Source organism: Malus domestica, chromosome 05 (assembly GCF_042453785.1).
Source record: "Malus domestica chromosome 05, GDT2T_hap1".
Classification (NCBI taxonomy): domain Eukaryota; kingdom Viridiplantae; phylum Streptophyta; class Magnoliopsida; order Rosales; family Rosaceae; genus Malus; species Malus domestica.
The window spans coordinates 25654093-25724158 of record NC_091665.1 but is presented as its reverse complement, the minus strand read 5'-3'; the positions used below and the strand labels follow the sequence as shown (position 1 = coordinate 25724158).

Below are 70066 nucleotides of genomic sequence, written 5' to 3'. Positions count from 1 at the left end.
CACTATTAGCATTTTGTTTCCATACATTCTTTTTCGTTTCTTCCCCTCTCCTACAGAGATAGTAGCTCCCATTGGATTAAGGGAGTTTTAACGAAATACTTCCGGTATTGTTCACTTTAAAGAAAAATGATATTTTAATTCTAAAAAGTCACTCATGGTACTATTCACTTCAACACATTTTTGTCCTTTCGATTAAACTCAAAGTTTTCAAACACTTTTAATTAGTTTTCTTTCGTATTATTAATGGAGTACCATCAAATTCAAAGCTGAGATTTGTAATGCAGTAGCAATGGACCAGTCACCTATCCAGGTGCCTGTATAAGAGATTGGTGTGGCCACCTAAAAGTTTATAGGATTAGGATTGCAATGGTTAAGCTGGTTACAACGAGAACCAAACCAAACGCCAAAATATTAGGCCAATAAGCCAGTACTCTTATGTTTTAAGCTTACCAACTTGTTACTTGGGGGAGAATTTTCAACGTGTCCATATACCATATGTCATTATATACATGGAGAGATACTTAAAAAAAAAAACAAGTCCCTTTGCTTATATAATAACTTATAACTTACGACCCCCATGTTCCATGCACATTAAAAAATTTGTCGTTACTTGAAGAGATGACCAACTTTCGGCTTTGTGGGTGAACCAATTGGTAACACATGGTCCTTCACTCCTTCCCAATCCCGACAGGCCCAAAGAAACATAGGTCCAAAAGGATGTAGGCCTAGAGGAGCACAGGTCGATAGGAAGACCAAGGAACAACGTGGCATCTGACAACTGTTGGGCACAAAGCACCAAGAGCAGGGGTGGTAGGCCTATGCAAGTGTCGACCATGAGCCATGTGGCGGTTAAGCAAAGGGACAAGGACCTATGAAAGAACGTAAAGATCGACAGGTAGGGCGTTCGAATGCGAACTTACCAATAAAGATCGACCATGTCATCCCAAGAAAGGACCCAAGTGGATCAGCATAAAGGACACCTCGTCGCCACATGTCGTCTAAAAAGAGGAGAGATGTGCATTCGGCCCCTTAAATGCCAAGAAAGTGATAGGTTCAGGACAGAGGGGAAGGACTTAGGAAATGGCCAATGTAAGGAGGCCAAGGACCCTTTGAATGAGATCAAACGATTGGAGAAATAGAGATATAGTTCTAGCTAAAACGCTATTTGTAACTTAGTTTATCATTAATAAAAAAAACTCAGTGGACGTAGTCCAATTTTAAGAGGTAAATCACTTAAATTTTGTCTTCATTTTTTATTAGTTGCAAAGTTGCAAAGCCCAAGTCTATCAACATTCATCATTTGATCCATTCAATTTTTGTTAGCCTAATCGGTTTTGAGTGCTAACACCAATCAGCCAACATGCATGCACGCTTTAGATCATGGTTATGGAAAAGCTGCAAAGAAAAGTAGAAGGGAAAAACACATATCTTGCCATTTAGGTAAATCCAACATACTCAGTAAGACTCGTTTTAGGGATGTTTATATTGAAAACATTTTGGTTTCTAAGCGTTTCTATTAAAAGTGCACTTATGATAAACCTGTAGACATTTTTATCAAAATTCCAAATGTCTAGCAAGTTCATCTCCAAAATGCACTTATGACTTATAAGCGCCTTCATGCAAAACATGGTCAAACGATTTTGGACCAACAGGTGTATGAATATTGGATTCATATCTTGCTATTGTAGTGAAAGCCCAAGTTATTAGCCCAAAGAGTTATTTCTTTTGGGTTGGCAAGGAAGAAGAGTGCTTACTTCATGGGCTTAAATACTTGATCCACTCTCCTAAATATTATTCCATCTTTAATCTTAATATTAGCAAAAATCTACAATTTTGCATTGTATTTCAATGCAATGTAAATGAACTACTGAGATTTAAAAAAAATAAATACTTTTTAAGTTGCTTATCATTATTTTAAAAAAAAATTCATTACAATTGATGCAGGACCATGATTTTCTAAGACCATAACACGTGACACATTGGGTGACAAGAATGACTGGAATGCCCATAGCCTATAAAGTTCAGATAATCAGACGAGTTAGGCTTCCTAGTCAGAATCACAGTAAGCTATCCTAATGCATTGACTAGTCAGAGGCGTACTCAGACAGCCATTTTGCAACCTGTATTACTTGTCTCCCAAGTAATGAAACCCTAATTCAAGTCAAATTAAGATATATTTAGGGATTAGGCAACGTAATCACAATCCTAGCGTAGCACAAGCTGCATGTTGACCTTGCTGCCAAACTAGTGGTAATGATTAAAGCAAAAATAGATAAACTGCTTGAAACCGGATTCATTGAGGATGGGCATGTTTAGCATGGTTGGCCAATCTCGTGCTAGTGATGAAGAAAGAGAAGGGCAAATAAAGAGTATGCGTGGACTATGCCAACCTCAACAAGGTGTGCCATAAAGATCCAGATTCGGTAACCCGAATTGACCTATTAGTGGACTTAACCTCCTGGAACCAGCTGCTTAGCTTCTTAGACGCATACTCGCTATAATCAAATTGTCATGTACGAACTTAACAAGGAGAAAACCGTGTTCGTGATTGAGCGATACACCTACTGTTACAAAGTCATGCCTTTTGGCCTCAAGAACAGAGGAGCAACTTACCAACGACTAGTAAACATAATTTTTAAGAAGCAGAATAGAGCAACCTTTGAGGTATATGTAGACGACATCATGATGAAGGGTATGAAGCAGTCAGACACATTGGCAACTTGGTGGGAGACATTCAACATCTTACGGGAGTACAAGATGAAGCGTAATCTCGCCAAATGCACATTCAAGTCTCTTCAAGTAGATTCTTAAGGTACCTCGTTACTCAGCGAGGAATCGAAGCGCATCCACATCAAATTCGAGCGATCCTAGATATAAAGTCCATAACCACTTTGATAGCCATCGTAGTTTTAGTTGCCATCGTATCACGAATTGCATCATTATCCAGATGCATTGTTTTAGCAGTCAAGATTAGAGTTTTTTGCATGGTTGCAAGAAGAGAGACTTTTCTTTCACCAGTAGGACGCTTCGACAGAACACCTAAGTCAACTACTTTCCCAACTTTTTCAATGAATTTGGTGCAAGCATTTGGATTTGTTAGCAAGTCAGCATTTAGCAGCGCCCGAACCTTAGAAAATTCTTTGGGAATAAACTCCTTGGACTCTTCACAACTGCAATGGGGAGCAGTTTCCTTCTTTTTGGAGACGAGACATGTGCGGTAGTGGAAGAATGACCATACTTTGATGCTTTTTCAGCAGTTGAATCCACCTTCCCACTCCCCGTAGTGAAGAGTCTCTTGGAAGCCGATTCAGATTTAGCTTAGAATGACGCCTCACTCAAACACTAGATCCAGACGCTGGAGGTAGCACAGAAAAAGCTTCAGACTTCGCAGTCTCGGATTCAACGTCACTTCCCTTTTCCTTTGGGGAAGACAAATTGATGATGAGATTCTCAGGAAGGGATTTAACTTCCTTTGGAGCAGCAGACTTCGCAGTCTCGGATTCAACGTCACTTCCCTTTTCCTTTGGGGAAGACAAATTGATGACGAGATTCTCAGGAGTAGCAAGACTGCCTTGGGCAGCAGACTAAGTTCTTGGCTTTTTCTTGACCGACAGCTCATGATCAGGTGACGACGCTATATTTTTTTTCCACTTAATAGATTTCTTAACAATAATTAGGCGACTGAGTGTCTCTTCCCTGATCGGCTTGACCTCCTCCCGAGGTTACAACCTACCTTTCTCCCTACGTAGAGGATTGAGCAAGCAGTGCCGTTCATGATACTCAACTGGAAAACCCATGACAATGTGCACTTTTCTTCATGACTGGCCTGGTCTTCGGAGTTGAGCCAAACTCAGAATCTACATAGGAAGATGTTCAATAAGCTTCAATCAAGAATAGCCACAGGAATTTCAAGCAGACAAAGGATGAAAAAGTTCACTTACCTTTAATGTACTTTATCGGACTGCGCAACTCGGGCGAGGAGTTGAATTTTGAAGAAGACCAAAATTCGTTGATGGTCAAGCCCAGATCGAAGAACTTGCTCAAGTTAGAAAATCCCTTCATCGCATGAACTACATTTGGAGAGCACTACGCTAGAGCACATCTCATGGAGCAGATCATCTCTTGGAATAAGCGCGACATGGGAAAGGTGAGTCCTAAAACGAAACAGTATGGATGAAACTTAATAGTTATTTGCCTTACTTGAGCAGCTTCGGTGCAAGGTTCATGACTATTTTCGTCTATCACATGCCTTACGCGAACTCTTGATAGGATTGCATGCCTGTATTTCTCAAGAAAACCTGAAACAATTCATTAGAGCCAATCTTGGCTTGTGCAGCCTTGAAATACCCTACTTTGCCAAAAGACCACCTTGATAATACTTAGGCGGAGGATATTCATCACTCTTGCAATCGAAGAAAGACATTTTGAAAGATTCATGCACAAAAATACCGAGAGATACTTAGAAGATTGTTCAAGCAGAAATAAAAAAAATAATAATAATAGGGAGATGGGGCAGCGCACTAGGCCACAACCCATCACACAACCCCACAACCTAATTAGGTAGGCCCTCGCCTTCTTTCTCGTTCTCTCGACCGGCCTTGTAGGCCTAATCCAACAGAAGCCCAACGTCTCGGTGCCAAGCTTCTTCCCTCACATTAGCAAGTCAAGCCTAGGTGCTTAACCCATGTGTAGCCTAACAAGCCCCAACTGGCCTCGCAGCTTACACTCATGTGCTCGACCAGGCCTACGCCATTTCAACTACACCTAGGGGAGCAATTTGGGTTGGGCCAACCCGAACTTGTCTAAGTACAACTCGAATTTAAACCCAAATATGCATATTTTTTTCTTAGTTATAACCCGTCCGAACCCAACCCAACTTCAACCCAATTATTTATTGGGTTGTGTTGGGTTGGGTTAATCCTTTGTCTGCCTATGCCTAACCCAATTTATCAACCTACTCTAACCCAATTATAACCCAAATGAACTAATGCACATATTACATCCAAGTCTAACAGCCAACAACCTTTATAATATTTGGTACAATTTCATTTATAGGTAGGTATAGTTGATAGTGTTGAAGCTTTTGGTATTGAGGTTTCATGTAGCACTATACTTGATTCTATTTGGTAATTTATAGGTCCTCGTGTATTTTGTTTTAAAGGATTATAATGATAATTGTGAATATATGATATACAACTAACTATTTTTCTTATTTGATAGGAATGCAAATTGAATTTGGACAACAAGACTTGAGTTCGGTGTTTGTTTATATTTGGATATAAAGTGTTGCTCTTTTTTTATCTTTTAGTACAAGCTCTGGTATTTTCTTGTATTTTCAATTCAAACTTTGCATGGTTAAAATTTGCATATTTGGTTTAACTTTTACGCGGATATAAATTTGTGGAACTGAATTGAAGTTTTTATTGATTTATGATATTTAAATTAACTAGCTTTAATGCTATTTGACTTAATTTTTTTTAAAAAATTATTGCAAAATAAGTTGTTAAAGGATTAAACTAAAAAACGTTGGGCAACTCAAACCCAACCCAAGTAAACCCGAACCCAATTAAATCTGGATTCGAATGAACCCGAATGGAACCCAACCCGAACCCGAATTGTGGATGTTGGGTTATGGTTAGATTGATCTTCCAACCTGCCCAACCTGCCCGAGTTGCACCCTTAACTGCACCGCAACTCCCAGCTATCCAGTTCCCATCCTCTACTCTGAGCCAAGTCATTCAGCACCACAACCCCTTGTTGTGCCGAGCTGCCCTACCTCACTATCCAGTCGCACTATGCAGTTGCGCCGCTAGCTCCATTCATGGCTCTAGTCCACCACAAGAAAAAAGAAAAAAAAAATTCTTTTTCTTACCTTTGGTACGGCTAGATGAAGAAGACAACAACAATCAACTCTTCACGGGGAAAGCAAAGAAGAAAATTAGGGGAGGGGGTACAATTTCCTCTGGTTGTCTCTCTTTCTTATTGGGGAAATAATTGTTCATTAGGTTTGTTTAATCCTTTATTTAAGGTTGAGTAAAATAATTTCTAGAAGCAGTTCGATTCTTATTCCTAGAAGACTTTTACTTCAAGTCAGAGCTTAGAATCTAAGGCGAATCAAGATACTACTTTTGGCTTTTCCATTTAGCTTGGGATTTCTACACCTCCTGCCCTTTCGTGTGCGCTAAATAGTAGGTGTGAGGGCATTTGTAGAGCAAAAAATAATCCAAAAAATCATGGAGCTGACATGTGGACTTTTACCAGAGATTGACGAGAATGCCCTCCTTAAATTGGCGAGACCCACATTTATTTTATGCGCAATTCAACCTTCTTGAAGACCTGAGTTGCTGATTACAATCTCTCCAAGCTTCGCTACTCATGACAAGGAGATACCACAAGGGAATTAAAGAGGATTAATGACTTCCATATCTTTAAACTTTCCTTATTGATGACCAACTCAATCAAATAAAGAATTACAATCATATCCACTCAAGGTACTACGAGATAATTCCAATATATTATTTAATTAATAATATCTTTGGGACAATTCTCTCCTCTATCCAACGGATAATATACCTTGACCAACTAGATGACAACACATGGTGGGAGATCTCTCTCCCCATGGCCGGCCTATGCTCCTATAAATACCTCATTCTACACCAAATTCTAGTAATCTTTTGCTACACAATTAAGTCTTAAAACTCTCACTTTTCAGAGAAACTGACTTAGGCATCGGAGATCCATTGGCCAAACTCCCCCTCCTTGGGCTCATGGCTTTGGTCTTTAATCATAAATGTTTAATTGTTTTGTAGGTACAAATTCATTAAAATTGAAGTCGGTGAATTCTTACTACCACAATAGAGGCTTTTAGGCATAAAAAAAAAAATTAAAAAATTAAAAAAAAAAAATTGAGTATGACAAAAGCAACATATCATGCATACACTAGAATACCTTTTTACTCTAAACTTGCAAACGCAAGCAATAATAATCGAGTGTGGCAAAAACAACATATCAGGCATACACGAGGATACCTTTTTATTCTAAACTTGCAAGCGCAAGCAACCAAACAACTTTAAGAATCAAAGGGAATGCAATCTAGTTTCTTAAAGCATATGTATCCCTGAAAGGTTGTGTGGGAGTTTACAGTCTTATCAAGCTAAAGCAATACAGACACGTAAAAGAAAGAACAGAAAAAGAAATTCTGTGAAAACCAGAGAGTGATGATGTACAAGAGAGTGATGTTTACACATAAGACATCGACAAAATTATATTTATAAAAACACTTCAAACTCAATAATTTAGAAACACGAAAAAGGTAATTTATTTTTTTATCGAGAGAATGAAACAAAAAAACTTCAGGCTTACAAGTAGATAGATTATGAGTTTTGTTGTCTACCTGAACTTTTAAAGAGTTTTTGTATAAATCGTGAGGTGTTTTTTCTTATTTATTAACCTCGTCTATATAAGACTAAAAAAATAATTATATTTTTCGAGTCTTTAAGGATATGTATAAGTAATGAATGAGCACCAAATTAAACCTTTTGATGACACATAATATGATTTACAAATTTGGTCTAAAAATTTAGTCTACACATTACTCTTTGTTGAAGATTAGACTTGAATTGGAACGAATGTTTAAAAATAGCAACCCACATCAGTAATTAAAAATAAACATGCACATAGCATTTCGAACTTAGGATCTCTCGTTAATTTTAAATACAAAAATCATTGCTTCTAATTAAACTTCTAATTATTTAGCCAAATTGTATAAATTTATACTATTATGAAAAGAAATTTGTAAAAATTGGAATTTAAATAAGCACACATGGTGTTTTGAACCCAAGATCTCCTCATTAATTTCAAACAACAAAATCACCGGTTCTAGTTAAATTTTTTTGTCATTAAACCAAATTTTATAAATTTATACTCTTATAAAAACGTATATAAATATCCCACACTAATAATTTTGGTGCCCCTTGACACACCCCGACCAGAGTCGAGATGTACTGGCCGTCACGTGAGGGTGACGTAGCCAAGTGCGCAACATAAGTGATAATAATAAGAAAATGCGATTAAATAAAAACCAAAACTAAACTTATTTAACTAGAGATAATATGTAAGAGTGTGAAAGTGATCAATAAGATACACACATATCAGAGCATAGGTAAAACGAAAGTGTAGTCGAACTAACTAAGTACTAATTATACAAACAGGGAGAAGATCCCTACTTTTATTTATGAAAACATCAGAATCGCCATGTAGTCCTCGTGAGCCACCAAAGATGAACAGCTACCTAGAACCTGGAGGGACGCAAAACAGAAGGGTGAGTGGGCAAAAACAAAGCGTTTGAAAACGTGTTTATCTTTATGAACATAATAACCCCTCTTCGTAAAACCCGTATAGTTTCCAGAAAATACTACTACGTAGGTATGAAAACCAATGCACAAGAGCAGCGAAAACTGAAGTATGCCATGTCATGATATCTCAGCAATAATAAATGTAAGCCAGGTGTGAAACCAATATAAAATAGTATGCCAGTCGAAGTCACCTAATGTGACCTGTACGACTGGACCTGTAGCTCATCAATCTAGGCTAGCACACGAGTCGAAGTCACCTAATGTGACTTGTACGACAGGCTGGGTATAAATATGTACGCTCAAATGCTACGATCACGTGAAGGTTGTGCAATAATTCGCGGGTTACCTACGAGTCAGAACCACCTATTGTGGTTTGTACGATAGGCTGGCACCTATATATATATAGAAAACAAATGCCCACTCACAAATAAGTTGCAGGATCGTAGGCCCTTAGCTTTGCTTGTCCACTCTCGTCCTCGGGGTACTTCTCACCTATAAGCGATACAACTATTTTTACGTTAATTAATTAGCACATAAACAAAGTCTAGGATTAATTCTTCATACGTTGCTCAAATAGGGTGTTTGAATATACCAACGTGATCTACTCGACAACACGAACACCCCCATATTTTTAGAAATTTTTTTGGATGTTGGACGCGCTAGCCACACGCAGGCATATGCTTGGCACACGGGACGGAAACCCTAACGGCGTTAGGAATATTTCGTTAAAATCCAATGGTGTTACCTGAAGTCGTTAGAATATTCCATCAAATTTGATAGAATATTCTTCTTCTTCTCCGATGAACCAGGCTGATTTCCGCCTATCGCCATCTGGTTTGCCGGTTTCTGGAAAATTTTCAAAGCTTAATATCTACTTCATTTCTCAACCAAAATCCATGAAATTTATATGGATTTGAAGGTCTTGAAGAGTAGAACACATTCGTACATATTAGGAGTTCAAAATCCTATGAAAAATGGTCGGAAAATTGAAGGGATTATTTTGTGAAAACATGTTCATTTCAGCAACATCATATAGCATGCAATTAACAATTAAAGGCGGAATTATGCTTGCATGCACTAAAAAACAAAACATTACCCATGAAATTCAAAGCCTAGTAGATTGGTGAACCAAGACTCAACTCAAATCAAAGTGAGTTGAGAAAAATATACCTTTGTAGATTCCTCTTTGCATAGCAAAGGCTAATCACCCAAAGAGAGGGCCTTCATTCCTTGCATCTAAAATCTATGGATTTGGATGGAAGAATAGGTTTCTCCAAGTTCCCAAAATTGAGAACCTCTAAGTCTCCACACCAAGGATGTATTGACGAAGAAATGAGTGACATTGGAGTAGTAGGATTGCTAGATACACCCTCCAAGGGGGCCGGCCACTTTAGAGAGAAATGAGAGCTTTGTGTTCTCATCATTTCCCCAAAAGAAACCCTAAATGAATTTTGGCTATAAAGTCATATTTATACCTTAATTCATTGGAGTGGCAAACTTGTAATTAAGTCCAAAACCCACTCCAAAACTATATGGCCGGCCATTGGGATATTATTGGGCTATTGGGCCCTTGTGAATCTTTATTCATTAAGTTGTCATACAACTTAAGTCAATGGGCTTGACGTTCGAAGCCCATTGGGCCTAAAGGTCCAAAACTATCCCGAGGTCTTTAACGAACTTAATCGTTTGATTAATTAACATATTAATTAATCATTGCCATAAATAATTAAACCATTTAATTATTCTTACTCATCTCCATTGTTTCTTCAATCTCCACCTTACACGGTGTACGATCCATTAGGTTCCTTTTAGCGAGGCAGTGGGCGATTAAAACTCTTTCAAATCGATTGTGAATTGAAACTTACTTTCAATTCTCCCTTTAGTGTTTATACACGTTTAGGGCTTCCACAAACCAAGAGTGACACCTAGCAGCATATCATGGTTACCCAAGCTAATCAGAAGAGGTAGAGAACCTATTCAGTTTAGGATTACAAATGCAATACGGTCTTTCTCTAATACAATACTCTTGACCACATTGTTTGGTTTGATAGTTTATTCATGTCTACTATCCAATGTAATTCGTGTGCTCATATGATTACCTTGAATGTGATTTGGAACGACTTTCCTAAATCTCATTCATACTCTGGCCAGAGATTCTTAATCATATCATAGAGTATTCTCCCTCAAACAGTTTGAAGGTTAGAGATCCCTTGTTGCGCATTCACTTGCCTCTATAGCTAAGTGGCTTAACCCCAACTATGCCGTGGACACCCTCCTGATGGAGTGACTTTGACATAATCAAAGATCAAAGACTTAACCACAAGACAACTATGATGCCTCAGGTCAAAGGACTACTTTGCATTATCCCAACCACGAGTTCTCATGTGACATGAATATGAGAACTCTTCGTTGATCGTGTTCAGTGAACTCATTCTCTATTGAGCACCTACATACTTGTCTTGATGTCACACACACCAAAGACTCGAGACTAGTCACTCTCCCTGAGAGAAGACACAACACGTACTGATCTTAACGGCCTGTCAATGCCCAATTGGCAATCCTATGATCAGGAACGTTTAGGATGTGTCTACGAAAGAATGGTCTCATGAATCTAACTTCTTTAGATCGCATTCTCCCAATCACATATTCCTTGGACTTATCGTTTAAGCATATAACATTTATATGAGACGGCTCAAACAAAAATCTTTGCCCTTGATATTAAACTAGATTAGTTTAACATGTGAAATGTCCGTAAAGTATCATCATATGATTGGTTTTAGGGCACATTTCCAACAAAAATTCCTTGGAAAATCCAGCCAATTCTGCAACTTTCCAAACTCGCCTATATTGACGTCTGCTTCAATCCAAAACTACTCCAAAGTGTTAGGGAAGTTGCCTAGATACCTTTCCAAGCCATAAAACCTTGAAACCACGCCGGGATCACGTCGGAGCAACTTGGCTCTTCATCGGAGCTCGTGAGCCAACCGTCAAAACTCACCAAAATTGAAACCTAAGGGTATGGCTAGGTTCATGAGATTGTGAGGAGTGTGATAGAAGTCTTCATAGGTTCGATACATGCTATTTTGGTGTGGTGTGTGCGTGTGGGGTGTCTCGGGTCCATAAAGAAGAAGAAATGAGAAGAGTCGAGAAAGAAATAGAGCGTACGTGTATATATGTGTGTGTGTGATTGGCAAGAATCAGAAAATAATATTTTCTGATTGGGATGCCGTGAGAGAAATAGAGTTCGAATTGGCCCAAAGAAAGATAAAAGCCCAAAATCTGATTGGTTTAGAGGTAATAGGAGCTAATATAATTAGTTCGTGATTTACCCGTTTACATATTCAATTAATCGTAACTTTTTTGTTATGAATCTGATTCGGCCGTAACTCATGTCTACACGCTCGTGATGTCGAGTATGATTTAATTACGACAGCGAGGAAATAATTTAAAACTATATATGTACATCCATGTCACTAAGCCAACGAGGGCAATATCGTCACTTTACACGCTAGGGGAGAAAATATATATAATAATTTGGGACAGGTCCTCACACCCCTAATTTTTTTGGGCCTCAGACGATCACCCTACCCGACTAAGGCCTGGGCCAGCCCTGGTTTGAGTTTAGGACTATGTCCATAAAAGGTGTATATTGAGAGGTTGGAGATGGAGATGGAGAAAGCAGGAACTACTTGCGCACAATACGCGTGAGGTGAACATCAGCCCTAGTGTTTGTGAGTGTTGTCAATACAAATTTCCGCCGTCTTCAGTTTTGACGAAAATGCACCTGCAAAACAATCAACACCTTTGATCAAAGACCTAAGCCTCACGCGCCCACAAGGTGGGGGTTAAGTCAACGGATCTTCAATGCCTAAGTTAGTTTCTCTAATAGAGTAAAGTGTTTAGGGCTTTTTTAGGGTTGCAAGAAGCTCTCTGAAATTGGTAGAATATTGGGTATTTATAGGGCTAGGGCTGGCCATATAGTGTTTAATGGAGAGATATTCTCTAAATATTCCCAAGATATTAAATAGGAAATAATATCTTAAGATAATGGTGTAATTATCCCTAATTTAATAAATTAGGATTACTTACTTGATTGGAGTCAATCTTCAATTAGGAATGTATTAAAGATAGGATTTGGGTAATTAATCATTATCTTTAATTCCTTGCCAATGTCAGGTAAGCTGTGGGCAGTTGTGTTCTGCTGCTGAGCCTTCCAGGGATATGAACTGCGTGTGGGAGGATCTGAGAAACCTGCCCATTTATTGAAGGCAATCTTGTCCTTCTTGAATAAAAGTCCACGTGTTGCCTCTAGAATATTTGGGATTATTTTAGACTCCACAAATGTCCCCACACCTACTGTGCTGCACGCAGGAAAATGATTGTAGGCATAAGAATCCCAAGCTGCTTAGGCTTGTGAAGTTACTTCCCAATTTGAACTTGATCTTCTTTCTAGATTTAGAAATAGACTTCTTCTAGGAAGAGGAAACCAATTGCCCCCAATACCTATTAATTATGCCTTAAGTAGGGGATTAAATAAATTTGGAGAGCAATCTTTATTCTAACAAGGAAAAGAAACCAGAGGAAATTCTATTCCCTCTCCCCTAGCATTCTTCTTTTCTTACCCTTGCAAAGAGTTGTCTCTCATTGTAGTTCTTCTTCTCTGTGCCGCACCAAGGTAAGAAAATTTGAATTTTCTCTTTCTTGAATTTTTTGGGAGTCTTGGGACTTGATAATTTGGCTTAGTGGGTGCTAATGAGGTTGATGATACACGGCATGGAGGTCGTGGACTGCTCGATGGCGCGGCATAGGTTGGCTTGGCTTTGTTGAGGTGGTGGTGGCGTGAGCTGGACTCAGCATATGGTTGGTGTGGGCTAGGTGGCACTGTGCGCTGGGGCGCAGAGAGACCGGCCTGGGCCGGGTCTTCATGACTACAGGATTGGAGCATAGGCTGGTAGGAAGAGAATGAGAGATACCGGTGTGGGCCGGTTCTCTTGCATGCGCGACCAAGGCCGAGAGGCCTAGACCTGCCTTGGGGCACGCTGAGCGCAGAAGAAAGAGGCACGGGCCTACTTCCATGTCGCGTCTTTTCCAGAAAGTGATATGTTCCATGAAATGCGCGCCTACTCAGTGTTCCCCAAATACAGTTCGTGCGATAATGGGGTTCTCGAACTTGAGCAGGTTCTTTAATCTTGGCTTGACCATAAATGAGTTTTGGTACTTCTTTGAGATTAGCCACAAGGAAGGTGTGAGGCAGCTGAGGTCTTGCCATAAGTTGTTCGATGCTTCTAGCAAAGGTGATCATGAATGGGCGAGAGATACCTTGGAGGTGAGCGGAGAATGAAAGTCTGACTCTTCTCCTGAGCTGCGTGTTCCGACTACATTTATCAGTGGTAAGTGAACTGCTTCATTCTTCTCTTACTTGAATTTTTTGTTGAGTTGCTCCATGACTTCAATTTATTGATCATTTTTCTTGCTTTGCGTAGATTCGAAGTTTGGCTAAACTCTCAGGACCTTGGCAGATATGAAGAAAGTGCATGTCGCCTTGGGCATTCCTGTTGAGTATCGTGAGTGGTGCTGGCTACTCAGCCTTCTTCGTCGGGAGAAGAATGGCATGCCTCCGAGGGAAGAGATAAAACGGATAAAGGACGAGAAGTTGACTCGCCCGATCGCTGCTGTAGAGCCTGGTGCCAATGGTGGTGGAAGGAAGAGGTCTTCCTCACTTGCTTGTGAGCCTTCAGTTGAAAAGAAGCCAATAACTTCTTCTATTGCTCGTGGGAGCTTATCTGCTGCTGAAAAGCTTGTCATTAATCTAACTTTCCCCAAGGGGGTGAAAATGACCGTTGAGCCTGAGCCTGTGAAGCCTGTTGCTCCGAAGGTGACCGCATCCATTGCTGAGAGACTTGCCCAGCAAATGAGTTTGGTGGTGCCTCTGGTGTCCAGGTTTGTATCGAAGCGTCCGTCGGGAGCTAAGTTCGGTTTTGCTTCTAAGTGATTTGTCGCTATAAAGAGCGAGAAGGTGGATTTTGCTACTAAGGTGGCGCCTAGGCTAATTCCTTCTTCTGCCATGACTGACTTGTCTGTTGAAAAAGGGAAATCTACTCACACGGGCAATTGTGAGAGATCCACCGAATCTGAGGCTGAAGAGTTTCCCAAGGTTTGTGCACTGCTGAAGGCTGACCTACTTGAGGACGTCGATGCATGCGCCAAGTTTATTGACAGTGTTGGGAAAGTTGTCATCCGCTCATATTCTTTTGCAAAGCGTCCTGCCTACTCGAAGAGGTCCTCCCTGATTGCTACAATGCATAAGACTTTGATCCTGGTAGTTGAGTCTATGCGCGTTGATCAGGATGCTGTCAAGTGTGCTAAGGAGGCCGAAATGGAATTGGTGACTCAGCTTCGATTAGCTGCTGAAAAGATCTTGAAGTTCGAATCTGAACTCGCCGTTTTAAAATGATCTAATGTCTCTGCCCCCACTTCTTTGCAGCTGGAGATCGCTCAACAGAAGGTCGCCCATTTGAATGTTAGGCTTAGTGCGACTTGTGCGATGTGGGAAATTGCAGAGAAGGAAGTCAGTCGTGTTTCTCAGGTGGTCGAAGACTTTGAGTGTGTCAATTCGGAGTTACGATCTGCTTGTTTTGCCAAGGATGATAAGCTTATCTTCATGCATGCCGAAATGTCTCATCTCAAGCAGGTTGCTAGTAAGCTTGAGTCTAAGGAAATGGATCAGCAAGGTGCACTATCTAGCGAGAACCTGAAAAATGAACTAGATGAGTTGCATGGTGCTCATACTGGGCTTGTTGAGGAGAATGTGCAGCTGAAGGATGAGAAAGTTGGTCATGAAGTGGCGCTTGCTTTTTGTCAGGCCAATTTCTACAAGCTTGGCTATGTAGACCATCTTCAGAGCAGGTCGTCGGATTATGAGTTTTCCGAGAAGGACTTCAAGACTTTTTCCATTTCTCCAGTTGATTTTCTTGATTTCTCGTTGGATGTTGCCTTTGGTGGAGCAGCTGAGGGTCAGGCAGTCCAGGTAGGGGTGGCTGAGGATAAACTGATGGAAACTTTAGCTGCTGGGAGCGGTGCGGCTGCTGAAGGTGTGGCAGTCGGGGAACCAGTGGTTGTGCAGGCTGCCAAGAAGTAGTCTTTTTTCTTAAACTTAGGAGTTTTCTTCTTTTCCTTTTTGTTCTGCTTTGCTTGAACTTTGTTGGCCTCCAAGCAGGTTTATCAATTTGCTAGAAATTTAATAAACAACTTTCCTTATTTTTGCTTCATCCCTCTATTTTTCCATGTCTTTCGTGAAACTTTACCATATGACAAACAATTGGGTGTGCTGCTTCCATGAAGCAGTTGATCTCATGTCGTCACTTAGGTTTTAGTTTCGACTTCGGGGCTTGGGGAGCCTTGCCTGCTTGAGGCGTCTTGCAAAAATTTGTTGTAGGACGGGCAGTTGAGTTGGCTACTTCTATGGAGCAGGTGACTCACGCGGTTACTTTAGACTTCAGTTTTGGCTTTGGGGCTTCTAGAACTTTACCTGCAAAAGGAAAAAAATGCAAGATTTCCAACTTATAGAGTCGGCGGCAGAACTCGTTGTCTCCATAGGAGGCAGGCGAGTTCACGTAGTTACCATAGTTGTGAATCTAGGCTTTGGGTAGCTTCGTGAGCTTTAGCTCTCTCGGGGAGTATTGTGAAATTTTTTTAACCTATAGGGCCAGCGGTCGAACACGTGCTTCGCGTAGAAAGTAGAGAAGTTCTTGTGGCCACTAATAGGAAATAAGCATGTTAATTAACGCTTAAGTAATAATCCAATCATCAACAACCACATCATTTGGTTTAAAAAATTTGATCTCCCTAGCATTATCCATCATCCACAAAACTCATCAGGTTCGACTCCATTTCATCAATAATATACGTACACTCCTTTTATTGAAAAAAAATCAAAATTAAACATTATAATATATCATATAACAAAAATAATTACTAATATATTAACTCCCACTTACTGCAAAGTCATCCAGCAGAGATTTCTTCAGATCCTCGTGCACCTTCTTCCAAGACGCCTACTCGGCCGTAGGACATTTGTTCCCCAATACACTACCCAATCTCATGCGCAAGTTCGGCATGCGCCTCCCTTTCATATCCCCTAAAATCATTCACATTGATTCACTTGCACCCACCATTATTTCCTCTTCTAACACACCCGCCATTATTTCCTCTTCTAACATGTGTATGCGTAATCCTTGCCTTCTTTTTCCCAAATCCTTCTCCCTCACACCCCTTACTAGGACAACCAACGGAATTAGCCATCGTACGAACTGGGATTTGTGGGGTTTGGAGCAAAAGAAAACGAGGGGAAATGGAGGATTTTGGGGAAAACGATGTGAGTAAATTAGAGAAAGAACCTGTCAATTTTCGTCGCGCAAAGGCCATAGTGATTACATTGACCGAAACGTTCAATTTGCCTTTTTCAAAGCACTTTGCGCAACGAATGGTTCGTTGCACAAGTTGTTGTCGCCAAACTCATCTTACCCGCCTTTTTCCTTCCCCTTTGCGCGACGAATTGTTTTGTTCATCGAGCAAAAAAACCTTGCACGACAAAATCCTTCGTTGCGTAAAGTTTTCACCATTTGCGTAACGAATTCCTAGTTTCATCACGCAAACTGCCTTTAAGCGACGAAATTATCATTGTCGTGCAAGCTGTTTTTTCTACTAGTGAAATATTAGCCAAAAGTATATACAAATACAATCCAACCAAACAACGTGAAGATTCAAAGGGAATGGCAATTTAATTTCTTAAAGCATGTGTCCCAGAAAGAATGCGTGGGAGCTAACAGTCTTATCAAGTGAAAACCAAAGAGTGATGTTTTGGTTCATCAGGCTTGAGTTTGAGTTTGGGACTATTTCCATGTAAGGTACAATTGAGAGGTTGGAGATGGCGAGCGAATTTTCAATGGACATTATCGTCTACTCCTTACTATAATACGTAGAAGGATATACTGAATTACTTGTATTCTAGAATGCATAAAAGTTTCACGGAGATGGAAGCATGGTATAGACAAATAAAAATCTTGGGCCCCTCTATTCATTGCTAATTGGTTTTGGATGAAATGCTTATATTTTCACGTGCTAAGGATCACTTGCTCTCACTACAGGCAATAAGAATTGGCAATGTTTTAGGCACAAAAAGACACCATACGTGAGGGAACATGTCAGAGTGTATCATATGTTGGCGATGGAAGCCTAATGCAAGCCCAATGTAAAGAGCTATAAAAATGTACGTCTTATGTGGCGGAATAGTTTTACTTTTGTTTTGTATGAAGCATAAGTTGCATGTTATCAATCACTCATGTTATAACACGTGTATTTATTGGCTTTTTAGCTAAAATAGTGTTTGAGATTAGCACAACTCCTCATTTTGGTCTTGAAGATTTAAAATTAATAGAAGTGGTCCCTGAAACGGTCAACCGTCAATCATTTTGGTCATTATGTGAAAAATCTATGTTAACTTGAAGAAACCAGTAGTTTAAGTGGAGGAGATTTGACAAAAATATCTTCAGTTTAACGAAGATTTTCACGAAAATATTAAAATGATTGATGGTGGACAATCTCTGAAACCATCTCATTTAAAGAATCATTTTTGGCTAAAAGCCTTATTTAGCAATCAACTTATTCATTTCCTCAGATTATAACACTTACAGTAATAAAACAGGATCTCCTAATAACAGAAGACAATGATGATTTTATACAAAGAAAACCTTTTTTCTTTTTCCTTTGATATTTTGTGTTTGGAGGTTTAATCGTGTTAATTACAAAAGAAATAAATGGCCCATTGTAATCATTCAAGCATCATGGTGCTCACCATAACTGCAAAGGTCTCAATCATTTTTTTGCATTAAATTTGTACAAAGAGAGAATCAGAGAAGCAATCATCGTATGTAAACTTCTATCACTCACCATCTCATCTAATGAATTTTGCTTTATTACTGCAATCTCTGATCACTACTTCCGATAATGTAGGAAGTTATTTCCTTTTGCTTTAGTAATGTCCATCGTTCTAGGATGAGAATATTTTTTACTTTACTGCCCAACTATTTATGCTTTGACATCATCTATGTAATAAGGTTCATCTCACTATTGCGCACACTTTATAGCTTTATTGTCTTTTAGGTGTCCGCCACCACGTTGCAATTCGAATGTCTAAGTAGACATTCAGAGCCGCAATGTGTCAAATGCAATGTAAAATGCACATATGTGATTTAAAGAAAGAAATCATATATCTTTATTTAATAATTTTTACATATAATTGAGTAGTCCGAAAAAGTAACAGTTAAATCTTCCATATAGAGATCTAATGAATCTTTGAAACAATCAAATTTTGCATAAAACTCGTACTACTCAAGGATACGTACTATTGCAGGCGGACCTATCTTCATTTTCTTCATCCCGGTACACTTAAAACCACGAGGTAGCCACACCTATTAATATTAGGGGCTTCACTAGCATTCTACATTTTTCATGAGCATGTAGATGTGCGGTATATCATATACCAACTATATACCAATCACGTGAACCATTGCATTTGAAGGTTGAATAATTCAGATGGGTAGTGCGCATCTTGGTTGACAATATAAGATGATGGAGGTTCTTTGGCATACAAAAACAATTGAGTATGACAAAAACAACATATCATGCGTACACGAGGATACCTTTTTATTCTAAACTACTTGCAAACGCAAGCAAAGATTAGCCAAAACTATTTACAATCCAACCAAACGTTAAGAATCAAAGGGAATGGCAATTTAATTTCTTAAATCATATGTGTCGCCGAAAGAATGTGTGGGAGCTACCAGTCTTATCAAGCTAAGTAATGCACACACGTAAAAATAAAGAACAGAAAAAGAAATTGTGCCAAAACCAGAGAATGATGTTTTGTGTTCATCCGGTTTGAGTTTGAGTTTGAGTTTGGGACTGTCCGTATAAGGTATAAATTGAGAGGTTGGAGATGGAGAGCGGAGTTTCAGTGGACATTGTCGTCTACTCTTTATTATGATGCATGGAATGATACGCCGAACGACTTATGTTCTTGCACGCATAAAATTTTGAAGTGCTAAGTATCACTTGCTCTCACTACAACAATAAGAACTGGCCATGTTTTAGGCACAGAAAGACACCATACGTGAGGAAACATGACGAGCGTATCGTACGTTGGAGATGGAAGCCTAATGTAAAGAGCTACAAAAATCCCGTCTTATGTGGCGAAATAGTTTTGCTTTTGTTTTGTATTCAATATAAGTTGCATGTTACCAACCACTCATGCTATAACATGTGTATTGATTGGGCTTTTAGCTAAAATGGTCCGTGAGATTGACATAACTCTTCACTTTGGTCCCTAAGATTTAAAATTGATAAAAGTGGTCCCTAAAATTGTCCACCGCGAAGCATTTTGGTCATTCTATGAAAAATCTCTGTTAAATTGAGAGTATTTTTATCAAATCAACCCCTCCACTTAAACTAGTGGGTTCTTCAATTTAATGAAGGATTTTTATAGAAGGACAAAAAAATTGACCATGGACAATCTCAGAGACCACTTCTATCAATTTTAAATTTTATATAGTGTCAAAAGTAAGGAGTTATATCAATCTCAAAAACCATTTTTATTTATTTGCATATATATTAGGGTTTAGAATTTAGTAACAGACAATTTCTCCAAATAATGATACAGATGTTGTGGCTATTTTATCTGACAGAGGGACTAGGGCCGGCTACAGAGAGAGAGAGGAGAGAGATGTGTGTTTGTAGAATTGTAGGGGAATGTGTGTGTTGTTATCCCTCCTACATTGTGCCTTTATTTATAGTAGTAAAGGGAGAGAAGATATTCCTTCTTCTCCAAGTAATACAAGTTGTAATAGGAAAGGATAACTAGAATCAAATCTTATCTAGGATTTACACAATCATACTTAAACTAGGAATGTTTACAACACTCCCCCTTGAGTGGGTAAATACTCAAGGTAGATTCAGCATCATGCAGAAGTTGAGGAAGTCGACTCGTTGGCATTGATTCCAAGGAACAACGCTTATTCTCAATAAGGTAGGAACTTGCATAAGTAGTAAGTCTCACTAAAAAACCCTAAGGCTATGGCAAAAACCCAAGTAGGGACAAAATCCATAGTCTAAGGAAAAATGCGTGAGAAATGCAAAGTCAAAAGAAACGTCTACAGGACGTCATCAGGGATATGACCAGCCCAAGGTGGGTGCCTCGTTAAAACCTAGTTAGGTAGCAAAAACCCAGTGGGAAAAATGCTCCTAATCGTAGGGAAAAAGAGTACATTAAGATCAAGCAAGTATCTAGAAGATACTCCCCCTGAGTTTGACATAATTCCACAGAGAAATAGCAAAGTTACAACTCAGAAAGTTTACGCATACCAATTCCATGAACAAGCTTCTGAAACGTCGCATTCGATAGTGATTTGGTGAAGAGGTCGGCCAGATTGTCTTGTGATCGGATTTGCATGACTTCAATCTTCTGATGCTCTTGTTGTTGATGTGTAAAGAAGAACTTCGGCGCAATATGCTTGGTGTTGTCTCCTTTGATGTAACCCTTCTTGAGCTGTTCGATGCAAGCTGCGTTGTCTTCAAAAATCGTCGTCGGGGCATTAACGGCGGGATGAAGATCACAGGAGCTTCGAATATGGCCCACTACTGCTCTCAACCAAAAGCATTCCCGAGTTGCTTCATGTAAGGCGAGAATTTCAGCATGGTTAGACGAAGTGGCAACTAAGGTCTGTTTAGTTGACCTCCAAGATATTGCGGTGCCTCCAACGGTAAAGACATAACCCGTTTGAGAACGCGCCTTGTGCGGATCAGATAAGTATCCAGCGTCGGCATAACCAACAAGGCGAGAATCAACCCGATGAGCATAGGGTGCGGCATCACTCGAGGATTCGTAGGGATAGAATAAGCCCAAATCCGTAGTACCCTTAAGGTAACGGAAGATGTCTTTCACGCCAGTCCAATGTCTGCGTGTTGGTGCATTGCTGTATCTTGCCAAAAGATTAACAGCGAAGGAGATGTCGGGTCTAGTGCATTGAGCTAAGTACAATAAAGCGCCTATCTCACTTAGATAAGGAACTTCAGGCTCCAAAATCTCTTCATCATCCTCCTTCGGACGGAAGGGATCTCGCTTTGCATCTAGCGTACGAACGACCATAGGAGTACTCGAAGGCTTCGCTTTATCCTCATTAAAACGGCGCAACACCTTCTGGGTGTAGTTCGATTGATGTACTAGGATTCCATCCGAACAATGCTCTATCTCGAGGCCGAGACAGTATCGAGTCTTACCTAGATCTTTCATCTCAAATTCCGACTTCAGGTGCGAAGCAGTTCTCGCGAGCTCTTCAGGAGTTCCGATGAGATTCATGTCATCGACATATACTGCAACAATCGCAAATCCAGAATGTGACTTCTTAATGAACACACAAGGGCATAGTTCGTTATTCACATATCCCTGACTAGTCAAATACTCACTTAAACGGTTATACCACATTCTTCCGGATTGTTTCAAACCGTATAGTGAACGCCTCAGCCGAATTGAGAGCGTGTTCCGGGGTTTGGAAATATTTGAACCAGTCAATGTAAGTCCTTCGGGAACTTTCATATAAATTTCCGTATCGAGATCCCCATAGAGATACGCGGTTACTACGTCCATCAGCTGCATATCCAGTTTTTCGGAAACTACCAAACTGATAAGGTATCGAAAAGTAATCACATCCATAACGGGTGAGTAAGTTTCGTCATAGTCAATCCCGGGGCGTTGTGAGAAACCTTGTGCTACAAGACGAGCTTTGTAACGCACAATTTCGTTCTTCTCATTACGCTTCCGAACGAAAACCCACTTGTAGCCAACGGGCTTCACATGTGGAGGAGTAGGAACTACAGGTCCAAACACCTTACGTTTCGCAAGTGAATCAAGTTCGACTTGGATTGCTTGTTTCCAGTTTGACCAATCAGCTCTACGTCGACATTCATCAACGGAACGCGGTTCAATGTCATCGCTCAACATGATCTCAGTAGCTACTGCAAATGCTAATGCATCGTCGACAATCATCTCATTTCTACGCCACACATCATCTAAGCTAGCATAATAGACCGAAATCTCACGATTCTCGGGAGGAGAATTCGTCTCTTCAAGGACGCTTCCATAATCTAGAATTTCCTCATGAGTTGGGTAAAATGAGTAAGCGATAGTCGGATTCACGGTAGGCTCTTCAGGACCTTGTGCCGTGGTTTTCCTCTTCCGGGGGTGTGAATCCTTTGAACCAAGGGGTCTGCCACGCTTTTGTGTAGGGGCAGATGATTGGCTAGCCGCTAATGTACGTGGATCACCAGAATTGGCGTCCCGGGCTTCCAGGAGGGTAGTCCGTCGTACATTTGGTACATCCATCTTTGCAGGCGTATTCGCAGCTGGAATATGTGATCTTGTCACGCGCGCTAGATCGGTGAAAGCATCTGGCATGCTCTGAGCTATGCTCTGGAGATCTAATATGCGCTGCACTTCAGCTTCAGACTGAGCGGTGCGGGGATCTAAATGAGACAAAGTGGGAGTCATCCACGATAATTCGCGTCATTCATTAGGAACGTTGACGTTCTTATCTCCCCCTAACGACGGGAAGACTGTCTCATAGAAGTGACAATCCGCGAAACGAGCGGTAAACAGATCGCCTGTCAAAGGTTCTAAGTAACGAATAATCGAAGGAGAATCATATCCGACATAGATTCCTATCCTTCGCTGAGGCCCCATTTTTGTACGTAACGGCGGCGAGATCGGCACATAGACCGCACAACCAAAAACGCGCAGATGCGATATGTCGGGTTCGCATCCGGTGACCAACTGAAGGGCACTAAATGGTTGTGTCGCAACAGGCCTCAGGCGGACCAACTTTGCTGCGTGCAATATTGCATGGCCCCAAGCAGCGATCGGGAGCTTGGTACGTATGACCAACGATCGAGCAATCATTTGTAAACGCTTAATGAAAGCCTCTGCCAGGCCGTTCTGGGTGTGAACATGGGGTACAGGATGTTCAACTTCAACCCCAACCGACATGCAATAGTCATCAAAAGTTTTAGATGTGAATTCTCCAGCATTATCCAATCGAATAGATTTGATCGGATAATCAGGGTGGTGAGCCCTGAGCTTGATAACCTGAGCCAACAGTTTGGAGAATGCAGCGTTCCTTGTGGACAACAAGCACACGTGTGACCAACGTGTAGAAGCGTCAACCAAAACCATAAAATATCTAAATGGTCCGCAGGGAGGTTGAATCGGTCCACAAATGTCCCCCTGAATCCGTTGTAGAAAAATGGGAGGATTCGAACAAATCTTGTCATAAGAAGGCTTAGTAATAAGCTTTCCCATAGAACATGTTTGACATGCAATTTCATGGATCGAACCTAAGCTTCAGGTTAGTGGATGCCCGTGTGAAGTTTTGAGGATACGGCGCATCGCTATTCGTCCAGGATGTCCCAAACGATCATGCCAAAGTGTAATTTCGTGCGCGGTCCCTGTGGTAGGGCCGGCCACATAGTGGCATTCTATGGGGCGTATGGTCGTAGTATACAGACCACTCGGGTTACGCTCCATCTTCTCTAGAATACGCTTCTGGCCATATTCGTAGGAAGTTACGCACAGAAATTCAACTCCGTTTTCTACGTGGGTTTCAGCGTGGTAATTGTTATCTCTAATGTCCTTGAAACTTAGTAACGTTCTTCTGGAACGTGGAGAATAGAGTGCCTCAGCAATGGTCAAAATTGTACCATTGGACAACATTATACGTGCCTTACCGTATCCTTCAATCAGGTTGGATGGGCCTGAGAGGGTTGTCAGAGGTGCATTCTTAGGTACGAAGTTAGTGAAATAGATGCGTTCACGCAAAACAGTATGCGTGGTTGCACTATCTGCCAGACAACTAACTTTCCCACTAGTCATACCTAGAATGAAAAATTAATTTGAATCGGTCACATGCATAAAAGTTTATAAAAACAAGTATCAATTCAAAATAATTTCATTTATTCAAGGAAAAAACTGAATATCCAAAATAAATCGCCAACTAATAATCCAAAACATAAAGGAAAATTGTTCAAAATCAACCAAAAAACAAGGTGGGGTTCGGCCACAAGGTGGAATTCGGCCCCAATTGTCTTATTTTAACTGAAAAATAAGTCTATGTCTAAGATTCTAATCTTCCATAGGAGTGGTATCCTCCTGAAAATCAGAAACCTCCATCTTTGTAGTCTCCGGTTCGTCCACTTGTAGGAAGTTTGATTCAAACTTCGTACGACGAGAATGATATGCATCCACAACCTTCTTGGGAGCACGGCAAATATGGGACCAATGGTCCTTGGAACCACAACGATAGCACATATCGTCATTCATTGTGGCAGGTGCTTTGCCCTTATTCTTGAAGTTCGGGGCCTTGGGAGCGAGGTTTGGGCGCTTCTGGGCTTTGTTTCCTCCCTTGGATGGGCCTTGGCTCTGTTGACCTTGGTGGGATGGCTTCTGGCCGCCCTTACCACGCCTCTTTTGGCGTTTTGGGTGCTGATTAGTGCTATAATGTGCTTCAGGCACAGCAGTAGCCCCAGTAGGTCGAGCTTGATGATTCTTCATCAACAGCTGGTTCTGCTTTTCAGCAAGAAGTAAAACAGAGATCAAATCCGAGAACTTAGTGAACTTCTGAGCTTTATATTGTTGCTGCAGGACAATATTAGAAGCAGAGAAGGTCGAGTAGGTCTTCTCCAGGAGATCCTCTTCAGTCAAAGTTTCATTGCAAAACTTGAGAAGTGATCGGATTCGACAAACTTTAGAATTATATTCATTCACAGACTTAAAGTCTTGGAAGCGTAAGTGCTGCCAGTCGTGTCTTGCTTCAGGCAAGAATATGTCCTTTTGGTGATCGAAACGATCAGCCAAAGCGACCCATAATGCACGTGGATCCTCCTCAGCAAGGTACTCAGTTTGTAGAGCGTCATGGATATGTCTTCGGATGAAGATCATAGCAGTGGCTTTTTCAGCCTCGCCAACAGGTTTATCTGTTGCTTCTTCAATAGCAGGACTGCAAGCTTCACATCTTGAACCCACTTGAGGTAGTTCCTTCCAGAAACCTCCAAAGCGGTGAAGTCGAGTTTGTTCAAATTCGACATGGTCCTATCAAAATAGATGGACAAGATGTGGTTAGTGTAATGGAGAAAAATCAATCCATTCACATAGGAGTAGAACATACAGGTTCTAATAGACATGTATTGGTTTAATTTTGCATGAAAAACTTCGGGTTTTCATGGGTGATATATTTAAGTGAAAACTTCGGGTTTTCAAACAAGGCATGTGTATAAGAAACTTCGGGTTTCAAAGTAATTATGAACTTCAGGTTCATATATTCCTGCAGGAAAACACAAATATATATGCAAACAAATATGCAAAGAATATATGCAGAAATATTGTACAATGATAAGTGAATTAATTTATTTTTGGTCTTCGGGGCCAAATTAAAGTGTGGGTGAAAATATAAAAACCCATATTATTTAAAAAAAAATTAAATAATAAAATCTCGGGGCCTAAAAATATAGGCCAAGAACCCTCGGGTGGGATTACAGGCCCACGGGGTGAGAAGAGGGGAATGGGCTGCTGTGTGCAGCCCTAAAATATATATATTTTTTTTTCGTTTTTTTTTTTTTTTTTTTTTTTTGTATTCAATTATATTATATGCATGTATAATTTTAATGAATCACATATTTACGTTGATGCATATGCAAATAATAGTTTCAATGCATGTACATATGTAGGATTCAATTCATGACAAATATCAAATTCACATAATTGTAGCAATTTTGATTATGAAGCATACACAATTTATGTAGAATCTAAAATACGTAAAACGTAAAGTTGGGTCATGCATCATGGTGAATGTTCATGCTATCAGGGCTTGCAAAATATCGAGTTAAAAGCCGTTGTTTGGAAAGAACCTGATTGCGTGATGATATGGATGAACTGGTTTGATGCAGAAAAAATCTCCAACGTCAGATTCCTAAGCGCAGCGGTAGGAGCGTGCTGATAACGTGTTGTGGTCTATTTTATCTGACAGAGGGACTAGGGCCGGCTACAGAGAGAGAGAGGAGAGAGATGTGTGTTTGTAGAATTGTAGGGGAATGTGTGTGTTGTTATCCCTCCTACATTGTGCCTTTATTTATAGTAGTAAAGGGAGAGAAGATATTCCTTCTTCTCCAAGTAATACAAGTTGTAATAGGAAAGGATAACTAGAATCAAATCTTATCTAGGATTTACACAATCATACTTAAACTAGGAATGTTTACAACAACAGACAATTTATTCGCGTTACTCATATTATAAAGGTTCTCTTAATAACATAAGACAATGATGATTTTATACAAAGAAAACCTTTTCCCTTTTCCTTTGATATTTTTGTGTTTGAAGGTTTAATCGTGTTAGTTACAAAAGAAATAAATGCAAAGGAAGGTGTCAATCCTTTTTTACATTAAATTTGTACAAAGAAAGAACCAGAAAATAAATCATCGTATGTAAACTTATATCACTCACCATCTCATCTAATGAATTTTGGACTATGATACACACATATCTTTTTTTTTCCCTCACATCCCTCTTTATTTGTAGTCATCATATTGGACAAATCACGACCAAATTAACAGAGAAGTGCATGGAAAGAAAAATAGATGCACGTTTATTATTTACAGGCCTTAAGTTTTCTTGAAACACCACCTTCATAAATTAAGAGACAATTACTCCCCATCACACAGAAGTTGAATTGAACCGCAGAGATTCAAGAGAGCTTTAGTTGTGCTGAAGCTTCCCCCCTCAGGCCCCTCTTGGATGACATAAAGTTTCTTCTCAGACCGATTCCTATTCACTTATCATTCATGCTCCACGTTCTACATGGCTCATAAATTGCTCAAGTTAACCCTTTATTACGATGTTGAACTCTTTCTCATTTCTTAACCTCTGGATATTATCCGTGATGCTTTACTTGGAGATTTTAATGTTTTAATATTTAACAAAATATCTACCATTAAACATTTCAGTGATTGATTCCCTCTTAAAATGTTCCGTAATTAACTTGCTTTCCTCTTGACATTTTCTCATTTTCTTCCTATTCCTCCTTCAACTCCTTAATCAATAAAGCACAACCTACCCCAATAATTATTTTAGCCAAGCGTTAGGTGCATCATGCATTCCCAATTATTATAATATTATATCTCAACTAACCTATTAACTACTAATCAGTCAATTACCCCCAATTATAACTAACCAAGAAAAAAAAAATTGTTTTTACATCACATATTTTTCAGCATGACAGCTACTACACAAATGTTATCAATATTCTTGTTTAATAAATATCTGTCTATGAAATATCACCTACAGACTCGTTTGGAAATGTGTTTTTCAAACGACTGAAAGTGTATTTAGGAAAATGTTTATGAGTTTCAAAAGTACTTAAAGTGTTTTCTGCAAGAAGCACATAATTGATGTTTCTTGTAGGAAACACTTTAAATGCTTTTCCAAAATTCATTTGCATTTTTACTAAAAATTAGTTTAAAAAAACAATTTCACAAAAAACACTCCAGCCATTCTAAAACTAGTTCTGAATGATCCATATATCATTATCACCAATATTGTGATTCATGAATGAATAACATTATGTAACAATATTAAGAGTTTATTTTAGCTCACCACCTCAAATAATGATAATGACCATCACCTGTTTAGAAATTTAAGCTCGTCCAACTACGACAAATAAAGTGATAAATATCATTATAACTCAAGAGTAGTGAGCAAAAACATTCACAAGATATTAAGTTATTAATATCGCGCAATAATATCTTCCTGCAAGCGCAGAGTTCAAAACTTGGTTTTCCTCCAATTTTATACCCATTTGTATCTTTAGTCTCTCAACATAGTATGGTCAAATATTGTTAAGGTAATTACGGTTGACCACTGACGTTGATCCGTTTCGTACTTCGATTTTTCGGCAAACGGAAACCACCAGATTTTTGTAACGTCGAAACGCAAAAACGATGAAAGCACGCACTTAGTACCGTTTGGTACGCAGACAGGACGGGGCGAAATATGACGGAATTGATGATGTAAATATTGAAAAAGATAAGGAGAAATTTTGTCATAAAATATTATAAATTTGTGTTCCACGGATGTGGAACAGGTGGTTCCAGGGGGAAGAGGTGGAACAAAAATCAGCCAAATTTCGTCCTATGAGACAACTTGTTCCACAATTTTTAGGCGCACCAAACGTGAGACGGAACGGCTCTTCTTGTTCCGTCCCGTCCCGTCCTACGTACCAAACGGTACCTTATATCACATCGTATAGCGTTATTAGCCAGGCCAAACGACAGTTTGCGTGAGGGAGAAAGCGTGAACGACGCTCGCCCAATGCGCGTGAGGGAAACGTCAGTCCTTGCTTGCTTGTGTGACTGTTACTCTGACGGAAAGGGCGGCTTTCACTTTTCAGTGATTGATCTGCTCGGGCACGCGCTTTTCGTTGGGATTTGTAGTCGCCGTCCGCCGTTGGATAAATTAAATTGAATTAAGAAAATAAGGGAAAGGTTACTGAACACGTGAGTAGCACGTGACAGGTGACTCAGAAACAAAGATCTTGGCGGAAATAAATAAATAAATTGTAGAAATTTAGGTGTGTATAGCGCTCATACCAAAGATATAGGAATCTTTAACTCATCCCAACCCCACTAATATTTCACTTAATCATTAGATTATTCCTCCATAAACTAAAAAAATTATTTCAATAACTAATCTTAGTTTCATTTTCCTTTTTAAATTCATAAAATTGAAGCTACCATCATTGTGCGCATATATGGGTTTAGGTGAGTTAGCTAGAGTAGTGCTAATTAATGTGTTTCATTGTTTGCACTCAAGTTCTAATCTATCTCCCCATAATATAGCTAAATTTATTGTAATTATCTTATTGCTCGTTCAACCAAAAAACAAATGCAAACAATTCCTTTTTATAACATATATTGGAGTAGCTGAATCATTATTCATAATTTTCTAAAGAATGCAAATAACATATTGGTCTCAAAGTTTAGAAATTGATTCATAGTATTGTGTAAGATGGTAATTGTCATCAGCAAAGTCATATGCTGCACAACGCACACACACATATGCTGCAGAACCCAGCCAAGTCATATATATATATATATATATATATAATTTATATATTTATTATTGAAATCTCTAACACCTTATATTTTACAATAGTAGCGCGAAAGTTATTTAAAGTGCGAATAACAGCTTCATTTTAAAATATTTTTAATAATTTTCCTTCAAGATTAGGTCCATCATCTTAATCGTTTACTTTTTGTTAAACATAGTTGAGAAAAATAAAAAAGAATGGGATAAAGTTGCTTCTCATCACCCACTCGTTGCCCGCATATTTAGGAAGCGAAAATACCACTTCTCCAAAATTAGTAGATGAGAAATGGAAGCAATTGGAGCTGATTTTTCTCGTCCTCATCCCTAAATTAGCTACAAAATTCCCCTTTGCAAACAACTTTTAGATATTTCTAATTTGTGAATTAGATTTTTAAATTTAAAGACTAATTACAATTTTCATTGTTATTCAAAGAGTTCAATGAGAATTTTATGCAAGTGAAAAATCGATTTTTTTCACTTGCAAAATCCGTTGGCTCTTCAATTTCTTCCTCATGGGTCCCAAGGCAAGAGGCCCACTCAAAAGAACAACAATCATCATAAACTGCAATCGGATGATCAGAAACGCATCATTCTCAGCACGTAGACAATAATACCGTCTGACCGCATCACACCGGAACCAAACCCATTGAAAATTACGCGCGCTGGGTTTTAGGGAGGAGGGCCTTTTTGGTGAAGCTTGTTTGTTTTCTTGTTGGGGAACCGAAGAGATCAGAAACGCTGTCGTTCTCGTAGTCGCTGTCGTCGCCGTATATTCTCTCCAGCTTCAAATACAAAGACTCTATTTCCTCTTCTTTCTGCTCTGCAACAATGTTACCGGCGATGAAGAAGAAGAAGAGAGACGCAAACAACGGCCACCGCTGCATCTACATTAACGACGTTATCGCCGCCGCCGCCATAGGCGGCGTCATTTTCAGAACCTCTATTCTTCGGCGACACCTCCGCCGTTTCCGCCACCACGTGTTCCCGCTTATCTGCGCCGTATCCGGTTGCCTGCTTATCTTCCTCGCTGCCTTCTCTCTCCTCGCTCCGTCTCCGGTTCTGCATTTCCACAATCACCTCTCGCTCTTGCGTCACCTCTCCTCGGTACTCAAGCACACACCGAATCACCTCTCAGCTCCGATTTTCTCCGTTTGCTAGGACTTTCATTTTATCTGAAAAATTCTTGTGTCTTTTGCGTTCAGGTTGACAATGGCGGCGATGAGGTCCGGGATAATTCGGATGAGACGACGACGTTTCGTGTGCCGGTACGCTATTTAACTTAATGGAGCTCCGATACAAGTTGTTGATTTTTTGCAGAATTGAAATTTAATTTAATATTTTTCGGTTCTAATTGAATTTTTGATCTGTTTTCAGGAGAGTGGAGGAAGTTCAGGTCGAGATTTATGGAGTACAAGGAATTCGGAGCTTTTCTTCGGTTGCAGCAATGCCGCCGATAACTTTGCAAGTAAAATATATTAGATATTTACTAATCTCATTTCTGCCTTTTTTTTCCGCTCTCTATTTTTTTTTTTTCTTAGATTGGGTTGATGAGATATTCAAATTGAAATTCAATATTAATTTGATGTTTATGGTTAATCTGGAACTTGCTAGCATTGATTGAAGTCTTATTTTGTTCATTTCATGGCGTTGTAATTGGATCGATTCTATGCCGTGTGATGAGTTTATAGGAGATTTTGAATTTCTTTTTCATTATTGGAGCTCTGGTTAATCTATCTTTACCAAATCAATACTTTAACTGTTGCAGCTGCTGATGCGAAAACTCATTCGAATCGCTACTTGTTGATTGCTACAAGTGGAGGTTTGAACCAGCAAAGAACAGGGGTGAGCTTTTTAACTGTGATTGTTATTTCTCTTGGGAATTCAAAACGTTTTTATGCCATGATTGTGCAGGCTAGTTTGTAATCATGCATGTTTTTGCTGCTGATTCGGCTTCTGATGCTTCCTTTACTGGTTCCGTTGCAGATAACAGATGCTGTCGTTGCAGCTTATATCTTGAATGCTACTCTTGTTGTTCCCAAGCTGGACCAGAAATCGTATTGGAAGGATTCCAGGTCAGTTTCAGCATATTGCAGTTGAAGAACTACTGTCCATGTAAGGGATATAGTCAGCATATTATAATGTGATTTGGGGGTATTTGTTGCAGTAACTTTGATGAAATCTTTGACGTAGACTGGTTTATATCATCTCTCTCAAAAGATGTTAAAATCATAAAACAGCTTCCAACAAAGGGAGGGAAACCAATGAGCCCATATACCATGCGAGTTCCGAGGAAGTGTAATGCAAAATGTTATCAGAATCGCTTGGTGCCCGTTCTTAATAAAAAGCATGTAAGTGTCTTGCCGAAAAATGTAGCACATTTTCTTTAAAGAATTATCATATGCTTTTGGGACCGATGTCAAAAAAACATTTGTTGGTGCTTGAATGAGCGCCTTTTCAGGGTACATAGAATTGACAGTTGTAGGTTATGCTTTCTAATGTGCAGGCTGTTCAGCTCACAAAATTTGATTACAGACTTTCAAATAAGTTGGATTCAAATTTACAAAAGCTGAGATGTAGAGCCAATTATCAAGCCTTGAAATTTACCGACACGATTAGCAAAATGGGTAAAAAGTTGGTTGAGAGAATGAGCATGAAAAGCAAGCATTTCATTACCCTGCATTTGAGGTAAACTGCAATTTATTTTTAACTGCTGGAGTAATTTTTCCCTAGCACACATACTAGTATACCATGAGTAAGCTGTGCCTTCAATAGAATTGATTGTACAGATGTTTTGTTTTTTTTCTAGTCTACTGCAATGGATACATCTAGCCAACCCCACTTAGTGGGAAAAGGCTTTGTTGTTGTTGTACTGCAATGGATACATCGAGTACTAATGTTTGTTTGTTCCTGAAAAATGGTCGAACTTTCTGTTTTCTCAGAATAATATGCTTGGGTCAACAACAACAACAACAACAAAGCCTTTTCCCACTAAGTGGGGTCGGCTATATGAATCCTAGAACGCCATTGCGCTCGGTTTTGTGTCATGTCCTCCGTTAGATCCAAGTACTCTAAGTCTTTTCTTAGAGTCTCTTCCAAAGTTTTCCTAGGTCTTCCTCTACCCCTTCGGCCCTGAACCTCTGTCCCGTAGTCACATCTTCGAACCGGAGCGTCAGTTGGCCTTCTTTGCACATGTCCAAATCACCGGAGCCGATTTTCTCTCATCTTTCCTACAATTTCGGCTACTCCTACTTTACCTCGGATATCCTCATTCCCAATCTTATCCTTTCTCGTGTGCCCACACATCCCACGAAGCATCCTCATCTCCGCTACACCCATTTTGTGTACGTGTTGATGCTTCACCGCCCAACATTCTGTGCCATACAACATCGCTGGCCTTATTGCCGTCCTATAAAATTTTCCCTTGAGCTTCAGTGGCCTACGACGGTCACACAACACGCCGGATGCACTCTTACACTTCATCCATCCAGCTCGTATTCTATGGTTGAGATCTCCATCTAATTCTCCGTTCTCTTGCAAGATAGATCCTAGGTAGCGAAAACGGTCGCTTTTTGTGATCTTCGCTAGATTGCTCCGGTCATTAGTGTGGATAAGTATATAAATGGATAGAGATAGGAAAGCAAACACAAGATGTACGTGGTTCACCCAGATTGGCTACGTCCACGGAATAGAAGAGTTCTCATTAATTGTGAAGGGTTTACACAAGTACATAGGTTCAAACTTTCCTTTAGTGAATACAAGTGAATGATTTAGTACAAATGACATTAGGAAATATTGTGGGAGAATGATCTCGTAATCACGAAACTTCTAAGTATCGGAGTGTGGTGTCGTCTTGACTTGCCTTATCTGTCTCATAGGTAGATGTGGCATCTTCTCTGGAAGTACTCTTCCTCCATCCAGGGGTGGTATCTTTAACTGGTGGAGATGCACAAGGTAATGTATCAATTTCACTTGAAGCTTACTTGTAGTTTCAGGCTTGGTCAAGCGCGATACAAACCATGTAGTAGGAGTCCCCCAAGTCGCCGAGCTAGGGGGTCTGCTGAAAGAGGTGACAGACAAGGTAAGCAATCAGAGCTTCGACTGATTGTTCACCTTCTCCCCATCTTGCAGCAGCATGAAGGATAAAGAGAAGAAAAATGAGAAGAGATGATATGAGATACTTTTGCTTTTGAAGAAGTAACTTTCCACAGGCTTATTCTTGAACTGAGCTGGAGGGTTTTCTGGTTTCCTCCAGAGTATAAGGCCGACTGAAGAATTTGAGGGTCAAAACAAGTCCATCAAATCTAGAGTACGTTCGACCCTGCTGATATGGGATACTTTTGCTTTTGACAGAGTAATGGATGTATCGGCACGTGTGCTGTTACGCTTGTCTCCACATGCTTCCTTGTATCCTTCGCACTTGCCCTATCTGTTCCTCAAGCAGATGCGGAATCTTCCCTGGAAACATAAGATGTTGAAGATGAGTACTCGAGAGCAATGCCAGGTAAGTAATCAGGTAAGGGGTTCCAGGCAGTCAGTTCCTGGCTGGAAGCTTGATTCCAAGTGCTGATTGATTGCTCTCTTTCTCCTTGTCTTGCAGGTAAAAACAAGGCCAAAGGAAAAGACAGGGAAAAAGCATGATATGGGATACTCTTGCTTTTAACCCTGATGATATGAGATATTCTTGCTCTAGTATAGCTTGTTTGCAGAGGTATTATCGGGGGGGGGAAAGAAAGCTGAATATTTCGAAAGGCTTCGTTGGGAGTGCCCTCTCAGATATGATGAAGGGTTGAGCATTTTTGCAGGTCTGCCTGTCCGTTGGGGATGGAGGTCGACATATATAGGAGTCTCCCTAACAAGTAGTAATGCTATTCCTTTACCCTGCTTGGTCATAGCACGGTAGTGGGAGCTGCCAGTTTCACATGTTTTAACTCTGTCAGAGCACTTTGAAAAAGTGGTCTGTGGTATCTGGCTCTCGAGATTCGGAGAACGATGCCTCTTCGATTTTTGAGAAAGCAATCATGCTGGGGGTCTGGCTCTCGAGATTCGGAGAGCAGTGTCTCTTCGATTTTTGAGAAAGTAATCATGTTGGGAGTCTGGCTCTCGAGATTCGGAGGGCGGTGCCTCTTCGATTTTGGAGCAAGCAATCTTGTTGGGAGTGTTGTCTCGAATGTGAGTAAAGGTTGGGCATGTTTGCTAGTCTACCTTGCCACGAAGAACAAAGGTTGACACACAGGGACTTTCCAATTATCCAGCAATGGTACTGTTCCTTTACCCTCTCTTCGATTTTGAGAAAGTAATCATGTTGGGAGTCTGGCTCTCGAGATTCGGAGGACGGTGCCTCTTCGATTTTGGAGCAAGCAATCTTGTTGGGAGTGTTGTCTCGAATGTGAGTAAAGGTTGGGCATGTTTGCTAGTCTACCTTGCCACGAAGCACAAAGGTTGACACACAGGGACTTTCCAATTATCCAGCAATGGTACTGTTCCTTTACCCTCTCTTCGATTTTGAGAAAGTAGTCATGTTGGGAGTCTGGCTCTCGAGATTCGGAGGACGGTGCCTCTTCGATTTTGGAGCAAGCAATCTTGTTGGGAGTGTTTTCTCGAATGTGAGTAAAGGTTGGGCATGTTTGCTAGTCTACCTTGCCACGAAGCACAGAGGTTGACCCACAGGGACTTTCCAATTATCCAGCAGTGGTACTGTTCCTTTACCCTTGTGGGTAATAATATGGTTGCTAGACCTTCAAAATTTATGTGTCTAAACTTTGTTAGTGCTGTTTCTTTGCTATTCTTTTACCTTTCTTTGTCAGAGCGATGTAGTGGGAGCTGCAAGCTTCACGTGCTCAACTTTGGCAGAGAACTTTGGCAAAGTTATCTGTGGTACCCATGAGCTATTGTTGCGTGTGGGAAGTGGGTGATTGAACAGTAAGATTCATGTGCTTTCTACTTCACCAGAAGTCTTCGACAGAATGCCCATAATTTCTGCAAAGCTGAGTGTGCGTGTGACAGGTGCTGACAAGGCTAGAAAAGTAGGTGCCTCTTCGATTTCTGAGATCGGCCCTCGTGGTCTCTGAGCAGCCCAGCTTTTGAGAAAGCGAGCGCCTCTTCGATTGATTCGGAGAACGATGCCTCATCGATTTTTGAGAAAGCAATCATGTTGGGGGTCTGGCTCTCGAAGATTCGGGGAGCAGTGTCTCTTCGATTTTTGAGAAAGTAATCATGTTGGGAGTCTGGCTCTCGAGATTCGGAGGGCGGTGCCTCTTCGATTTTGGAGCAAGCAATCTTGTTGGGAGTGTTTTCCCGAATGTGAGTAAAGGTTGGGCATGTTTGCTAGTCTACCTTGCCATGAAGCACAGAGGTTGACACACAGGGACTTTCCAATTATCCAGCAATGGTACTGTTCCTTTACCCTCTCTTCGATTTTTAAGAAAGTAGTCATGTTGGGAGTCTGGCTCTCGAGATTCGGAGGACGGTGCCTCTTCGATTTTGGAGCAAGCAATCTTATTGGGAGTGTTTTCTCGAATGTGAGTAAAGGTTGGGCATGTTTGCTAGTCTACCTTGCCACGAAGCACATAGGTTGACACACCGGGACTTTCCAATTATCCAGCAGTGGTACTGTTCCTTTACCCTTGTGGGTAATAATATGGTAGCTAGACCTTCAAAATTTATGGGTCTAAACTTTGTTAGTGCTGTTTCTTTGCTATTCTTTTACCCTTCTTGGTCAGAGCGATGTAGTGGGAGCTGTAAGCTTCACGTGCTCAACTTTGGCAGAGAACTTTGGCAAAGTTATCTGTGGTACCCATGAGCTATTGTTGCGTGTGGGAAGTGGGTGATTGAACAGTAAGATTCATGTGTTTTCTACTTCCCCAGAAGTCTTCGACAGAATGCGCATAATTTCCGCAAAGCTGAGTGTGCGTGTGACAGGTGCTGACAAGGCTGGAAAAGTAGGTGCCTCTTCGATTTCTGAGATCGGCCCTCGTGGTCTCTGGGGAGCCCAGCTTTTGAGAAAGCGAGCGCCTCTTCGATTTCTGAGATCGGCCTTCGTGGTCTTTGAGCAGCCCAACTTTTGAGAAAGCAAACGCCTCTTCGATTTCTGAGATCAACCCTCGTGATCTCTAAGCAGCCCAGCTTTTGAGAAAGCAAACGCCTCTTCGATTTCTGAGCAGGCGCCTCTTCGATTTCTGAAGCTTCGTCGAGTGCAGATTTTTATAGGGGCTGGCATTAAGTTCCAAAGCACACTTAAATCTCCACCAGTAGAAGCTTCATTCTTGCACTTCTAAGATCTTGATTTGTCCGACCTCTTCTCTCTTCAACACCTTTGAAAATGTCTGGCCCCTCCGACCGTCGGTTTGACTTGAACCTTGTTGAAGAGGCAGCCCCGCCTTCTCCAGACAACATATGGCGCCCATCCTTCGTCTCCCCTACTGGTCCTCTTACCGTTGGGGATTCCGTGATGAAGAATGATATGACCGCTGCGGTGGTGGCCAGGAACCTTCTCACTCCCAAAGATAACAGACTACTTTCCAAACGGTCTGATGAGTTAGCTGTTAAGGATTCGCTGGCTCTCAGTGTTCAGTGTGCAGGTTCTGTGTCTAATATGGCCCAACGCCTATTTGCTCGAACCCGCCAAGTTGAATCATTGGCGGCTGAAGTGATGAGTCTCAAACAGGAGATTAGAGGGCTCAAGCATGAGAATAAACAGTTGCACCGGCTCGCACATGACTATGCTACAAACATGAAGAGGAAGCTTGACCAGATGAAGGAAACTGATGGTCAGGTTTTACTTGATCATCAGAGATTTGTGGGTTTGTTCCAAAGGCATTTATTGCCTTCGTCTTCTGGGGCTGTACCGCGTAATGAAGCTCCAAATGATCAACCTTTGATGCCTCCTCCTTCTAGGGTTTTGTCCAGTACTGAGGCTCCAAATGATCCCCCTCCGGTGCCTTCTCTTTCTGGGGCTCTACCGACTGCTGAGACTTCTCCTAAGCAACCTTTGTGAAGGCTCCCTCTTGTGTGTTTATTTTGACTCATGTATATGTACATATTTGTAGCTTATCGGGGATATCAATAAATAAGCTTTCCTTCATTTCAACGTATTGTGTTAAATACACCAAAGCCTTCTTCGCTAAGTTCTTTGAATTTTCTTTTGTTGAAGCTTGTATGTTGAAGCTTTCTGAGTGGAGCATGTAGGTTGGGGTAGTGTTCCCTTAATTTTCCGAGTGAGGAAAACTTCTCGGTAGGATATGCTTGGGTACTGTAGAAAAACCTCTGTTTAGGTTATTTTGATGGTTTTTAGTGTTTTTTGAAAAATTGTTGGAGTATGTGGAAAAAAGTTTGTGACATTGGTTGGTCATGTTATAGGTTTGAGCCGGATATGCTGGCATTTTCTGGATGCGATTATGGTGGGGGAGAAAAAGAAAGGAAAGAGCTTGGCAAACTTCGGAAAAGGTGGAAAACTTTACATGTAAGGCTTCCACTAATGAGCAATGACTTGAATAATGCCGTTCAATGATTTCCTGTATCATATAATTTGCCTCTGGATCATAATTTTTTATTTATTTTATTTTTTATGGGGTTGTATTATGTGCAGGCAAGCAACCCTGACAAGGTAAGAAGACATGGCAGATGCCCGCTAACTCCAGAGGAAGTTGGTCTCATGCTTAGAGCGTTGGGTTTCGGAAGTGATGTTCACTTGTATGTGGCATCCGGTGAAGTTTATGGAAGTGAAGAGACATTGGCACCCCTAAAAACACTTTTCCCAAACTTCCACACAAAAGAGACTCTGTTAAGCAAGGAGGAGTTGGCCCCATTTTCATCCTTCTCTTCTCGAATGGCTGCACTGGACTTTATTGTTTGCGATGAAAGTGATGTTTTCGTCACCAACAACAATGGCAATATGGCTAAAATGTTAGCTGGTCGAAGGTACTAAAACTCAAGTTAACAATACATTTATTTTTCTAAGGTAAAAGATTCTGATTTGATTCATGTTTTAGCTGTAACAAGTTTGTTCATGCAGGAGATACTTTGGTCACAAACCAACAATCCGTCCAAATGCTAAGAAACTGTCTCAGTTGTTCATAAATCGTAATAACATGACTTGGGAAGAATTTGCATCGAGGATTCGAACAAATCAAATTGGATTCTTGGGAGAGCCAAATGAGGTAAAGCCAGGAAGGGGTGTGTTCCACGAAAACCCCGCTGCCTGCATTTGTAGCACATCTGACACAAAGGCTAAGGAGGATTATACGAACAAGGACAGTGGTTATGCGACAGATGAGCAAGTAACCGAGGACGAGCAAGATTGGTCTGAGATGGATTATGCTGAAATTACAAATCAGTCTCTGGGGAAAGTGCTGCCTAGTGGAAGAGTTTCAGGTCCAAGTGATCTACTCAAATCCGACCAACCAGAACTCGAAGAGTTCTTTTCAGACTGAAGGTTGAAGACAGGATTTCCAATTTTGGCAAGTTAGCAGTTTTGTCTAAACGAACTCTTCACCAAATTCTTTGGGTCTTTCTGTCACCGGTTTTGATAGGTTACTTACTTACATGGACGAGCGTGATTTGTACAATTGAAGTGGCCGTGACGGAAAAGCACATTGTATATACAGGCTTCAGCAGTTCATCAGCTTCGGCTTGAAATAACAGTAAGTGGTGGCAGGCAATACTGGTCTATTCAGATTTTGAACCTTGTACAGGATTCGTGCTAATGTCATTATTTTCTTTTCTTTGATGATTCCTTCCGTAAGGCAGGAAAGGAACGTATATATGGCGGAGATATGAGGGTTTAGGGTTTAGGGTGTGGCTATTGTAAGGGCTTGGAATTGAGGCTTTACTCTTAAATTTTCTTCAATTTCTTTGTCCTTTTTATTCCGATGCGTCCTCTATTGTAGGCATGGAATTATTCAACTCTCTTGTTTGGTGTATCTGTTGAAGGAAAGAATGACAAGGTATTTTCCTTTTATTTAGATTTGCTCTAGCTTGCAAATTACATACACATAATCGCTATCAACGAGTCTGATCATCTGTCAGAGTTTTTACGAAGTCTTTCAATTTAATTTTTTCAGTTTTGGAAGTTGTTTTTGTGCAAAAACGCTAACCATTTGAGGAAGGCAAATGAAGAAACCAAAATGTGTTTGCCACTGGAAAAAGTAGTTCTTCTCCTTGTTCCTTGTAATGTCACTGATTAAGGTCTATAAGTTTCATTTCCACTTGCTTCAGATTCTTCACGGCGTCTCTTTGGTCTCGTTGGAGCTCTCTTCAACTTTGATACCAAATTTCTCAACTTTTCGGGCACACATCAGGCAGATCCCACACTTTTCACCTCAACATTGTAATCACCATAGGGTCCGTCTTGCGCGTCCGGTAGTAGGTAGATGTACAAAGGAGCACCGGAGATGTAGCCCAAAAGCATCCTCCGCCACAAGACTTGCAACACCCACTACCACATTCTGTTCTCTATAACCATTATAACAACTAAAACATTTCTCGGCTTCTGACTCGTCACTTCCACGTGCTTCAGGCCCATCACTTCCTTTTGCTTCAGTTTCATTTCACCCCCGTATCTTCTTCTGCTTGTGGTCCTCCCAACATGACATTAAATTTCAACTTCTCAGCACCTTCGGCATACAACAAGCACATGCTGTTAGGATTCTATTGAATTGTCACTGAGCATAATAAGGACAATCATACGTGGAATTAATTAATTAAAGTCAAAACCATTTAAAGGATAAAATCTCTTGTTTGTAGGACACTATATACGTGCTTCAGTTGTGGTTTAACAACTGACAAATGTGGAGGTTTTTTAGGCTTCAACGATCCCACGATAGTTGGGATGCAGTTGGATTATAAGTCTATGTAGGAGGTGTCCCTGCTCACGGGAAGATAACGTCAAAACAAGATCTAGAACTATCGCTAGGGTTTTGATATCAGGTTCCTCAGTGAGTAGAAGACTCTTGGTTTTGCTGCTGTCTTTGCTGCTTGATCGATGGGGTTATCATGTATGATTGATGTCTTTCTTCATTTCAATTCTTGCAATGTTCTATGTAAGATATGTAGGAGATGTGATCCTTGTTGAAGACTAACCAGATGTAGGTCTAACACATGCCACACTTTTTCACCATATGACTCCAGTGAAGTCTGCTGAACGTATCCAGTGTTAGACCAAGTCGTTAGTTTGTGTGGAGTCTTGTATTTGGTTTCAAAGACTGTTTGTTTGAAGTCTTGTATTTGGTTTCAAAGACCTCTCTCTTTAGAGTTGGATAGGCTTAGGACTTTATGTAACTAGGGTTTTCAAACCCTAAATGTAATCTGTATGTTTTGTATGTTGGCTATAAATATACGCAACCCAAGTCTTCCTGGGTATGCAAAGTTGATGTGAAACAACCCTCTTGTCAAAGATACAAAACCTGCAATTCTTGAGTTTGTTTATGGTACACAGAGCCTTTTGAGTCCAACGACAACGATCCAATTTTTTTTTTCTTCTTCCCATTGTCCACTACCTTCTACCATGTCGTCAGAAGTTAACACCAATGCCACCAACTCCAGCAACAACCTTATCCCTACCCCACCACCTACAATCAATCCCTTTTCCTCCGCAATGACCACCATCGTTAATATTAAGCTGGACCGAACCAACTATCCTTTGTGGTTGGCACAGAGTCTTCCTATCCTGAAGAGTCGAGATCTGATGGGATACGTGGATGGCTCCTGTGTTTGTCCTCTAAAGCATCTCGCTGGAGACATAGCAGTTAATCCCGCGTACACTAGCTGGGTACAACAGGACCAAATGATCCTTAGTTGGATCAATGGTTCCCTCACCGCCTCTGTACTGTCCACCGTGGCAAGCAAACGCACTTCGCGTGCAACCTGGGAGGCTCTGGAGCAACGTTATGCGTCATCTTCACAAAACAGGATCTTGTTTTTACGAAACGAGCTGCTACAAACCAAAAAAGGTGACCTCTCTGTTGCTGATTTCCTTGACAAAATGAATTCTATTTCTGATAACCTTGCCCTACTGGCAAGCCTGTTGATGATGATGAGTTAGTTCAGATTATTCTTAATAATCTGGGACCGGCTTTTGAAATGACTGTGAATGCTGCGCAAGCACGTGATACTCCTATCACGTACCCTACTTTGGAGGCTCTCCTTCTCACTACTGAGAGGAGAATGGTGGAGCAGACTGTTCCTTTGGTTGAAACTGCTCCAGTGACTGCATATGTCGCTACAAGAGGACGTGGTGGACGTTCTCGAGGCGCGGGCCGTGGTGGTGGTCAGTCCAATCGTGGTTCTTCTATGTCCCAGCGAGGGGGTGCTCCTCGCAACGGAAACAACAGTAACACCAATCAATGTGTGCAGTCTGCCGACAGGTTTGGATGTGGCAGTGGCCGCATAACGTGCCAGATTTGTGGAAGAGAATGGCATCCAGCCCTTGACTGCTACCAACGGATGAATGCTGCATACGAGGGGCGTATCCCAGCCCAGCGTCTCAGTGCTATGGCATCATCTCCACTCCCACTTAATCGTCAACAAAATTGGTCTTGGTTACTTGACACTGGGGCAAATGCTCATGTGACTCCTGACCTTCATAATCTGGTGAATCCCAATGAGTATACTGGTAATGAAAATATTGGAGGTGTAGGTAATAATTCTGGACTATCTATTGCACATTCTGGTTCGACTACAATTAAGACTGATTCTTGCTCCTTTAACCTAACTGATGTCTTTCACTGTCCTTCCGCCTCAACTAGCCTAATTTCTGCCCATCGTTTTACCCTTGATAATCACTGTTATATACTTATTTTTCCATCTTTTTTTGTTATAAAGGACCTCAAGACTCAGAAGACGTTTTTCCAAGGGAGGTGTGAGAATGGGTTATACCCATTTCCAAATGGCGGTGGATTATCCAAACGTTTCTTGTCTGCATGTTTTGGAGTTCGAGTGTCTGCACAGAAGTGGCATGCTCGTCTTGGTCATTATGCGTCTACAATAATAAAGTTTTTGATTTCCAATAAACAAGTGCCAATTAGTGGCACCTCTGATTTACGGTTTTGTCAGTCATGTCCTTTAGGCAAGAGTACTAAATTGCCTTTTAAGTCTTCCGAGTCCGTTTCAAAGTTTCCGTTAGAACTTTTGCATTCCGATGTTTGGTGTTCCCCCGTTGTTTCCATTGAAGGTTATCGTTATTACGTATTATTTGTTGATGATTTTTCAAGATATTCGTGGGTTTTTCCAATGAAAACTAAGTCGGAAGTGTTTCAAATTTTCATGAAATTCTAAGCAAAAGTTGAAAACATGTTCAATCGTTCCATCAAAGTAATTCAGTGTGATGAAGGTGGCGAGTATACAAGCCATATGTTTCGTGATTTTCTTGTAAAGCATGGCATTTGTCAACGGTTTTCATGTCCTAAACATCCTGAACAAAATGGTCTCGCTGAGCGAAAACACCGTCATTTGTCGAAACAGCCATAGTCATGTTGTCTCATGCTCACATTCCTTCCCACTATTGGGTTGATACATGTCAAACAACCACCTACATCATAAATAGGCTTCCTACTCGAGTGCTTGGTAACATGTCTCCCTATGAAAAATTGTTTTGCAGAAAACCACAGTATGATTTCTTTAAAGTGTTTGGGTGTCGGTGTTTCCCTTGGCTACGCCCTTATGCACAAAACAAGCTCGAACCCAAGTCTAAATCGTGTGTTTTCTTAGGATATTCCTTGGATCATCAAGGCTATAAATGTTTGGATTTATCCACGAGACGTATCTATTTGTCTCGCCATGTCCTATTTGATAAGGACTCCTTTCCGTTTCAGGATTTCACACCTCCAAAGGAAAACGTCACCTCAGGTAACAATTCCAACCCAGACTTACTGTTTGTTTTTCCTAATCTTGCTCCTTCCTCTTCTCTACACCTTCACAGCCAGCCACTTGAAGCCGTGTGTCAATCCCCTCTCCCTGCTTCTACCCCAAACACTACCTCACCATTACCTCCGTCCGTGTCCCAACCTAGTCCCCCTGCATCTACATGCTTACCCATTGTTCCACCTAACCCTAGTGCGTCTGTCCTTCCCTTAGGATTACCAACTGAGCAAGAATCCGTCCCAGCTTCTGTTCAACCAGTGCAGACTGTGCATGAGTCACCACCAGTTCACTCTATGACCACTCGTTCTAAGGATGGCATCTGTAAACCTAATCCCAAGTCGTTAGTTTGTGTGGAGTCTTGTATTTGGTTTCAAAGACTGTTTGTTTGAAGTCTTGTATTTGGTTTCAAAGACCTCTCTCTTCGGAGTTGGATAGGCTTAGGACTTTATGTAACTAGGGTTTTCAAACCTTAAATGTAATCTGTATGTTCTGTATGTTGGCTATAAATATACGCAACCCAAGTCTTCCTGGGTATGCAAAGTTGATGTGAAACAACCCTCTTGTCAAAGATACAAAACCTGCAGTTCTTCAGGTGGTCAACAGCGGGCACTCTGTTCGTACTTCGAATCCTTATTATAAAGTTCAAAGGCTTCATACAGCAGGAAGACGTGATCTGAATCTAATCTGCACGAATAAACTTTTCCAACCAAACATGGAACTTGGAAAGGACAATTAAATTCAAGGCTTTTCACCATTGCTAGTTTTGAATTGTACATGCATCCAAACTGCACAACCCATTAAACCAGACAACTGTCGAATGCAACGACAACAGATAGAGCGAAACCCAAGAAACCTTTACGAAACCAATTTGCAGGAAGCTTGATAGTTATGGAAGATCCCTCATTCTGATTGTTGAACGAATTTGGAATTTCATATCCCTGACAACCAATGGAAAGTAAGATCATCACCAACTAGGCCAGATGGCTCGTGGACCCCTGGGAATCTGAAAGGGCCAAAAGGCCAACCGGCTGTCCACTTTCAGCCAGCCAGCCAGCCAGCCCACTGGCTAGCCCAATTTCAATTTTTTTTTGGGTAAATTACATTTTCATACCTCAGGTTTGGAGTATATTTCAACTTCATACAATATCCTTGATCTGTTAAATGCTGACGTGGCTGCCACATATATGCCATGTGGCTGCCAAATGTCTACCACGTGGCAAAAAAATTTTTTTTTTTAATTTTTTATTTAAAACCTAAATCTTCTAAATATAAATAATAATTAAAATTACAAAAAAAAAGGCTGAAATAAACCACCCCGTCAACCCCCCACCCCAAACCAAAACCCAGAAACCCACAACCCCCCAAAACCAGAAACCCAAAAAGAACCCCCACCCGCCTGCGAGCCTCCTTGTGCACCCCCCCCCACCCGTGGCCCTCCCTCCCTCTGCATCCACCTTCGCAGACGGGATATGGAGGGTTTTTTTTTTTTTTTTTTTTTTTTCTTGGTTTGCAGGGAAGAAGAAGAAGAAGATGGGGGAGATGGGTTTGGGGGTTGCAGGGAGAAGAGAGGAGGATGAGGGGGGTAAGATTTTGGGGGGGGGGGGGGGGGGGAAGCGAGGTGAGGTCGCCCGGAGGGGGGGGGAAGGAATTGGGTTTTGGGATTTTTTATTTTTATTTTTTCCCTTCTTCCTCCCTCCTCTTCTTCTTGCTGCTGCGGCAGGTTTTTGGATTCTGGGTTAGGGATATGGATTTGGGTCACAGGGGGGGAGAACTGGGTTTTGGGATTTTTTATTTTTTTTTACCTTCTTCCTCCCTCTTCTTCTTCTTCTTGCTGCTGCAGCAGGTTTTTGGATTCTGGGTTAGGAGGGATTTGGGTCGCTGGGGGGTAGGGATAGTGAGTTTAATTTTTTTTTTTAAGAAAATTCAGGTTTAAATTTTTTTTTATTTGCCACGTGGCAGACATTTTGGCAGCCACGTGGCATACATGTGACAGCCACGTCAGCATTTAACGGATCACTGGATGAAAAATGTAACGGATGTATTATTTTGAAATAAAATAGTACTTAAGGTATGAAAGTGAAATGTTTTGAAGATGTTGTATGAGGTTGTAATAGACCTCAAAACCTGAGGGGCTACTGTGTAATTTACTCTTTTTTTTTGTTCTTTTACCATTGCCCAGCCCACTTTAGGGTTTAGGGCTTAGTTTTTTTTTTTTTTTTGACCTTTTTTTTTTAATTTCTAATTTTTTCATACACCATTTCTCACATATTTTTCACTATTTCATATTATCTTACATCATTTTATTTCAATTCTTCACATTCCATATTATAGTCCTTTGGTATTGAGAAAAAAACTTAAAGTACACAACTCTAACACAAGTATTGGAGAGACAACACAAGTAAATAAATTACTTGTATTACACACAAAAAATATTACAACATTCACAAGGACGCAACTTTAGAAGCAATGACAATCACTCACTTTTTAGAGATACACTCTAGATCACTCACACTCCTACAAAATTATTCTTATTTCTCACTTTCACTTGGTTGCCTTCTTGATTGGTTGGTTGGTTACATCTAACAATACAACCATCTCATATATATATAGATGGTACATACCGACACCATTGAGTCGGTGCTTATGGCTAATCACATCCTAACCACTAATTCAAACATGTTCTAGTATATTCTAATCACAACCGACCTACTTAATTACTTCCCAACCACGTGTGGTTTGTTTCTAGATTTTCCACCAACATACCATTTTTCTAGATTATTCCAGCCTAAGTTAACCGACTTGGCTTTTTCAAATTGATGCTACTTTGCTAGAGTTTTCTAGCATAACACTTTACCGACAATAGCTTGCTAGAATTGTCTAGCATATTCAAGCATGCATCGGCCACCTTAATATTACTTGCTAGAATCTTCTAGAATTCAAACACCAATTGGTTGGTGTTGATCTTCAACATTTGGCTCTCGATTGGAGACTGTTTTTGTAACAAGCTAAAACAAACCCTATAACCATTTGGCCCTCGGTTGGAGATGGTAGGGAATATGACCCTACACTGTTCATTAAAATACTAATTTCTTGAAGTGCCAGAGGGCTAAAACTAGCCCTTTGGCCAGCCTTCGGTTGGAGATTGCCTAATATGATTAAATTCCCTATTACCGGTGAGGTTCTCCAAAAAAGAAAAAAGTTATGATATAATGCGAGTATGAAACTAGTTGTTATAGTCAACTATTGTGATTCAAATTGGTTTAGAAAAGTCTTATAGACAGAGGTTGAGTTTGTTGAGAGCATACATGAATTCCACATCGCAGAAAGGAGGACCTTACATGTACATCTAGAATAGCTTTCGACCATTTCCAGCACATTATCACAGAAACTTTGTATAACCACTGTGCTTATACATTTCATATTACCATTGTACTTATACATTATACATCATCGGAAGGAGACCCCATTTTGGATCGATCAGCTGCGTTGTGTCTGTCGACTTGTCACCATTTTTGACATCAAATCAACTGCGGCATACGAAGTTTTTAAACCTTTTATTTTCCAATCATCTCCCAAATACAACGGCAAGATCCCACACTTTGTCACAATGATGTTGGAACAATCAACGGCTCTCCCATCAGGACGCTGGTCTATTACTGGGTAAAATTCAAAAATGGCATCCGTGACGCCATTCAAGTTTCCTTTCTCTACCCGGTCAAAGGTACTAAACCAGATGAATACGTGAGACGTGTTGAAGCTGCAGTCACTGATTTCTCCATAGTCGGCAACCACGTAACTCCGATGACAGAAAGGATGGTCACCATTGGCTTTGAAATTAATCTTACATCCAAGCTTCAAACTCCCTTTTACATTATAGTTGTCGAATGCAACAACAGCAGAATAAGCGAAACCTAGGAAGTCTCCACCAAAATGTTTTGGAGAAAGCTTGATCCTTATGGAAGATTGATCACAACTGTCACGGAACCAACTTGGAATTTCACCACCGATACATACAACGCAAATTAAGGATCTGAAAACATATTCCTGGTCAGTGAAAACATATTAATGTGTTAGAGAGCAGAGAATCACAGTTATTAAATTTAAGAGAGAGAGAGAGAAACGTACATTACTTTCTTCTTCAAGTTGTAGATGAGATGCTACTTCAATTTCTTCTTGTTCAAGGTACTTTGATAATGCAGTTGCCATTCGCATAATTCGAATGAGCGCATCTGCTATTATATAACCCCGAACATGCCGAACCATTACTCCACAATTTGAAAATGTAAATTGCTCCTGAATCCCTCGAAAATGTTTATATTCATCCCAATCTAGAACAAGCGCAGTCTTTAAACTCACTCTGTTGAGTGACGTGCAGCCGTGTGCCTGAAGCCAACGTACGCCTGGAAGCTTTGGTAAAGATTCAAGGCTCCTGCAATTGGTTAACCACAGCCAACGCAGCCGAGAAGCTTCTTTGATGCTTGCAGGTAGGCTCTTGATCGCGGTTCCGCTCAGATCAAGTCTCTCAAGTGATTTCAAATTACCAATGCTTTCTGGGAGACTCACAAGCATTTTGGAGTTGTTCAGTTTAATCTCACCAAGACCAAGGAGACACTCCAGTGGTGATGCGGGCAATACTTCAATTGCTGTCCCACTCAAATCTAACTCTGTTATATTCCTGGGAAGCTTAGAAAACTCGACAAGAGATGAGCAGCCCTTTAGACTAAAAGAACCGGATACTTTCAAATTACAAGTGTTGCTTGGAAGATTCTTAAGGTTTTCACAAAAGTGAACTTCCAGGGAACAAAGTTTTTCAAGAGACCAAACTGATGAAGGCAATTCCTCTATTGCGGTGCTATCTAAATATAAGTATTCAATACTGTGTGGCATCTCTGAAAGGTATTTGAGTTTTGTGCAGTCTGTCAGGTTTAGATAACTAAGCTTCTCGAGATACTGAAAATACGAAGGAATTTCAACCAAACTTTTACACCCATAAAGATCTATATGCTCAATGTTTGGACTTTGAGAGAGATCTGGAACTTTAATCAGACGATCACACGAACCAAGATCCATCACTTTTAAGTTCCTAAGATTCTGTAACAAATCAACGATAAATGGAAAGAATCAATAACAAACAACAAAACAAGCAAACTAAGAGATATATATAATAACTAGTAAAATAATTGCATATACATACCTGGCCTTCGTTCCAAAGTTGCTCAATGTGGCTGTTGTGCATTTGAATCTCGACAAGATTCTCCGAAGAAATTTTTGATGGAAAAGATTTGAATGGGTATCCTTCCAAGTCAAGATAAGTAAGAGAATGGGGAAGAGAAACTTTTACTTTGCAGTACATGTTACAGCTAGAGCTATAAACATATAGCAATTTTAGATCGTACATCTTTTTGAAGTCCGCATGATTCAAGTGCATCCCTTTAATCCCAGTCCTGCTAAAGAGAATGGCTTGAATCATTGCCTTTTCCTAGCAGTCAAGAGCAAAGTGTAGATGTGAGAAGTTGAACATGTAAAAATGTGATTATATATTTACCACTATTACCTTACTATTTTAGTTTTTAAATATAGTGGATGGATTTGGCTCTTACCGTATTGGTTTTCAATTCATGATTGACATCCTCAACAATGACCAACCGATTGCATTTTCTGGGCTCTTCGATAGATTGTTTGCGAACAATTTCCCTACCCATTTCTTGTAACAAATTATGCATCTCCAGGCTGTTATTTGTTGAAACTGATATGAGAGACTTATCAGTCAGAACTCTGATTCCCGCTGCACGAAAACCATACATATGTAACATTTCATTTACAATGTATACATCTTTCCCTTGATAGAAACATGCTATATCAAGAAATATCTCCTTCTCATTTTCATTCAATCCATCATAACTCTGTCTCAACACTTTCCAGATCTTTTCGTTTCCAAATTCTTTCAACTCCTCTACCCAATCTGCTTTGCTCTCACAGTGAAGGAATGAGGAACCCAAAATTTGAAGAGCTAATGGAATTCCTCCAGCATATTCTACCACAACTTTTGACAACTCTGTATAATCTTCTCCAGGAGTGTTATTTTTGAAAGCACTCAAATGAAAGAGTTGAAGAGCTTCATCAAAATTTAATCTCTCAACCTCATATATTTTGTTATGGTCGACATATGTTTGGAGTAGGCTCCTATCTATAGTTGTTATAATGATTCTACTTCCAGGGCCAAATAAAACAGGATCTCCGGCTAGAAAACTTAATTGGTTTGCATCATTTACATCATCCAGAACAATGAGGACCTTCATACACCCCATCCTCTTTCTCACAAGATCTGATCCTATTGTTGGAGTGCTGATATTTAGATCTTTTTCCTTTAATATCTCACCAAGAAGTGTATTTCGCAAGTGAACAAGTCCATCTTTTTGTTCTGATTTCTCTCTAACATTTCCAAGAAAACAAGAAGCTTCGAACTTAGAAGAGAGTCGGTGAAACACAACATCAGCAAGAGTTGTCTTGCCAATGCCACCCATGCCCCAGATACCTATACCGTAAACATCAAGTGAATCAAGGCATAATGACGACTCAATTTGTTCAAAGCGTCTTTCCATTCCAACCAGGCCCTTCAAAACAGTTGATGATTTTTCATTCAATTTGGTCCAAATATCGTCTACAACTTTCTTAACTAATTCAGCCTCCGTCCTGACAAATATATATGATTACGAGGACAAAAATCAGTTAGTAATAAGTATGCCTTGATTAATCCTGTACTAATAAGTATGCCTTAATTAATCCTGTTACTCCTATATGTATTTTATTTTACATTTCTTCACAAATTACTTAGTTAGTTTGCTACCTAATTATATTACTTACCAATTACAAATAAGCTTGTATAATAAATATATAAATAAATAAAATAGCCGTGAGTAAAAACAAATGAATGACAGAACTAATTACCCTGTTTTGCTTGAATTATCAAACCCAGAGAGATTGGCTGCATCCGCCAAAGCAGCCCTCCACTTGTGCACCTTGCCCATACTGCCCTTTAAGCATTTTTCGTGTTCAGCAATTGCATTTGCATAAATCCCGTTTTCTTTCCTTAAATCTGAAGGACTGATGTCGTAAAAAATGGGTACAACAAATTGGCCATTTTTTTTCTTGCATTCCATTATATGCACCAGTTCAATCAAACACCATGAGGAAGACGCAAATTTCTGTGAGAAAATGATCACCGAAAGCTTTGATTTCTCGATAGCATCAAGAAGGGATGGTGCAATTTCATCTCCTCTGTGAATTCTGCAATCTATGTAGGTTTCGATATTCTTGCTAAGTAAGGCATGATGAAGATGGCTGGTAAAAGTACGGCGGGTGTCCTCGCCTCTGAAACTAATAAATACATCATGCTTTCCTCTATGAGTTGGGGGTATAGAAAAAGGCGGAGGTGAAGAAGACGAAGCCATATCCTTTTTGGAACCTGCAAACCCCACAAGTCAATCTTTCAATGAGAACGAGAAATGATGAACCAAAAATTCTTCATCAGATTACAGTCTTCACTAAATAACAAGAAATTATGAAATGATGAACTCAAAGACTTATATATGTATGTATTCTGGTTAATCTTATTTTACTACTATAAAGTTTCTTGATTTTCAATATTTGATGTATGAAGCCTTATTTAATTGATGACGTGATATCCACGTGTTAACATGAACCCACGTGGATAGTAAAAAAATTACAAAATCATAAACTAAACAAAAAGTTAGAAGAAAAAATTGAAAAATCCTGTTCTTGCTAAAGTTATTTTCAATCAATAAAAGTTAAATCCTCAAAATCCAAACTCCAAATCAAACCCACCACCGATTTCATCCCCAAAATCCCAACGCTAGAGTTCCGATTCTTCCAAAAATTCCAAATCCATAAAAAAAGGCACTCAAACCGCTGTTTCTGATCCTCCTAACAGCACAATTCCTACCGTCTTCTCTCACTGATTTCCACGCCGGAGCTCCGCCCTCGCTACGCCACCCCCAGAGCTCCGCCCCCAAGAAAGAAGCTGCAGAGATTGGAAGTCTATGCTTTTTTTTTATTTTTTACTTTCTGAGAAAAAGATAAAAGTATATGATTGATTGCTAGATGTTTCAATTCGGATCATGCATGAAAGAAGTTGCAGAGACTACCTATATAATGTTTCACCGAATTGTAAGGGATGTATTCAATTCAGGATTTGAGAGATTTTAATGAATTATAGAGATTTTATGTAAAATTTTGATTCAATTTTTTCGAAATTTCATAAAGAGATGTGAGATTTGTAAATACTTAAAATACACTACAAAATCTCTCAAATTCCATTTAATTCTTCAACATTTCTAAATTCTTTAAATTCAAATTATAATTGAATACACCTGATATGTTATAATTTTTTTTAAATTCTAATTGAATACATTCATATTTATAAGGATTTTGATAAAGTATCTTAAAATCCTGATTGAATACACATTGAATTTTAGAGAATCACTTAAATTGAATACATCTGCATTCATTAAAAGAATTAAAATCCTTCAAAATCTCAATTGAATACATCCCATAGTATTTTTGGTTAAATTAGTTGACTTACAGAAACAAAACAAAAACAAAAACAAAAAAACAAAAAAAAATCCAAGAAAATCACCAGAAATTACTCAGGCAGAGAACAAATCAAATTAGGAATAAAAGAGTAGTAAGGAGACTTACTTGTAAAAGGATTCAAGCCATAAAGAAGTTGCATTACCTCCAGACCACGATAAAAATTGCAGAGAGATGGATTGGATTACGTCCAGACCACTATAAAAATTGCAGAAAGATCAACTCCGATGACGAAATATTAAATGCGAAAAAACCAAATGAGGGATCAAAACGAAGCATGTGAGCTAGAAAGAAGATGCAGAGACTATATATAAGCACAAAGAAGGGATCCAGGAAAATCACCAGATCGAGATTAAATAAAAGGGAACTTTAACGAAAAGCTCCCGGTACTGTTCACTTTAACGAAAAACCACATTTTTACACTAAAAAGTCAATTCTGGTACTATTCACTTTACTCTTTATTTTGTCCTTATCATTAAAACTCAAAGTTTTCAAGCCCTTTTCATTAGTTTTCCTTAAATAAAAAGTAGAAAGGAACTGAGTCTCTGACTAGTGACAAATGGAGGACCTAGTCTTCCTTTCTGGTATTCAGGCCTAGTGACTAATGGAGGACCTAGTCTTCCTTTCTGGTATTCAGGCCAAGTGACTAGTGGAGGACCTAGTCTTCCTTTCTAGTATTCAGGCCATCCAACTCTGACCAGTGACTAGTGGAGGGACCTGGACCTAGTCTTCCTTTCTAGTATTCAGGCCATCCAACTCTGACCAGTGACTAGTGGAGGACCTAGTCTTCCTGCCTGAAGTGTATACCTGTTACAAAGGACCTATGTTTATGAATGGATCACATGTGGAAGACAAAAAAAATCCAAAAGAAATTTCAACTGAAAAATTAAGTAAATAACTTCAACAACAATAAGCTAAGGTTTAGCAGTTGTTTGATTTGCTTGATTTCAAATCTGACCAAAAAAGGAAACTGATGAGCTTTTGTAAAGGTTCAAAAAAATGTAGACAACCACTTTTTTTTTTTAACAAACAATATTATCTACGTTAAAGGGGAAGAGGTAGGCTTAGCCTCACAATAGGCTAGCAATAATGTGGTTCAAATTCGCTTTTGGTGAGAATCGAATCTAAGACCTCTCACTTACAAGTGAAGAGAAATACCACTAGATCGTAATACTAAGTGGCACAACCTCCTTTTAGATGGTAGACAATTTTAATGTCCGTCATAATGCATCAATATAAACAAGTTACAATTGTTGTCAGTGAGTTTTCATGTCATGAAAACTTCGCATAATAAGCTCATTATCAATAAAAACAAAAATATCTCTCTCATTGTAAACAACCAAGCTATCACTCAACTATTTATTTCTCATTTTGTTACGCAGTGGTGTTTTAACAATATTCATAGCAGAAAATGCTCTCTTCACCGAAATGGTTACAATAGATAACACTAAAACCAACGGAAGAATCTTATAAAATAAATTGTAGCTTTCACACCTTCCGACCTTCACTAATCCCATTGAAAGCTCACTAATTCCTAAGTAAGAATTCACACAACAAACTAAAACTGTTGAAATTATATATATTTTTATTTCTCGTAACCATAGGTTTTGAGATTTATTCCAAATCCGTAATCGGACCCATGTGGCAATGAGCATATTGATGTATGAAAATGATAATTGTCTTGGTGACACTGCAAGGGCTATAAGACACTGATGTTGGGACACCCTTTTCGAACGGTGCATATTTGGATAAGGTTGACACCATTGGAAGATATTGGTGCATTTTGCATTTTTTTTACTCTGAAAAAGGTTTCCCAACAGCTTTATTGAACCCACAAGTTCTCTACATCATCATTTTTTTCTATTTTTTTTCTCAATCACTTTTCACTTCATTCTCTCCGTCTAAGTTTCAACTCTCTCTCTCTCTCTCTCTCTCTCTCTCTCTCTCTCCGTCTAAATTTGGATAAATTGCTGATTTCCTCCCTGAACTTTCACTTAGCTTTTGGTTTACCTCCTAAACTTTTTAATTGGAAAATCAAGGACTTAAACTAATCTTTTTTTTGCCGATTCCCTCTACCGTTAGTTTTCTATAGATTCCATCCAAATTAACGTTAACTCTTATCACGTGCACACCATGTAACTATCCTTTAAGGACAAAAACGTCACTTCGCTAGACTTTCAGACACAAAAGCTATAGAATCACACAAATTTGCATAGGTCAACATTTTAGAAATCTATGGTTTTCAATTATTTTAAAGAACAAAGCGACCGAACTACCCTCACATGTTGTGCACATGCTTCCATTTAACAAAAAATTGGATGGAATGAATGAAAAGCTAACAGTAGGGGGAAATCGGCCCAAAAAATTAGTTTGAGTCCTTAATTTTCCAATTAAAAAGTTTAAGGGGAAATCGAAAGTTAAGTGAAAGTTAAGGGGGGGAATCGACAGTTTATTCTCTAAATTTCAACATTCTATAACCAACGGGCGGGATATTGTTGAAAGGAAATAGCAAACCTTCCATAAACACAGAAGCATCAGTGCACTGCTGCAAACTAGAAGCAAACGCAGATTCTAGCAGGTTCGAAAGATTAGAGGGGCATAATTCTCACTTTCAGTGGCGATTTTCAACAAGCGGATGAGCGACCGCCCTCCTTGTCCTTTTGTAGCTTCGACAATGATTGTGATATGTAGAAATATAATTTTTCACAGGAGAAGGGTCTACCGCTACTTTTATTAGGGTTTGAAAATGAAAAAGATGTGAGGTTGGACATGGAGGAAAGGCAAAAGGTTGCTGCTGAAATTGATAGAAATTGGCCATTTTCTTGTTCTTGGGACCAAAATAGGATTTTTGGGATATACACAGATCATGCACACAACATACACAACAATATGAAAGAAATAGGATTTTCCTAAAACTTGAAATGACCAAATTGTCTTCCCATATAAATGAGTTATTTCATCCAACCCATAAGCATTTTCTTCTTCCTTCTAAAACCTCTCTCCTGACCCCAAGCTCGACGAACCTTAACCCCCAATCGACGCAACCCTCAGCTCGATGAACCCTAACCCCCAACCACCGCGACCCCCAGCTTGACGAACCCTAACCCCCACCGGCACGAGCCAAATCCTTCTACAAATTTCCCATCAATGTCATTTTAACTTAAATCCTTCTCCAAATTTCCCAATGATTCATACAAATTTAATGGCCAAATAAAAAAAGAGGTACGTTTTGGATTGAATCTTCATTATTTGAACTTAAGTTTTCCCAATTTGGGAATTTAGGGTTTTGGGTGTGATTGACTGTTTTCTACAATTAATTTGGAGAAATTAATGGATTAGGCTTTAGGGTTGTGTAATTGCATATATTTTGAAGTTAATTTTGTTCATGGTTTGTTCAATATATATTTAATTTTCATTTGTGCATATTGTGTACATATTATGTGCATGTGCATATGATATTGTCGAAAATTAATTGATTAAGTTGTACTTTGGTTCATGAATTGGTGTAGATGTTGGACATACTTGCTTGAATTTGGTATGCAGTCGGTGCATATGATATGGTGTACATATTCAGTGCATATGATATGGTGTAGATGTTAGGCATACTTACTTGAATTGTTTCATGAACTGGTTGAATTTGATCCATATGAAAGACTGCACATCCTGTGTAGATTGAGCATATAATGTGCATATACTTTGCATTTCATGTGTGCATGTTTATGTTATTAATTTGATGTGTGTATAAAACCTTATGGTTGTCATTGTCGAATTGAAATGAAACTGTGTTGGAAATCTTGCAGGTTGAAAGTGAAATCTTCTCCTCGAACGGAACTTGTGTGTCTGCCTGATGAGGTGTTTCTTGCCACCATCTCGTGTCTATCGTACGCAATGGGGTGTCTTTCTAACATAAGAGGCCGATTTTCAAGGGAGTAGCTAAACAAATTTGAGGATTCTTGTTTTAGTCATCTCGTTCACATGGACCACATTGATTGGTTTGGGCAGTTTAACCACTACACTATTCTTAGGGCTATAAAGGATAAAGTGACCGATGATTCCATATCCTTCCTTTTTGGGGAAGATGTTGTGACATTCAGGAGTCGGGATTTCTGTTTGACCAGCGAACTAAAGTTTGGAGAATTTTCACTGGAATAGAAGGAAGAGGAATGTCGTATACGAGAGACATATTTCAGGAGAAAGAAGAAGATATCCTTGAAACATTTAGAGGATCAATTCAATGGTTGCCAAAACCAAGACAATCTATACAAGCTTGGTCTACTGTACGCAAGGTTCTAAAAGGCACTAGGCATTAGTCTGGCGGCAAATTGGGGACTAGTGCCTAAGTGGCTAGGCGGACTAGACAGATTTAACTAAATCCATTATATTTCATGTAAATAAGTATATATTTATACTTAAAATATATATGATTTCCTCATAAACTAAAAAATAGAATGACACATATATTATGAAGTATTGGAACATAATGAAAACATGGGGAACAAGCATATAATGTGTGCTCATTTAAGTATTCAACAAGTTTCTCACAATTTATTTAAAAAAATACAAAGCAAAATGAAAGTTATTTATTTTTGCGTACGTGAGTCACAACCTAGGCAGCTGCCTAGGCAAGTATGGGTGGGCTAGGTGAGCTCCTCACCAGGTCTAAGAGCATTTTCTTAATTTTTAAACGCCTAGGCATTAATCGGGGCGGTGGCCAGCTGCCTAGCACCTAGGCTGGGCCTAGGGGGCGCTAGGCGGGAATTTTTAGAACAGTGATTGTACGTTGCCATTTCGTGCTTTTGGGGAAAGAGAAAGACTCAACCATTGAGTACCATCTGCTTGACTTTGTAGGCAATGAAGAAAAGTGGGAGACCTATCCTTGGGGTTCGACGTCCTTACAATTGGTGATGCCTTCCACCAGCAACACTGCTTTGACCTAGTACACCTTTATGAAAGAAAAGAGGGTGACTGCGTACTAGGATTCTTATAACCTGATGGGGTTTCCCTATGCAATCTAGCTAATTTCATTTTCCTTTTTTGTTATAAGTTTAATGTACTTTTACATTTGTTTCCGTTGCAACTTTTGACAGTATCACTTTTAATTTTGCAAATTTGGTTGTTCGAAACCTTGCCGTACCTAATGACAAAAAACAACTTGAGGGTGCGAATTGAGAACCCTGAGTTATTGCCCCAAATTTGCCTTTGGGACACCAATATAAATCCGTCGCCTTCATCATACTCTTCTTGAGGGGCTGGGATATCATCATCATCATCATCACAATCATCGCCTGAAGAAGAAGAAAAAGGCCAACAAGAAAACGTCAATGATCTGAAGCATGCGTACAACAGAGTCATGATGGCGGCAACCATGAGGAGAACTTGAAAGAACCCAATGAACTCCATCTCTCTTTTCTTTTTAGCAAGCGAGTAAGATGAATGACATCAATTGAACTGCACCTAAGGATCCAATTAGGCAAGCGAGAGAGAGAGAGAGAGAGAGAGAGAGAGAGAGAGAGAGAGAGAGAGAGAGAGAGAGAGAGAGAGAGAGGAAGTTACCCAAACACTTTTTCCAAAGAAAACGTACAGACTGTCAAGCTATTCAAATGGAATCACTATCAAGCCGTCTGACTAGCGGGCAACCCTATGGTCTCCCCGTTACGCGCTTTACAACATTTCTATTCATGCATGATAATTATATCCATGGGAGAGAATGATAGGTCGACTTTAGAGAAGTTCTCGTTACACCCAATATGTCTTTGGACACCCAACTCAGAAAAATTAAGAAAATTGGCCAAATTATCATTTTTCAAATTCCAAATTCCAATCCTTAAAATGATCATTTTTAGTATGTCGTTCATATATAGTTGGTATCTATTTCATATGTGATTGATATTTAATTTTGATCAAGTCCAACAATTGAAATTTACGTTATGATCAGACATATATATATATATAAAGATTGAAATAGGAAGGAAATTACCCAAACACTTCATTTGAATGCATGGAACTTTCAAGCATTCAAACAAAAGACTTTGGCATATCTTGTTTGCAGATGACTATATGTCGTGGCCCTGGTCATGTCCAACGACTGATGCTGAAAAGAGTTGTAACATGTTGCGAAACTCCCAATACGCTTTTGAGAACGGCGTTGTAGAAAAGGCACCCGGCAAACTCCACCATTCATCATCATTCCAAACAATAGATTTACAAAGTTATACATACAGATTTTAACTTTAAATCAGTAATTCTTACACGATATATAAGCACTAATCAGTCAATAACTTAATACACTTCTAACCGGGCATTTGACTTCTCTCCACAATAGTTTGCATGATTCAAAGATCATTTTTACAAAAAAAATCGTCCAAATCTAAAGGCTCTAATCAATTAGTAAGTTAATACTGCTGAAAATTCAAAGAGCATCCTAACCTTATTATTATTATTATTATTATTATTAATATTATTAGTATTATTATTATATATGGGTTAAAATCTAGGATAATTTTTATAAAATTAATAAAATGGTATGATATTAACAATATATGAATCAAATTTATTGTAATTATAAATAGGTTAATAAGACTTTGAGTTAGGGGCGGGCATAAAAACCGCAAAACCGCATCAAACGGTATGAAAAAAAAAACTGTGTTGACCGGAAAAGTTAACTTTGAGTAAAAAACCAAACTGGACCATTCAAACCGGTTCCGGATCCGGTTTCGAATGACCAAAAAATGGCCGAAACCGAACCGAACCGTTTTATTAATAATAAATAAATTAATTATATATACACACACATGTCATGGTATAATAGGTTGAAAAATTGGTTTCACCAAATTAAAAAGCAGAGGATCCCATCCTAATTAGGGTTCACTTTCACTCACTCACACGGCTTCACACACACGGCTTCACACACCTCATTCCTGATTCCCCCATTTCACACAGTCGACCAGTGATCCCCACTCACGACCTCTCATCCTCAACTGCAACGGCCCTCATCATCGCTCCTCCACGGTAGTTCACGACACTTCGTCCTCCATCCTCCCTCCTTGGTATTTTCTCTATCTAACCGTACATGTTTAAATACTTGGTGAAATTGCAAGGATGTGATTTTCTGGGTCATCTGTGCATATGCTGGTTTATGGTTAATCAAGTTTGCGATTTGCAGCCCAATATAGAGATTTTTTCTCTTACATGCCCACATGCGAATGTGTAACCTATGCTGCTGAATGCTGCTGTTGTTTCCTATGAGCTAATGTTTGTTGATGATGTTAGGACATTTGGAATGGAGTGTTGTGATGCCATTCGTGTTACTGCTATTTAAGATGTGGATTCTTTGTCTATAGTAATGGTAGTTTCTTTTGCTAGCTTTCTATGTGACTATTTAGGCCAAGATTCTACATTTCTGGTATTCTGGTTGTGAAATATTGATGTTGTCTGCTTGTAATGTGTAATCTTTTTTCGTCAAATGAATTGGAATATGACGCGTTTGTAGAGTGGTAATTGCTCCTCGCTAATGCTTCTCTCCTTGTATCTTTTCATCTGTCTCGAATCTGTTAGCTATTGTTCCCTTAGTTGATGTCTTCTATGTTGAAAATTAGTAATATCTTGACAAGCCAGAAAGGAATTTGATGCATTTGACGAACATGAACCAACTAACCAAGTGTAGAAGGCAAACTTAAGGATAATGTTAGACCTACTTCTACTTGAGCTTGCTGACAAATAATTGACTTTGTATGTGCAACTTATCAATGGCATGGGCTTGTATTTTCTTTCGAATTGCTTCTTGACGTCTCTACCGCTAAATAGGAGGTTTTGTGATGTTGGCATGTTGTCACTGACTTCCTCTTGTTTTTCCTTGTTTTCCTGTGTTTTTTTTTTTCTTTGCTTTGTCAAATTCCAACGGCTCCAAAGGTAATAGATTTGAAGATAGTTGGTCATATAAGGGAGAAAAATAAGGTTACTGCAAACGGTAATGTCACTAGAGGAACTGAAGGTCTAGCATAGTACAGGGCAAGGTAACATTTCAATTTTTGGATAATTATTAAGGACAAGAACATTTCGATTTTTCAGTTGCTTAGGCTCTCTTGTTTTCCATGGATTCCACTTCAAGCACAATCAAATCCCTTTTCTTTTCCAAAGTGTTCATCCAAATAGAGCCTTATAGTTCCCGGTTGAAGCCACCTTTTATGATTGCATTGCATGAACATTCAAACTGCTTAGACATGTATGTTTTTCTGCTTCCTCTCTGGAATAAGTTGTTTGATTTGATTATATGTTGTTTGATTGTGTACAGGTGCTGCTGATTGTGTACAGGAGCTGCTGCTTCCTACTTGCTCTTTGAAGTCTGAAATAAACATGTAGTTTGCTTCTTCATTTTTTGTTTGTTGACTGATTGAACAATGCATATTTATTTTAGTTGTCTCTTTTTGTTGACTTGGTGCCACTACCAAAGACATTTGCATTAAAAAATGTGTTGTATGCAACTTTAAATATACAGTTTTAGAAGATGTATTTGAATGCATGATGATTTGGTGTTCAAATAATTTAGTATTCAGAACCGTAAACCCGCAAGAACCGAATTGAAACCGGTGTAGGCCGAACCATAAGGTTCTAGTAATAAATTTAAATAGAACAACATCGAATCAAACCGTTGATATTTTTCGATTCTGGTTTCGGTTTAGGGGTGGAACCGCACCGAACCACATCGTGCCCACCCCTACTTTGAGTGACATTATAAAACAAATATATCAATCAAATTTATTCTAATTATAAATAGGTTAATAAGACTTTGAGTTACATTATAAAACAAATATATCAATCAAATTTATTCTAATTTTAAATAGGTCAATAAGACTATGAGGTACATTATAAAACAAATATATCAATCAAATTTATTCTAATTATAAATAGGTTAATAAGACTTTGAGTACATCATAAAACCTCAATCAAACAAAATTTACTACTTCTTGCCACTACAGCTGACCGCACGCAAATTCTTTTATTTCGAATCACGTCAATCACACGCCTCCTACGCTTTACACCTCTTGCGACTCTTGTTATAATTGGATTTAGACACTGCAATGTAATGTTTATTTTCTGGTTATGTTTTTACATTTAGATTCAAATGCTGCGTTGCAGTGTCCGTTTCCTGATTTTGTTTTTTACATTTAGATTTAGACTATGCAATTAAGCAGTGTGCAAATTATTTTATTTTGAATCAAGTCAATCCCATGCATCACTCACATGCCTCTCACACTTCACACCTCGTGCTACTCTAATTTTTTTACATTTGGATTCAAAAACTACAACACAATGTTCGTTTCCTTGTTTTGTTTTTTACCTTCGAATTTAGACTTTGCAAATAAGCAGCATGTGTGGTTTCATGATTTTTTAAGGCTAGAGTTAGGCAGATCGAAATACAAATACGGCAAAAGTTCGGTCGTGGACTCAACAACTTCCCAGTGGAGCAGCATAAACGTGCAGCGATTCCACCATCATCCTATTCCGAAGCAGTGGGCGAAGTTTGACAATATTGCCGAGATTGATCATGCTTGTTCCGCAAAACATGAAAACCTAATCTAGTAAGGAGTCAGTAGATTTTCTATATTCTTGGAGTCCTTATAATCTAAAGATTGACACGCGCAGCAAATAATCACACTCTTAAGAGGATGCAATATCTACTTCCGAGATATCCTCTGGGATTTTCCCAATTTAATACTGATTTGCTATCCTGAAATATATCTACCTTGACTAGTATAAATACACCATTCCAAGGTTTTACTATTTATAGGTTAACAGATTTGTGCATCTCCACCCTTTACGACGGTGCGCGAATTTGGTTCCAACAATTGGTGCTCTCGTTAAGAGTGAATTCATATTCCTTCAAACCAAATCATTCAACCATAGACATGAGTGCAGAACAAAGCTCTGTTAACGCCAACATTAACGTGGTGACAGGAGAGTTCAATTTTCAATGCCTTCACCGCACTTGCCAGGAATATCCTTATTTTCGCCTCCACCACTCTTGGAGGGAGCAACCAAACCCCATGTTGTTACAACCATCCAGGGGAATGGTGAAGCTCCAATCACTAGAACCCTTCACATTATGGATCAGATTGGGAGACCCTACTGATAATCAACATTTTTGTTCATAAATTGCAAATAGCCTATACGACTTCTCGGGCAGAGAATCATGCAAATTTTATGGATGTCGAGACACAGATGAAAGCTCTGGAAATCTCTAGCGGGACGACTCCAAAAATCCAGATTCATGTCTTCAATTATGATAACATGAGCACCATAACTCTAGAAGAACATGCAAGTCAGAAATGACCTAGATCCCTTAGACACTGTGCGAGTGTCCTGGATAGAACCCTTTCATTTGAGCTTCGATGATTCGAAGTCCTCGGAAGAGCATGATAGACGCGGATCCCTGCACCGCAATAGGGCCAGAGATGCACTGAGGGAAATTTAACCTCGCATATCTAGTAAGGTTGTCAAAGGCCAAAAGTGATATAATCCATACTATGAAATAATAAATTTTATTCCCAATGAATGTGAAATGACCAAACTACCCCTAGTTGGAAGTCTTAAATAATTATGGAGCCTTGAGTTAAACTTCAATTTCTCATATATTCCTATTTTATTAAATTACTTTCCATACTCATGAGTGTGTGAGTGAAAGCAGAATCGAATTCGGAGTTACGAGAGTCGAGTTATGAATTTAATTTGACTGAGGGCAAAGTGGTAATTTCCAATTGGAAATTTTTTTAAGGGGGACTAACCCCACTATGTTTCTCTCCCTTTCCCTTATTTCTCTCTTTCTCTCTAACTTTCGACTCCCTCACTCTCTCTCTTTAACTCACCGAGAACCACCACCCACAAACACCACAATTTTGACCAAATCGAACCTCAAAACCACCATATTATGAATCACCATAACCTAAGGATCACAATGGTGCCTTTGCATGTGTGATTAGGTACTGGGAAGAGTCTGAACTCGAGAACCAGGGAGTTCCGAGTTCACTCGTCGAGCTCTAGTGTGAATTATGCCCAAAATCTTGTTAACTTGGATCAAGGTAAGTTTTAATTCCTATTGTGAAGTTCCTGCATGAATTCTAATGTGAAAATCGAGGATTTTAACCTCTATTTGATAGTGTTCTTCATGCCTTGTTTTTGACCAAATAAACCAGTCTAATTTTGTCGAGTTCAAGATTGGTGGTGCTCGAAACCAACTCGAATCAATCCCAGGTAGTCTTTTCTCAATCTGCATGTGATATTCGAGTTGAAAAACTCAGGTATTACCCTGCATGCCCTCTGTTTTGCATTTCTAGAATGCAGCGAGCTACACCGATCAAGCCCGAACAAATCCGAGGTGGATTCGACCCCAAATCATCCAAATTTGAGTTTAGGTAGTTCTTTGGGCTTCTAGTGAGGTTTTGGTTGAATTTGGATTGAAATCTCCGTCAACATCGAACTAAACGGAGCTTTGTAACTTTCAAGGACTAATTCTATTGATTTCAAATTTCAAGGACCAAAATGAGGAGTTATGCAAATCTCAGGGACCATTTTGACTAAAAAGCCTTTATTTTCACCACATGGTCATCATGCACTTCGTATAGCTAGCTACGACCATGATATTATTTGCAAGTGTCAATATTTCTAGTAGAGGCAAGATGAGCTAGTAGAGACTAGCTACTGTTTAGGTAGATACCATTTCACTTGCTTGCGAAACTGTACTAGTAAATGCTAGTTTGTGATTGATTTCAGGTATGATCTTTGACTTGTCTTGACATGATTTGATTGATGATTTGATATGAATTTGATTGAACCACCATATTCTAAATCACCATGACCTAAAGATCAAAATGGTCCCTTTGCATGTGTGATCAGGTGCTGGGAAGATACCGAACCACCATATCCAGAATCTGGCGAGCTACATTGGTCAAGCCCTGTCAAATTCGGGGTGGATTTGACCTCAAATTGTCCAAATTTGAGTTTAGGTAAGTTCTATGCCTTCTTGTGAGGTTTTAGTTGAATTTGGATTGAAATCTCCGTCGACATCAAACTAAACGGAGCTCTGCAATTTTGTTTGGAAAATCTACAGTTTTCGACGAGTATTCGACTGTGGCAGACGGTGGTCAAGGGTCGTCGCCGTTAGGATTAACGACAACTACGATGGATCCGTTAACTTTAACAAAATCTCCCAACTAAAAAGGTATATTCCATCACTTTCACTTGAGCTTTTTATGCCTGGTGCGTGGCCTTGACGACGGCAATTGTGACGTCTACTCGCCAAACTGCGGCAGTGAGTACGACATATCGGTGGCACGTCCACCATTGATCAACCGGTGTGTGACGGCTCGTGGCAGCGTGTGACCAACGCATGGTGGCACGTGGTGGTGCATGCAGGACCTGAGACATAACCTTAGGTTTTTCGACGTTATGAGTCACGTGGCGCCCTTCGTTCATGCAAATTCAATTTTTAGATAGCAATTTTAGGTGTTGAATTAACGAAATGATATAAAGGTGATTATATAAGCTAAGTTATACCTTCACAAGTACAAGTTCAGTTAAATTGGACAAACGCAAGGAGCCTAGCCTAACAAGGAAACATGCTTAGACTACCTATGAGTGGATCCCTTCAAAAACTATGTTTTGGTTAAACTATTTTTGATAAATGAATGATTTGAGTCAGTCTTGATGAGACCTAAGTAGATATGAATAACGTTGATATTGTAGTTAAATTAATGACTTGGTGATTTATTTTCACCGTATGGTCATCATGCACTTTGTATAGCTAGCTACAGCTGTGGGATTATTTGCAGTTGTCGATATTTCTAGTAGAGGCTAGCTACTGTTCAGGTAGATGTCATTTCACTTGCTTGCTATATTGTACTAGTAACTGCTAGTTTTTGTGATTGATTTCAAGTATGATCTTTGACTTGTCTTGGTATCATTTGATTGATGATCTGATATGAATTTGATTGAATTGGATTATGGCGTTGTTTGACTATATACTATAGTAGATACTATTATGTAGTTTTAAATTATATATGATTTACAAAATGATGGTTGGTACGTTTGAAAAGATTTTAATTAGATAAATGATTATGATCCACTCAGACCTTGTTTTTTGACCCCTAAGGACATAGTGAAAGCAAGGAGGCTTTTGGGACAAATGAGTGGGCTTGGCAATGAGGCTATTCACCTGAGGAGTAGGGTGATCTCACTTCTACTTTATCTAGTTGTAAAATAATTTGCATTATCGTACTTGATTATGCATAGCACTACACTCAAATTTGTGTTAACTGTTGTATATACAGTTGTGAGCTCTGAACTCGATGTGGTAATAATGGGAGTGTATTCCCTGGTTGTATCCCCAAGTGGGGTGGTTGTGTAGGATCCTTGGTTGTGTCCCTGCTGGAGTGAGATTTCCTACAAGAAGAAATACCTCCACAGATTTGTTGACCGCAATCCTCACGTTCACCGAATTCTTCTTCGAGATGTCCCAAAATAATCTTCCTCCACAGTTTGGCGAGTAGGTACCTGCAAAAGATACTCCGACGCTCAAGTCGGTCGATTGATTTCTACTCTTTGGATTTTCTCGGGTTCTCCTCTCTCCCTCCCTTGCTCTTTGGCTCCACTCCATCTTTATAGGATTGCATGCCTGGAGAGCAAGTATCACGATCTCTCTCTCCTTCCCACTTCCTTAGTGGTCCTCGTAGTATGACTGCATGCTTCGGGAACAAGCACCACGTCATACCTTCCTTTCCCACTTCCTCGGTGATCCTCCGTAATGGAGGCGGTTACCTGGACACGTGCACCTGCTTGTTCCTCGTGGGCTTTCCTTACGGTTTATCTTGCATAACACCATCCTTAGGTGATTGGATTGGCCCATGAGTCGAAACCCGGATTTTATCCTCCCACAATGCCCTTTTTTTCCCCTTTTTACGTATGTAAAATAGGGGAAAACTAAGTTTTTCGATCACATGTGGCCTTGAAACTATGTTTTTTGAACCTAGCTAAACTTTTAGCATTTCTTACTAAGACCAACATCTGTGGGAGTTGTTTTTATACGAGTAAACTTACCTTCAATGAGTTTACCAAAGTCATTGTTTCGTGTGCTTGACTCTCGAAAGCCAGACAGGCTGCTTTGCTTACTTTACGAAAGTAACCTCACACCTTCACATAAAATATGGGCTGACACCTTCCACAAAAGCAGACTGACATTTACAAACGAGGATTTACAAACAAAGATCTACGAACGAGGATTTACGAGGACATTATGAAGGTGGACTGAGGACTAACATTACGAATGACTGACATTAGGAAAGTGGAATGACACAACGGAAGAGACTGACATTATGGACTGACATTACGGAAGAGGACTGACATTACGAAAGTGGACTGACGTTACGGAAGAGGACTGACATCACGAAAGTGGACTGACATGGCGAACGTGGACTAATATTATGGAAGAGGACTGACGTTACGAAAGTGGACTGACATGACGGAAGAGGACTGACGTTACGAAAGTGGACTGACATGGCGAAAGTGGATGATGACTGACATTACGAACGTGGACTAATATTATGGAAGAGGACTGACGTTACGAAAGTGGACTGACGTGACGAAAGAGGACTGACAAAATTTAACTGTGCAGTCTGACATGTCACACTTATGCGTACTATCTATAACTCATTGTCCTGTCCCGTCTTACCTTTATACATATATACATACATATATATATATATATATGACACACCCCGATCCAAAGGATCCAGGCGTGCTGGTCGTCACGCGAGCGTGACGTAACCATAAGTGCGACACGGAAGCGAAACAACAGCATACATAAGAAGGAATTCAAACCAACTCTAGCAGAACAACCTACTAGAATAACAGGACGAGTTAAGATAAACACATAAATTCAGAGCATAGATTTAAGTGCAGTCAAGTAGGACGAAAATAAAAGTACATCACCCTCAGGTGAGTCCTACATGTCAAGTGTCTGTCAGAATGCTGGAAAAAAACTTCGAGAGCCACCAACTGCTAACTAGAACCTGGAGGGGCGCAAAACAAAATGAGTGGGTCAGTAAAACTAAAGATTTTCCAAAACATTTCGTTAAAAACATTTCTAACTCCTCACCGTAAAACCTGTATACTTTCCCAGAAAAATAGTATATAAACATATATATATCATCAAAAGCTCAAATCACAATCCATCATAATAACATCTCAGAAATGATATGCCATGCCCAAAATATAATCAGAATGCATCAATATCAATCAGGTGAAATAATAAATCAACCGGAGACCCTACAATGGTCCTGTACGGCTGATTCTAGAGCTCAACATCCCACTCAGCCGGAGTCACCACAGTGACCTATACGGCCCTGCCGGAGTCACCAACTGTGACCTGTACGGCACTACACTGCACATCACTCGGAACTACGTATAGTAGTCTGTACGATGATAGGTGTATAAATACGCTCTAGTGCTTCTCTCAACAATCATCAGCGCGCATAACTAAGGTCACCCACTAGTCGGAATCACATATAGTGATCTGTACGATTAGCATGTCGGAACCCTCACATGGTCTGTACGACATCCACCTACTTGGATCCAAGGCGAGCGTGCAGTGTGGTGAATAACAATATAAGCACTAACACCTAAGTGCAGGTTATGAGCTTTCAATGCAATTCATATAAAATAACTCATCTGAATGATAATAAAACTCATATGTGCGTCCACCGCGTCAATTCACATATATATGCATCAATTCTCAATTCAAATATCTCAACATTTGCATGCATGGCAATTTAAATCATAATTTTCATATAAACGCATTTTCTGGGAAAAACAGTTGTATATAGGTAATACGAAATCAAAACTGCCCACTCATTGATAAGTCAATGGGTCGTAACCCCCGTGACGTCCCTGGATGCGCTCGTCCTCGGGATAGGTGTCACCTATATGCGAAACAACTATAAAAACGTTAATTTAAACACATAACCAATAATTCGAAATAACTTCTCATACAATGCTCAATTTGGGTATATGAATATACCACATCGACCTACTCGACGTCACGGACGTCGAGAAATTTTTTGAAAATTTTTTGGAGGTCCCACGCACCCCCACGCGCCGTGGGTGGCACGGGTCCACGCGCACCTTCTTCCTCAGCTAGTCGCCGGACTGGTTTTTCCGGCGGCCGATTTCCGGCCAAACTTTGAACTCCTTGTTCTCCTTCGTTTCTCAACCATTTTCTTCGTATTTTATACCAAATTGAAGCCCCAAACAAGTAGAATCACGATAGACTAGTTTAAGGCTCTAAAAATCAAGAAATCTCACCGGAAAAATCCCAAGAAAACCGGCCAAAGTTGAACCACGTGATCCCGACGTCCAAAACCTTCAAACGAAGCACTCCGAGCTTCCTTGGGACCTCACTAAGCTCACTATAAGCTTAGAATTCCCTGAAAATCAACATTTTACGTTTGCATGAACAGTGACCAAAAATGGAGGTTCGGGTTTCACATGATTCCGAGGGTTTCACTTCCTAAAACTAGTACCAATCGACTTAAAATGACTCAAGGATGAAGATGCATACCTTGGTTGCCTCGATCCACCGAGATTTAGGAGGTTTTGGGTGTGTCCGTACGTATGGGTGTGTGTGAGAGAGAGGGAGTCGAGATGGAGGAGAGAGAGAGGCTACGGGAATGAGAGGGAGAGAGAGAGGGTTTGTGATGTCCAAAAACAATCCCCACCATCCATTTCTTCCCTAATTCCCTAACCACACAACCAATCCAACATTTTAATATTTTTATCCACTTAATGATATTTCCAATAGTTTAGGAAAAATATGAAATATCCAAAACATATCACACACACACCTTAGTAACGCCAAGGGTACTTCCGTCATTTAACACTCCCGATAGAAAATCTCGGGACGGGCTGTGACAATATATATATATATATATATATATATATATATACATACTTTTGAGGACCTCACGTTCTTGACAGACTTTTACACGTTTCCCTATATTTACTTTTGTGGACATCCTGTCCCAGCCAAATTTTTGCATGCTTTTGCATGCCTTTCTATATATATATATATATATGTATACACATCCCATGTGGACATCACGTCCTGTCTATGTCCTTGCATATATATATATATATATATATATATACACATCCCATGTGGACATCACGTCCTGTCTATGTCCTTGCATATATATATATATATATATATATATATATATATATATATATATATATATATATATATATATACACATCCTATGTGGACATCACGTCCTGTCTATGTCCTTGCATGCTTTTGCATGCTTTTCTATATATATATATATATATATATAGAAAAGCATGCAAAAGCATGCAAGGACATAGACAGGACGTGATGTCCACATAGGATGTGTATATATATATATATCCCATGGGGACATCACGTCCAGATTTTTGCATGCTTTTCTATATATATATATATATATCCCATGGGGACATCACGTCCAGATTTTTGCATGCTTTTGCATCTTTTCTATATATATATATATATGTATGTGTATGCATATGTATTTTATGTGTGTATACATATATATGTTTGGATTTGTAGGCATATATAGGCAGACCTACGAGCAACTTATGTGTGCATATCTCTGCATACTGACATGCGGATCTCTGCATGTACTGTTTATATATTCGTGTATATCTTATGCACGCATGTATATATATATATATGTATATATATGTATATGTGTGTGTGTGTGTCATTACCTTGTGTCTCCATCTTTGCTTATCTTCACTTCTTCTGCTTAGTTTCTTCTCCAAGCCTGTGATTTCTTGCTCCAGAAACCTCTTACTTTACAGGTAATTTTCATTTCAAACTCCTCTTGCGAGAATATTTCAAACATTACGAGCACAAATCCCCCTTCTGTCATATCTAACCAAATTTTGGACGATAAGTCTCCCACCCGTTTATCATGTTGAGACG

The 70066-nt window shown here is 39.6% G+C and overlaps 2 protein-coding genes across 5 annotated transcripts; one reads left to right on the top strand and one right to left on the bottom strand.

Annotated features, from left to right (window-relative positions):
* The first annotated feature begins 30278 nt into the window (after window positions 1-30278).
* Window positions 30279-39551, top strand: LOC103422364 (protein ROOT HAIR SPECIFIC 17-like). Of its 3 annotated transcripts, none has more exons than XR_011581389.1 (11): window positions 30279-30696; window positions 30795-30857; window positions 30967-31057; window positions 31358-31434; window positions 31576-31664; window positions 31757-31940; window positions 32096-32277; window positions 37948-38050; window positions 38177-38508; window positions 38603-39230; window positions 39337-39551. XR_011581389.1 is itself a non-coding variant. In XM_029102232.2 (10 exons), exons 1-10 carry the CDS (start codon window positions 30421-30423, stop codon window positions 39018-39020), a joined length of 1815 nt encoding a protein of 604 aa, XP_028958065.1. In that variant the 5' UTR covers window positions 30279-30420; the 3' UTR covers window positions 39021-39551. The 3 variants fall into 3 exon arrangements, 1 of the variants encoding a protein (XP_028958065.1); XR_003773255.2 differs by having other exon boundaries at window positions 39333-39551; XM_029102232.2 differs by having other exon boundaries at window positions 38603-39551.
* A 7138-nt stretch (window positions 39552-46689) lies between these two features.
* On the bottom strand, window positions 46690-52387 carry LOC114824852 (disease resistance-like protein DSC1). 2 transcript variants are annotated; one of them, XM_070822438.1, is made up of 6 exons: window positions 52165-52387; window positions 50395-50911; window positions 49047-50139; window positions 48641-48925; window positions 47572-48537; window positions 46690-47490 (listed from the first exon to the last, which is right to left on the bottom strand). In XM_070822438.1, exons 1-6 carry the CDS (start codon window positions 52196-52198, stop codon window positions 46924-46926), a joined length of 3462 nt encoding a protein of 1153 aa, XP_070678539.1. In that variant the 5' UTR covers window positions 52199-52387; the 3' UTR covers window positions 46690-46923. The 2 variants fall into 2 exon arrangements, with proteins under 2 accessions (XP_070678539.1, XP_070678540.1); XM_070822439.1 differs by having other exon boundaries at window positions 46690-47476; window positions 52165-52335.
* Window positions 52388-70066: the final 17679 nt, after the last annotated feature.

What these genes read in the sequence shown, in the direction of transcription:
- LOC103422364 (XM_029102232.2), top strand. Translation starts at nt 30,421, where the DNA reads ATGTTACCGGCGATGAAGAAGAAGAAGAGAGACGCAAACAACGGCCAC. An exon ending in CGACGACGTTTCGTGTGCCG is followed by an intron (nt 30,858 to 30,966) that starts GTACGCTATTTA and finishes ATCTGTTTTCAG; the next exon opens with GAGAGTGGAGGAAGTTCAGG. An exon ending in TGAACCAGCAAAGAACAGGG is followed by an intron (nt 31,435 to 31,575) that starts GTGAGCTTTTTA and finishes GTTCCGTTGCAG; the next exon opens with ATAACAGATGCTGTCGTTGC.
- LOC114824852 (XM_070822438.1), bottom strand. Translation starts at nt 52,198, where the DNA reads ATGCAACTTCTTTATGGCTTGAATCCTTTTACAA. An exon ending in TGGCTTGAATCCTTTTACAA is followed by an intron (nt 50,912 to 52,164) that starts GTAAGTCTCCTT and finishes TGGGGTTTGCAG; the next exon opens with GTTCCAAAAAGGATATGGCT. An exon ending in GATAATTCAAGCAAAACAGG is followed by an intron (nt 50,140 to 50,394) that starts GTAATTAGTTCT and finishes TATATTTGTCAG; the next exon opens with GACGGAGGCTGAATTAGTTA.